Raw genomic sequence first — 72,089 nt, 5'->3', positions numbered from 1 at the left:
ATGGTATTGGTACAGTGACAGGCAGGAGGATCAATGGAACAGGATTGAAGATCCAGAAATGAACCCACACACCTATGGCCACTTGATCCTCGACAAAGAGGCTGAAAACATCCAATGGAAAAAAGATAGCCTTTTCAACAAATGGTGCTGGTTCAACTGGAGGTCAGCATGCAGAAGAATGCGAATTGATCCATCCTTGTCTCCTTGTACTAAGCTCAAATCCAAATGGATCAAGGACCTCCACATAAAGCCAGACACTCTGAAGCTAATAGAAAAGAAACTGGGGAAGACCCTTGAGGACATCGGCACAGGGAGAAAGTTTCTGAACAGAACACCAATAGCGTATGCTCTAAGAGCAAGAATTGACAAATGGGACCTCATAAAATTACAAAGTTTCTGTAAGGCAAAGGACACCATCAAGAGGACAAATCGGCAACCAACAAATTGGGAAAAGATCTTCACCAATCCTACATCAGATAGAGGGCTAATATCTAATATATATAAAGAACTCAAGAAGTTAGACTCCAGAAAACCAAACAACCCTATTAAAAAATGGGGTACAGAGTTAAACAAAGAATTGTCACCTGAAGAACTTCGGATGGCGGAGAAGCATCTTAAAAAATGCTCAACTTCATTAGTCATTAGGGAAATGCAAATCAAAACAACCCTAAGATTTCATCTTACACCAGTCAGAATGGCTAAGATTAAAAATTCAGGAGACAGCAGGTGTTGGAGAGGGTGTGGAGAAAGAGGAACACTCCTCCACTGCTGGTGGGGTTGCAAATTGGTACAACCACTCTGGAAATCAGTCTGGCGGTTCCTCCGAAAACTGGGCACCTTACTTCCAGAAGATCCTGCTATACCACTCCTGGGCATATACCCAGAAGACTCCCCACCATGTAATAAGGATACATGTTCTACTATGTTCATAGCAGCCCTATTTGTAATTGCCAGATGCTGGAAAGAACCCAGGTATCCCTCAACAGAAGAGTGGATGCAAAAAATGTGGTATATCTACACAATGGAGTACTATTCAGCCATTAGAAACAATGAATTCATGAAATTCTTAGGCAAATGGATGGAGCTAGAGAATATCATACTAAGTGAGGTAACTCAGACTCAAAAGGTGAATCATGGTATGCACTCACTAATAAGTGGATATTAACCTAGAAAACTGGAATACCCAAAACATAATCCACACATCAAATGAGGTACAAGAAGAAAGGAGTGGCCCCTGGTTCTGGAAAGACTCAGTGAAACAGTATTCAGCAAAACCAGAACCGGGAAGTGGGAAGGGGTGGGTGGGAGGACAGGGGAAGAGAAGGGGGTTTGCGGGACTTTCGGGGAGTGGGGGGGCTAGAAAAGGGGAAATCATTTGAAATGTAAATAAATTATATCGAATAAAAAAAAAAGAAATGTTTCTCTGTTACCAATAAAGAACTGTAACATTATTCTGAGTATTTCTCTTTTCTGATTCTCCACTATACCCCAAAATGACCCTTTAATTTTTCTTAACATATGCTGACACTTCACAAGCTCTCAGTTTTCTTGTTTCCTTATTTTACCTGGAAAGCAGATCAAAATTTCGAAGCTATTCTGAAACCAGACAGCCCAGAACCAATCTTAGGATATATAACTGCTGTTTATAACACAAAATGAGTTAATAATTTTTTGTAGACAAGTATAATTCAACTCTAGGTGTAAGATAAAATTTACCCAAATATGAAGAAATAATGGCAAAAAAGTTCTCATAATGCATGAGATCACATTGTGTCTTACATCAAGATTCCCAAAGTGAAAAAAAAAAGATTCCCAAAGTGATATATTCTGACATTCAAGTACCTGCTCACTTTTCATTCATAGTGCCATAGAAGCATAGGATTGCATTTTATAAATTCAAAACAGAACTTTTGGCTTCAGTTAAATCTTTCTGGAATATCCCTTATATACACAGAGCATTGTACTTCCACTGTGTCACTCAGAAATTTCAAATGGTAATTCAGGGTCACCGCCATTTGCTCTGTGCTGTTTGCAGTTTACCTGTAGGTGCTTACTTCTTTCTTTCAATTTGAACTTCATCCATAGAGAACGATATTGAATTTACATTTTACACATTAAGAATGGTTAGATTTGAAGATGTATTTTCTGTTAATATCAGATTTTCTGAAATGTATACCTAATCCCTTTCATGAAGGTGCCAAGTGTGTTTTTATACACCATATGTAGATTACAGCACTAGGATTAAATCGTGGGTATTTTTATACAACAGGGTACACTAAAATTAAGTGTAATTTGGAACACATAAGTTTCTTTGCCTTTGAAAACTTCTGAATATGGGCATATAATTCAACTAAATGACTGCTTGCCTAGAATTGACAAAGGCCATGGTTTATTCCCAACATTACTTAAAATTTGCATGGTCACTTTACATAAGTGGTTCTCAACCTTATTAATACTGTGACCCTTTAATAGATTTGCACGTGTCGTGATGACCCTCACCTATAGTATTATTTTCATTGCTAATTCATGAATTTAATTTCACTACCATCATGAATCATAACATAATTATCTGTTGTTCCCAATGGTACTAGGTAAGTCCTATGAAAGGGTACTTTAACTACAGAGAAGTCATGATCCACAGATTGAGAACCTCTGCTGTAAATGCACCAGCAGGATATTCAGGACTCCAATAGCATCCTCACTTTTAATGTAAGTACCTACCTCCAGTCAGCTACTTTTCTTCTTCTTTGCTTGCTTCCTTCCTTCCTTCTTACTTCCTTCCTCTGTCTCCTCTTCTTCTTCCTTTTTTTGTTCCTCATACAATCTACCCCAAAACCAAAATTCTCTACATTCACTAAACTAAATGCTATGTGTCTACATAATCTCCCTTGCTTTTGCAGTCTACATCTTTTAAGGTACTATATCATTGTGATCATACAAATGGGTGTCATTAGCTATGATCTTCTTCATGGACTCATTTGCTTACTATGATTGATTCTGTTTAAAGATTTATTCCCAAATATTGTTTATATTTCCCTACTTTGGGCCTTTTGCTACAATTATTAAAAAGAAATTTCTTCCATCAACCTTCTACTAGCATTCCAATCCTACTTCTGAGAGAGACTCAAGCATCCTCTGTTGTGCCACCCACACAGTCCAGACTCCTTGGCTCAGTAGAGTGTAGCATGAGCAGATGGAAGGAGGAAACTGGGTGAGACAGGTGATCCACAGGGGCGTGGGGAGGAATTCAATCTTGGAATTGGGAGGGGCAGGGGGATGGATGGATTGACATGAGAATGAACTTAAATCTACAATGGATGGGGCAGGGAGAATAGGGAGCATTTCCAGAAAGATAGAGAGGCCTGAATTAGTAGAGCCACCAAAAATACATGGGAAACCCTTAGCTTTGCCTCACAGCACTGGGAATATGAAGCCTGGGGAATCTGCATTTTGTGGCCTGGCAGAGAAATAGGGCCACAAACTCATCAGCAACATTTTTGACCCAAAATGTCTCCTTTCTAAAAAACAATGCAGGAATTTTGGATGGAGCAGAAACTGGGGGAATGCTCAACCAATAACCAGCATAACTTGAGATCTATACCATGTTCAAGGACCAATCCCTGACAATATTAATGTTGCTCTGTTATGCTTGACGACAAGTGTCTAGCATGACTGTCCTCTGAGAGGCCCCAGTCAACATCTGACTCTGAGAGGAATACATACAGCTAGACAGTAGATGGAGCTTGGGAACTCTTGTGGCAGAATAGGAGAAAAGATTGCAGCCACTAAGGTGATAGGAACCCCATAGGAATCCCAACAGAAACAACTAACCTGGACCCTTGGAGCTCTCAGAGACTGAACCATCAACCAAAGAACATACATGGTCTGGACCTAGTCATTCCTACACATATGTAATAAATGTGCAGCTTGGGCTTCATGTGGGTCCTGAACAGCTGGTATGAGGGATGTCCCAAAATCTCTAGCCTGGATGTGAGATATGTACTTTTTACTGGGCTACCATGTCTGGCCACACTAGTACAGGAAGCACATAGCCTAACAGACAAATGAAGTACCAAGAAGTAGAGATACCAAAGGTAGCCACCACCCACTGAGAAGAAAAAAGAAGGGCGTTGGTGGAAAGACTATGGGAGGGGGTGTTCTGATAGAGGGCAATCAGTGAGCAGAATGTAAACTGAATAAGTACAAAAATAAGTAAACTAAAAAAAATATTTTTAACAAAGTATCAAGATTAAAGTTTTATGATGCTGTAATCTTCCCAGTTTTTCTCTACCACTTCTACCTTCTTGATCAAGTCCATTTCTGTTTCTCTTTAGTAAATAACAGGATTCTATGAGATAACAACCAAACATAACAGGTTATAATAAAATAAAATAAAAACCATAATATTGAACTAGGACAAGGAAGATAAAAAGAAGGGAAAGAATCTAGCAGTATTCTTAAAATTCATCTACCTTCTCATTAATTCACTCAGAACTCTAAAAAATACCACCCTAAAATCTGTAATGTATATGCAATGGACATGGTTCAGACCCTTTGTAGGGTCTCTTCTTCCTCTTTCATTCTCTGTGATGTCACATGAACCTTGCTTCGTTCATTGAGAGGGCCTTGTACTCCTGGTGTCCCCGGGCACTGTGGCGCTTACAGTCTTTCTACATCCTTTTGCCTGGTCTGTGGTTTCTGTCATTGTTGATCTCCAGCTATAATCAATAAATGTTTGCCTGAACAGATGTGCAGAGTTATTTCAATTACCTTTATCTGTAGAGACATGGTTTGCGATTGGGTATGTGGTCAGTTTCTAAAAATGTTTTCCAAAGGTTTGAAAAGGAAACATATTCTTTTGTGCTAGGTGAAACAATTCTTTTTTTTTTTTTTTCTTAAACTATAGGGGCTTCCTTTGGGGGGGATTTCTTTTTTTTTTATTCGATATATTTTTATTTACATTTCAAATGATTTCCCCTTTTCTAGCCCCCCACTCCCCGAAAGTCCCGTAAGCCCCCTTCTATCCCCCGTCCTCCCACCCATCCCTTCCCACTTCCCCGTTCTGGTTTTGCCGAATACTGCTTCACCTTTTGAGTCTGAGTTACCTCGCTTAGTATGATGTTCTCTAGCTTCATCCATTTGCCTAAGAATTTCATGAATTCATTGTTTCTAATGGCTGAATAGTACTCCATTGTGTAGATATACCACATTTTTTGCATCCACTCTTCTGTTGAGGGATACCTGGGTACTTTCCAGCATCTGGCAATTATAAATAGGGCTGCTATGAACATAGTAGAGCATGTATCCTTATTACATGGTGGGGAATCCTCTGGGTATATGCCCAGGAGTGGTATAGCAGGATCTTCTGGAAGTGAGGTGCCCAGTTTTCTGAGGAACCGCCAGACTGATTTCCAGAGTGGTTGTACCAAATTGCAACCCCACCAGCAGTGGAGGAGTGTTCCTCTTTCTCCACACCCTCTCCAACACCTGCTGTCTCCTGAATTTTTAATCTTAGCCATTCTGACTGGTGTAAGGTGAAATCTTAGGGTTGTTTTGATTTGCATTTCCCTAATGACTAATGAAGTTGAGCATTTTTTAAGATGCTTCTCCGCCATCCGAAGTTCTTCAGGTGACAATTCTTTGTTTAACTCTGTACCCCCATTTTTTAATAGGGTTGTTTGGTTTTCTGGAGTCTAACTTCTTGAGTTTTTTATACATATTGGATATTAGCCCTCTATCTGATGTAGGATTGGTGAAGATCTTTTCCCAATTTGTTGGTTGCCGATCTGTCCTCTTGATGCTGCCCTTTGCCTTACAGAAACTTTTTAATTTTATGAGGTCTCATTTCTCAATTTTTGATCTTAGAGCATACGCTATTGGTGTTCTGTTCAGAAACTTTCTCCTTGTACTGATGTCCTCAAGGGTCTTCCCCGGTTTCTTTTCAATTAGCTTCAGAGTGTCTGGCTTTATGTGGAGGTCCTTGATCCATTTGGATTTGAGCTTAGTACGAGGAGACAAGGATGGAACAATTCGCATTCTTCTGCATGCTGACCTCCAGTTGAACCAGCACCATTTGTTGAAAAGGCTATCTTTTTTCCATTGGATGTTTTCAGCCTCTTTGTCGAGGATCAAGTGGCCATAGGTGTGTGGGTTCATTTCTGGATCTTCAATCCTGTTCCATTGATCCTCCTGCCTGTCACTGTACCAATACCATGCAGTTTTTAATACTATTGCTCTGTAGTATTGCTTGAGGTCAGGGATACTGATTCCCCCAGAATTTCTTTTGTTGCTGAGAATAGTTTTAGCTATCCTGGGTTTTTTGTTATTCCAGATGAATTTGATAATTGCTCTTTCTAACTCTGTGAAGAATTGAGTTGGGATTTTGATGGGTATTGCATTGAATCTGTATCTTGCTTTTGGCAAAATGGCCATTTTAACTATATTGATTCTACCAATCCATGAGCATGGGAGGTTTTCCCATTTTTTTGAGGTCTTCTTCCATTTCCTTCTTCAGAGTCTTGAAGTTCTTGTCATACAGATCTTTCACATGTTTGGTAAGAGTCACCCCAAGATACTTTATACTGTTTGTGGCTATTGTGAAGGGGGTCATTTCCCTAATTTCTTTCTCAGCCTGCTTATCCTTTGAGTATAGGAAGGCCACTGATGTTGACTTTATAACCTGCCACTTTGCTGAAGTTGTTTATCATCTGTAGGAGTTCTCTAGTGGAGTTTTTTGGGTCACTTAGGTAGACTATCATGTCCTCTGCAAATAATGATAGTTTGACTTCTTCCTTTCCAATTTGTATCCCTTTGACCTCCTTATATTGTCTAATTGCCTGAGCTAGTACCTGAAGTACAATATTGAAAAGATAAGGAGAAAGGGGGCAGCCCTGTCTAGTCCCTGATTTTAGTGGTATTGCTTCAAGTTTCTCTCCATTTAGTTTGATGCTGGCTACTGGTTTGCTGTATATTGCTTTTACTATGTTTAGGTATGGGCCTTGAATTCCTGTTCTTTCCAAGACTTTAAGCATGAAAGGATGCTGAATTTTGTCAAATGCTTTTTCAGCATCCAATGAAATGACCATGTGGTTTTTTTTCTTTGAGTTTGTTTATGTAGTGGATTGCATTGATGGATTTCCGTATATTGAACCAACCCTGCATTCCCGGGATAAAGCCTACCTGATCATGGTGATGATCGTTTTGATGTGTTCTTGGATTCAGTTGGCAAGAATTTTATTGAGTATTTTTGCATCGATGTTCATAAGTGAAATTGGTCTGAAGTTCTCTTTCTTTGTTGGATCTTTGTGTGGTTTTGGTATCAGCGTAATTGTGGCTTCGTAGAAGGAATTCGGTAGTGTTCCTTCTATTTCTATTTTGTGGAATAGTTTGAAGAGTATTGGTGTTAACTCTTCTTTGAAGGTCTGATAGAATTCTGCACTGAAACCATCTGGTCCTGTGCTTTTTTTGGTTGGAAGAATTTCTATGACTCCCTCTATTTCTTTAGGCATTATGGGACTGTTTAGATGATCTATTTGGTCTTGATTTAATTTTGGTATTTGGTATCTGTCGAGGAAATTGTCCATTTCCTCCAGATTCTCCAGTTGTGTTGAGTACAGGCTCTTGTAGTAGGATCCGATGATTTTTTGAATTTCCTCAGTTTCCATTGTTATATCTCCCTTTTCATTTCTAAGTTTGTTAATTTGGATACTTTCTCTGTGCCCTTTGGTCAGTCTGGCTAAGGGTTTATCTATCTTGTTGATTTTCTCAAAGAACCAGCTCCTGGTTTTGTTGATTCTTTGTATGGTTCTCTTTGTTTCTACTTGATTGATTTCAGCCCTGAGTTTGATGATTTCCTGCCTTCTACTCCTCCTGGGTGAAATAGCTTCTTTTTGTTCCAGGGCTTTCAGGTGTGTCATTAAGCTGGTAATGTATGCTCTCTCCATTTTCTTTTTAGAGGCAATCTGGGCTATGCTTTCATTGTGTCCCATAGATTTGAGTATGTTGTGTCTTCATTTTCATTGTGTTCTAAAAAGTCTTTAATTTCTTTCTTTCTTTCTTCCTTGACCAAGGTATCATTGAGTAGAATATTGTTCAGTTTCCTCATGTATGTGGGTTTTCTGTTGTTTTTGTTGCTATTGAAGACCACTTTTACTCCATAGTGATCTGATAGGAGGCATGGGATTAGTTCGATCTTCTTATATTTGTTGAGGTCTGTCTTGTGACCAATTATATGGTTGATTTTGGAGAAGGTACCATGAGGTGCTGAGGAAAAGGTATATATTCTTTTGCTTTAGGATAGAATGTTCTATATATGTCTGTTAAATCTAATTTGTCCAAAGCTTCAATTAGTTTCATTGTGTCCCTGTTTAGTTTCTGTTTTCCTGATCGGTCCATTGAGGAAAGTGCAGTGTTGAAGTCACCCACAATTATTGTGTTAGGTGCAATGTGTGCTTTGAGCTTTAATAAAGTTTCTTTTACGAAAGAAGGTGCCCTTGCATTTGGAGCATAGATGTTCAGGATTGAGAGTTCTTCTTGTTGTATTTTTCCTTTGACCAGCAAGAAGTGTCCCTCAGAGTCTCTTTTGATGACTTTGGGTTGAAAGTCAATTTTATCTGATATTAAAATGGCTACTCCAGCTTGTTTCCTGAGACCATTTGCTTGTGAAATTGTCTTCCAGCCTTTTACTCTAAGGTAGTGTTTGTCTTTGACCCTGAGGTGTGTTTCCTATAAGCAGCAAAATGTAGGGTCCTGTTTACATATCCAGTCAGTCTATGTCTTTTTATTGGGGCATTGAGTCCATTGATGTTAAGAGATATTAAGGAATAGTGATTGTTACTTCCTGTCATTTTTGACGTTATTTTTTAAATTTGATTGGTTAACTTCTTTTGGGTTTGATGAAAGGTTACTATCTTGCTTTTTCCAGGGTGAAGTTTCCCTCCTTGTATTGGTGTTTTCCTCCTATTATCCTTTGTAGGGCTAGGTTTGTGGATAGATATTGGGTAAACTTGGTTTTGTCATGGAATATCTTAGTTTCTCCATCTACAGTGATTGAGAGTTTTGCTGAATATAGTAGTTTTGGCTGGCATTTGTGTTCTCTTAGAGTCTGCATGAGATCTGCCCAGGATCTTCTAGCCTTCATAGTCTCAGGTGAAAAGTCTGCTGTGATTCTGATAGGTCTTCCTTTATATGTTAATTGGCCTTTTTCTCTTAGTGCCTTTAATATTCTTTCTTTGTTTAGTACATTTGGTGTTTTGATTATTATGTGACGGGAAGTATTTCTGTTCTGGTCCAGTCTGTTTGGAGTTCTGTAGGCTTCTTGTTTATTCATGGGCATCTCTCTCTTTAGGTTAGGGAAGTTTTCTTCCATAATTTTATTGAAGATATTTGCTGGCCCTTTAAGTTGTAAATCTTCACTCTCATCTATGCCTATAATCCTTAGGTTTGGTCTTCTCATTGTGTCCTGGATTTCCTGGATATTTTGGGTTACAAGCTTTTTGCATTTTGCATTTTCTTTAACTGTTGAGTCCATGGTTTCTATGGTATCTTCAGCATCTAAGATTCTTTCTTCTATCTCTTGTATTCTGTTGTTGATATTTGCATCTATGCCCCCTGATTTCTTCCCAAGGCTTTCTATCTCCAAAGTTGTCCCCTTTGAGTTTTCTTAGTTGTTTCTACTTCTGATTTTAGATCCTGGATGGTTATGCTTAGCTCCTTCACTTGCTTGTTTGTGCATTCCTGTAATTCTTTAAGAGATTTTTGTGTTTCCTCTTTCATGACCTCAGCCTATTGACCAAAGTTCTCCTGTATTTCTTTAAGTGTTTTTCACGTTTCCTCATTATTGGCTTTTGTATTCTCCTAGATTTCTTTTAATGATTTTTGTGTTTCCCTTGCAAGGGCTTCTAACTTTTGATCCATTTTCTCCTGAATTTAAGTATGTCCTTCATGTGTTCCTGTACCAGCATCATGACCAGTGATTTTAAGTCCAAATCTTGTTTTACTGGTGTGATGGGGTATCCAGGACATGCTGGTAAAGGAGAATTGGGTTCAGATGTTGCCATATTGCCTTGATTTCTGTTAGTGACGTTCCTGCGTTTGCCTTTTGTGATCTAGTTCTCACTGGTGTTAGTTGGTCTTGTCCATGCTGGACTCACCAGTGCAAGCTGCCCCTTCCCAGGTGGCCTCTGGTGCACAGCTTAGCTCCTGCACTGCCTGGAGACAGGGTGCTGTTGCCCAGGCTGTTCAGATCCCACTGGGGCCTGCTGGATTCACTGGAGCACACAGACTTCTCCCCGCTGGCCGCCCAGAAGCCTCTCTTGCCTCTTGCAGGACATGGAGATGTGGTGTTGCCGCCCAGGCTGATCTGGATCCGGAAGCGGAGAGATCTGAGGGCTACTGCCAGAGGTCTCAGGGCTGGAACCTAAGCTCTGTGCCACAGGAGCAAGCTGTGCTGTGAGCTCCCAGACTGCCTCTGGGTGCACACCAGGTCTCCCGCACTTCCTGGAGACCGAGTGCTGTGGCCCAGGCTGTTCAGATCCCAAAACAGGCACCTGAAGGCGCCTGCTGGGGCCCGCTGGATTGACCGGAGCACACCGACTTCCGAAACAATTTTGTGCATATGTGTTATGGCATTTTGGTTCATGCCTGTCACATTTATTATTTCTGTGTTTAGTTTTATCTTGGTGAACAAGACAATTAGGGAGGGTGGGATAGTGAAGCCTCACACTATCAGGGTGTGTGTTACTGTGTGATTTAAGCACTAGTAATGTTTCCTTTCAAATATGGGTGTCCTTGAAATTGAGGCATAGAATTTGAAAATGTAAATATAATATTGGTAGATGTTTTACTTTGATTAATATGAAGAATCATTTCCCATTTCATTTGAGTTAACTTCATGTTGAAATCTGTTTTGTTAAATATTAGAGGAGGTATGTTAGCTAACTTCTTGTGATCATTTGTATATTTGTGTGTGTGCGTGTGTGTGTGTGTGTGTGTGTGTGTGAGAGAGAGAGAGAGAGAGAGAGAGAGAGAGAGTTTCTAAATCTGAGTCATAGTTCCAATGTGTGTTTTATAAAAAAAGAAAAAAATAAATAAAATAAAATAAAAAAGAAAGAAGGGCAGGAATATGATTGATAGAGACATTGTGTGGTGATTTGAAACACTGTGCCTCTGCAGGCCCATGATGAGGGAGGGAACACTTCCCCTTCAGGTACCAACCATACAATGGACATAGTATGGAATGGAGATTATAGGGCATTGTGAGGAAAGTTGAAAGAGTAGAGACAGAGAAATTCAGACACACACACATACACACACACACACACACACACACACACACGTTGTGACATTTGATATCGTTTTGGATTTACTGAAACCAACCATTCACTACAGCTAATCTAGCCTTCAATATTGTTTTACATTAGGGGTTATAAAGATGTATAGAGCAGATTTTATGCACTTTTAAGACTTACATATAACCTAGAAAAATAAACCCATGAAGAATGATAAGGGCATAATGAATAACCAAACAGAAATTTCTACTCTTTTTCAGTTATGAATAAGTTTTTTTCACTTATATGAGCATACATATTCTATTTATAATTGAGTGGCAATAATGTGAAAAGTTTGATTAGAGCATTTCAGTAACTATCTGCACCCAGGAGTTGGGGCTGTTCCATGGCCCTCTGTGCACAGGTCCCAACAGGAGAGAGTTGGATTCCCTGGCTTGGAGGTGAGCTTTCATTTTCTCTCCAATAACTGTCCAGAGAAGTATCTTCTAGCAGCACACAGGCCACAGGAACAGTGAAGCAGCTGGAGCAGAATACTTCCGATCACCATCTACACCATGGAGTGCTATACCAAAGCCCTCTGTACACAGGTCGTGACAGAATAGAGCCAGTATCCAAAGAGTGCTGACAGACTTACTGGCCCACAGGAGGTTATGAACTCTAGCCAGAGACAGCAAGACCAACTAAAACCAGAGATAAACAGATGGTAAAAGGAAAGTGCAAGAACCATACCAAAAGAAACCAAGGCTACTTGGCAACATCAGAACCCAGTTCTCCACACAACACATCCTGGATACCCCAACAAACCATAAAAGCAAGATTTGGATTTAAAAATCACATCTCATGATGGTGATAGAGGTCTTAAAGAAGGACATAAATAACTCCCTTAAAGAAATACAGGAGAACACAGATAAACAGATAGAAGCCCTTAAAGAGGAAACACAAAAATCCCTTAAAGAATTATACGAAAATAAAACCAAACAGGTGAAGGAATTGAGCAAAACCATCCAGGATCTAAAAATGGAAGTGGAAACAATTTTTTAAAAAGCACAAAGGGGAACAACTATGGCAATAAAAAAAACTTAGGAAAGAGATCTGTTACATCTGTGCATGGGGTGGGCGTGGGGACTGAGTCTAGCCTGTATATGCTCTTTGTTTGGTGCCTCGGTCTCTAAAGGCCACAAAGAGTCCAAGTTAGTTTACTATTGGTCATCCTATAAAGTTTATATCTTCTTGGGACCCAAAATCCTAACTCTTCAATAAGAGTCTTGAAGCTCCATCCACTGTTTGGATGTAGGTCTCTCCATCCCTCTCAGTCAGATGGTGGGTGAAGCCTCTCAGAGGACAGCCATGCTAACTCCTGTCTGCAAGCCTAATAGACTATCATGAGTAGTATATAGGATTGGTACTTGACCATGGGACGGCCTCAAGTTGGGACATTTATGGATTGACCATTTACTCAGTCTCTCCTCCATCCCACTTCCCTGAATTTCTTATAGACAGTATAAATTTTGGGTCAAAAGTTTGTGGATGGCTTGGTGTCCCTATTTCTCTACTTGGATTCCCACCTGGATATAGGAAGTGGCCTTTTTAAGTTCCATATCTCTACAAATAAGAGTCTCAGCTAGGGTCACCTCCATTGATACTTTGGAGCGTCCTCTGCCCCAGGTCTCTGTCATGTCTTCTAGGTGCCTCCACATTCATATCCATGTCAGTTGTAGGTTTCATTCATTCTCATGGTCATCTGGCTATCTCTCCTGACCCTTCCCACACCTTGTCCTAAACTCCCTCATTACCCTTCTCATACCCTCATTCAGTAGTGAGTGTTTCAGTTTATATTTTAAGCTTTGTGTTATTTCTGTTTCCCTCATTACTATGTGAAGAATAATATGGGATTTTTAACTGCAGTGCTTTTTCTTTTATGAACTCGGGTCCCACTGCTGGTGGGATTGCAAACTTGTACAACCACTCTGCAAATCACTTTGGCAGTTCCTCAGAAAATTTGGTATAATACTACCAGAGGACCCTGCTATACCAACCATAGGCATATACCCAGAAGATTCTCCAGCATGTAATAAGGACACATGTTCCACTATGCTCATGTCAGCCCTATTTATAATAACCATAACTTATTTATTATAACCTATTTATAATAAAGAACCCCAGCAGAGAAATGGATAGAGAAAATGTGGTATATTCACACAATGGAATACTACCCAGCTATTAAAAACAATGAATTCATGAAATTCTTAGACAAATGGGTGGAAACAGAAAATATCATCCTGAGTGAGGTAAACAAATCACAAAAGAACACACATGGTATGCACTCACAGATAAGTGAATACCCAAGGCACAATTAACCCCTGGGTTCTTGTGTCCCAAACATTGTTTCTTAATTCTCTTTAACTGCAGCTGAAACAGTACTACAGTTACTGGTTTGAAGGAGGAGTATCTAGGATACTATGCATCTTTACAATGACTTATAGAGAGCAATTAGGATGAATAGAGTTAGAGAAAAGAAAGAGCTTCTTAAAGAAGGAATACAGACAAATTTGGTGGTATGCAAACCCTGCACTCCAGATTCCCTCCCACACTCAGAGACAGCTTGACTCACAGGGCCTCTGTCACAACTAGGCACACAGGAGGGACAGGATCCAGTCAGAGACAACAAGGGCACTTTATACTTGAGTTAACCAGATGGCATAGGGCAAGTGCAAAAAGATAACCAGCAGAAACTGATGCCACTTTACACAATCAGAACCCATTTCCCACACCACAGAAAATCCTGGATATTCCAACACACCTGAAAATCAAATCTCCAACCTAAAATCCCATAACATGAAGATGATAGAGGACTTAAGGACGACATAAATAACTACATAAATAACTACCTTAAAGAAATACAGGAGAACACAGGTAAACAGGGAGAAGTACGTAAAGAGGAGACACATAAATCCCTTAAAGATATACAAGAAAACACAAACCAAAAGGTGAAGGAATTTAACAAAACCATCCAGCATATAAAATTAGAAAAAGAAACAAAAAGAAATCACAAACAAAGGCAACCATGGAGATGGAAAACTTAGGAAAGAGATCAGAAGATACAGATGCAAGCATCATGAAAAGAATACAAGAAATAGAGAATCTCAGTCATAGAAGATGCCATAGGAGATATTGATACAACAGTCAAAGAAAATACAAAGCATGAATAGCTTCTAACACAAAGCATCCGGGAAATCAAGCAAAAAATAAATAGACCAAGCCTAAAAATAATAGGAATAGATGAAAGCAAAGATTCCCAGCTCTAAGGACAAGAAACATCTTTAACAAAATAATGCGAGAAAACTTTCCCGACCTAAACAAGGAGATGGCCATAAAAGTAGAAGAACTGTACAGAACACCAAACAGATTGAACCAGAAAAGAAAGTCATCCTGTTACATTATAATCAAAACACTAAACGCACAGAACAAAGAAAGAATATTAAAAGTGTAAGAGGGATAGGCCAAGTAGCATATAAAGGCATGCCTATCAGAATTATACCAGACTTCTCAACAGAGACTCTAAAAGCCCCGGGACATATGTCATGAAGACTCAAAGAGAATACAAATTTCAGCTGAGGCTACTATATCCAGCAAAACTATCCATCATCATTGATGGAGAAACTAAGATATTGCATAACAAAACCAAATTTAAGCAATATTTATCTACCAATTCAGCACTACAGAATATGTTACAAGGAAAATTCCAACACAAAGAGGGTATCTATACCCAAGAAAACAGAACAAATTAATCATCTCACAACAAACCCAAAGGAAGAGAAACAGACACACACACACATACACACACACACACACACACACACACACACACACACACACATGCAATACCACTTCTAACAACAAAAAGATCAGGAACCAACAATCACTGGTCTTTAACATCCTTCAGGATTAATGGACTCAAGTGCCCCAATAAAAAGACAGGCTAAGAGACTGAATATGTAAGCAGAATCCAGCATTTTGCTGCATATAGGAAGCACACCTCAACAACAAAGACAGACACTACCTCAGAGTAAAAGATTGGAAAAAGTTTTCCAAGCAAATGGTCACAAGAAACAAGCTGGATTGGATTTCCTCATATCCAATAAAATAGACTTTCAACCAAAAGTTATCAATAGAGATGGGAAGGACACTTCTTACTCACCAAAGGGAAAATATACTAGGATAAAGTCTGAGTTCTGAAGGCCTATGCTAAAGGTACAAGAATAACCATATTCATAAAAGAAACTTTACTAAAGCTCAAAACACACACTGAACCTCACATAATAATAGTGGGGGACTTCAACACCCCACTCTCACTAATGGACAGGTCATTAGCAGTAACTACCAGAGACACTGTGAATATAAAAGAAGTTATGAACCAAGTAAATGTATTTAAAGAAACACACAAAAACATTTCACCCTAAAACGAAACAATACATCTTCTTATCAGCACCTCATGGCACTGTCTCTGAAATTGCCTATATAATCAATCAAAATAACTAGCTTCAACAAATATGAGAAGATTGAAATATTCCCATGCATCCTATCAGATCACCATACACTAAAGGTAGTCTTCAATAACAACTAAAACAATAGAAAGACCACATAGTTGTAGAAATTGAACAACTCTCTACTAAATAATAACTTGGTCAGAGAATAAATACAGAAAGAAATTAAAGACTTTCTAGATTTTAATGAAAATGACACAGCATACCCAAATATATAACATACAATGAAAGCAGTGCTAAGAGACAAATTCATAGCATGAAGGCCCCTGTAGATAGTTTCCACACTAGGAAATTATCAGCACACCTGATATCTCTAGAACAAAACAAAGCAAGCATGTTTCCCCTTCCGTAATTACTCCATAATTCTCCACACCTCCCAGTCAAACGAAAACCACATCTTCGCCCCCACCTCTAGAAAATAAGCAGGCATTCAAATACAAAACATTGTATTAGCATACCAAGAACTAAAAAAAGCATAAGACACACATCTTTATATTTAGGTGTACACCTATAGGCATGCACAGAAAATCACTTAAAGGAAAAAGCCAAAAGTCCTGTTATAAGAGGAAAATTACTACTGTGTTTGCTTTGTGTTGACTATCATCTACTGCTTGTCAGAAGACCTGACCTTCTCAGTAGTTTGCATACCTAATAGAAATCAGAAAAACAAGCTGATTTTTATTTTTTGTTTCTTCTCCCTCTCCCTCTCCCTCTCCCTCTCCCTCTCCCTCTCCCTCTCCCTCTCCCTCTCCCTCTCCCTCTCCCTCTCCCTCCCTTCCTCCCTCTCTCCCTCCCTTCCTCCCCCTCCCTCTCTCTGTACCTGTCACTTTATTTTTCATTTGAACATAGCTTCTTGATTAGGATTGAGGTTTTACAATGACTTACATACTTAACATTAGAAAGCCATCAACGTCAAATCTATCCATGCTGACAAACTGTCTATAAATTCATACATGTAATTGTCCTACTATGTTTAGAAGGATGTGTTTCCTTGGTGTTCTCTATCCTCGCTGAAACTTACATCTTCCTAACAATTCTCTGCAGGGTTCCCTGTGCTATGCAGAAAAGGAAATGATGGAATCATGCAATTCATTACTAAGCATTCCAAGGTCTCTCAATATGTGCACATGGAGAGTCACTGTAATTACATTCAGGCATTTACTGCAGAAGGCAATTTCTCTTATTACGTCTGAGCTTGAGAATGATCTATGACTATAGTAGAAAGTTGTTAGGAGTTATTTTATGGCTACATTCCATAACAGTATTTAATTGCCCACTATGTATATGGCCAATCTAGTATCAAAACAATATCCACGCCAATTGTATATAACAGGTCCATCTCTGAGGGTAGACCTTAAATCAAATCCCATGGGATTTGCTCCAATTTTTCACTAGTGTATCTTGCAGACAGGGCACTATGGAAGATTAAAGGGTTTTTACCTGATTTGGGGTTTATCTTTTTCTTCTGGAAACATGCAAAGTACCATTGAGTACCATGAGGAATACTCAATAAGAGTGAAGTTTTTAGGTAAGCACTTGCTCAGTAAATCCAGGTTTCAGTGTTTAGTGTACCTGTTGTCTTCAGCAAAACAGCAATACACCATTACCATAAGCTTGTGTAAAGTAAAAATGACACCGGGCTCTGTAGTGCAGTTTTAAATCAGGATTGGTAAACTCCAAAATTTCTTTTGATAATCAGGATTGTTTTGGCCATCTTGAATATTTTTTCCACATGAAATTAATCATTTACATTTTGAGGTACTCAAATAAATTGGGGAGGGAATTTTGATGGGGATTTCACTGAATCATGGTTTTGGTAGCTTGGCCACTTTACTATGTTAATTGACAAGGGAAATTTTTACAAATTCTGATACCTTTTTCAACTTCTCCCTTGAAAGACTTGAAGTTTTTGTCAAGCAAAGCTTTCACTTTTTTGGTTAGGAGTAGTTCAAGATATTTTATGCTGTTTGTGGCTATTGTAAATCTTTTTTTTTCTGACTTTGTATGATTTACATGTGAATATGACAGATTTGTTTCTCTCAGAAGTTTTATGGAACCTTTAGATACTCTGAATTCTATTCTTCAGGGAGGAGGCTTCCTTGTAATTTTCATCACAATTCATTCATATCCTATATCTGAAAGGTGTGGTGTCTTAAGGAATATGGGATAATTTCAAATCCTGGGAAGCAATAGATTGAATATTCACATTTATAATTTGAGAGCCTTGAGGATTACCATGGAAAATATATCATGTTTGATACTGAGGCTCTTGTAACATCTCTGTGGATGTTGGAGAATTGTAATGACATACAGATGTCTTTAATGTTTGTATATGAATGTGCACCCATTTAGATATACTATATATGTACATATGTCTAATTTAATTTTTACTAGATTTTTTGAATATATATTTGATCCTATTTCCCCACCCACTTTCAAATGGCATGCCAATCCTTTCCACCTATCTATGAATCCAATTTTGTGTTAAATCTTTTCCATCTCTGAAAAACACCAACGTTTAAAATGGAAATTGTAACAAACAAAGAAAAAAGAATAAGATGAAACAAAACCTAAAGAAACAAACAAAAGTGCCCCACAACATACACAAAAGAAAATCACATGAAATTTGTATTGTGTTTTTCTTTTATTTTTATTTGATATATTCTTTATTTCATTTCAAATGATATCCCCTTTCAAGGATCCCCTCTCCCCGAAAGCCGCACAAGCCCTTTTTCCTCCTCCTGTTCCCCAATCCATCCCTTCCCACTTCCCTGTGCTGGTATTCCCCTACACTGCTGCCCTGAACCTTTCCAGGATCTGGGGCCACTCCTTCCTTCTTCTTGGGCATCATTTGATATGTGAATTGTGTCTTGGGTATTCCAAGCTTCAAGGCTGATATCCACTTACCAGTGAGTGCACACCATGCGTGCTCTTTTGTGATTGGGTTACCTCACTCAGGATAATATTCTCCAGTTCCATCCATTTGTCTAAGAATTTCAAGAATTCATTGTTTTTTAATGGCTGAATAGTACACCATTGTGTATATATACCACATTTTCTGTATCCATTCCTCCACTGAGGGACATCTGGGTTCTTTCCAGATTCTGGCTATTGTAAATAGGGCTGCTATAAACATAGTGGAGCATGTATCCTTATTACATACTGGGGAATCCTCTGGGTATATGCTCAGGAGTGGTATGGTGGGGTCCTCCAGTAGTATCATGACTAGTTTTCTGAGGAACAGCCAGACTGATTTCCAGACTGGTTGTGCCATCTTGTAACCCCACCAACACTGGAGGAATGTTCCTCCTTCTCCACATCCTCACCAGCATGTATTTTCTCCTGAATTTTTGTTCTTAGTCTTTCTGAATATGTATTATGCTTTTAAACTACAACATAAGACATGACCCTTCTCTGAAATGTGGATGACATGACCTCTACAACTACACTGTAGAAAACTGATTTTCTCTTGTCCACAGATATGAAAAGAAAAATATTTGTTCAGGGATAGGACTTGGAGTCCATGTCCACTTGCACTACTAGGATATTTTATGGCTTGTACCTGTGCATATATTATTCATGCTTCCAAAATCTATGTGTTCGTACAATCATCAGTTCCTTTGCTTCTGGATAACAATGCCTCTGTGAAGTAACCCATTACCTCTGTCTCTTGCAATCAATCATTCCACCTCCTTTTCACATCCATCACTTAGGCTTCACTGGTGTGTTGATCTAGAAATTTTGGTGCTAAAACAATATCCCAGGTCTTAACATTTACTTATGTTACCAAATATGGAAAGTCAGACTGATACTCAAATCATTCTGGTAATAGGAACCTAGAAGTGATCACCCATTAAATGCAACTTTTCACTCTTGAGTGTTTTCACATTGTTCTGTTTAAAAACAATCCAGACGGCCTTCTGAGCATTCAGCTTCCAATGTGTTAGTGACACAGTTCTCTGACACACTGCAACCAATCCTCCACAGCAAAGCTCTAGCACTATTCTGTTTGCCCAAGAGGAAGCTGTTTTGTTGTCTCAAGTTCTAAGAGCTAACTTGGCAAAGAGACACTATTTCCACTTCGTGTAATGGCCATTGACTTACAGTACAGGGGAGCAAGCTCAGCTGAATCTGCCTCCTACCCAGCTGAGGATCTTCTCATCCAGGAGATTGAATGCTTTCTCTAGAAAGCAAATATCTTGAGGGTCAATGAATTATAGAGCTTGTGGTGAGGATATGTTTTCTGGAAATAGAAGCTATAACATATATTCTCACCCACATGTCTCCAAAATGTGAGCTAAACAAGAAAGACATAAAAGAACATGCTAAACTGGATGAAGAAAATATCAAAAGGCCTCAACCCTACAAAAAGTGCAACAGGCAACTGATTAAATCTGAAAATGGATAAGGTGCTTATTCCCAGGAAAATGAATACAGATATTTTAAGTATAATCTAAAAATGTAATACTATGCAAGTTTTAATAAAGTAATTTATTCCTATAATTTTGAAGACAGTTTGAATCAGGTCTTATCAAAATAACATAACACTTTGGAACAAAAATGCAGACTAAAAGCCCTGCACTGGAAGCCAAAATGGAGAAGACCTCCACAGCCACCATGTCCTTCCCTTTGGTGCTGTGGTAGACAGGAAGGAAGGTGACCCACACACTGCAGAACACCAGCATGCTGAAGGTTAGAAATTTGGCTTCATTGAATCTATCAGGCAGATTCCGGGCTAAGAAAGCCACAGTGAAGCTACCCACAGCCAAGGATCCCAAATATCCCAGGACAAAGTGGAATGCAATGACTGAGCCTTTGTTGCACACAATGGTGATCTGCCCATGTTCAGATTGTGTATCTGTATCAATAAAAGGAGGTGATACTGCTAGCCAAATTCCACAGAGAACAAGTTGGAGCAGGGTACAGAGGGGAATGACAAAGTTAGGTGCCCCTGATATCAACATTGATCTCATTCTTCTTGGAGTAGTAATCTTGAAAGCCAGAACCACAGTAATTGTCTTGGCCAAGACACTAGATAAAGCCACTGTGAAAAAGATACCAAATGTGGTCTGCTGCAGGATGCAGGTACCCATGTTCGGATGCCCAATAAAAAGCAAAGCACAGAGGAAACAGAGTGTGATGGAGATTAGTAGGATGTAACTGAGATTGCGGTTGTTGGCCTTCACAATGGGAGTGTCACTGTATTTCACAAAAATACCAAATACAAGACTTGTGAGTACAGAGAAACACAGGGACATGCAAGCAAGAGACATTCCCAATGGGTCTTCATAGGCCAGATAGGAGAGATGTCTTTTCAGGCAGTGTGTGTGTTCTGTGTTGGCATACTCATCAGGTAGACAGCTCACACACTGTTCCAGATCTGCTGGAGAACATTAACAAGAAACCTTAATAAATTTCCTCATTATACACTTGATCATTTAGTATCTGTATTAATCAGAGGATATCACAATAAACATTTTGTTGTTCAGCAACAATTCTTTTCTTTGATGTTGTAGGAAGCGGTAATATCATGCTGCTCTGGAACAGTACATCCCTGGTAGTGTAACATACGACTTTCAAGATAAAGAGAGAAGACACTTACTTATAAGCATTATCTCTGATATTGATAAAAGTTTTTAAAAATCATAATGTAAAAGATTTCAAATAGGTGAATCTCTAGGACATTAAATGTTTAAGTATATAATTTGCTTTCTGATTTTGATTTTAAAAGTTTTGAAACTGATAAATAATAAGTACTTATGAAAATAGAATAACTTCATTTTATTATGAATTTCATCGTTATTATTATGACAAAAACTGTAAGTAACCAAAAGGGGGTTGCATGTGGTTGTTTGGATGAAAATGGCACACATAGTGTCAGATTTGTCTGCTTAGCCACTATTGAGTGCCACATTTTGAAAGGACTAGAAGCTATGGCTGAGTTGAAGAAAGTGGGCCAATAAGGGTTGGCTCCAGAATTTTAAAACCTCTAACAATCCAATGTTTTTTGTTTGTTTGTTTTGTTTTATTTTTTGTAATCCTGCTGCCTGAAGATGCAGTATTATATTCTGTCACTTCTCTAGAAACGTGCCTTCTCTAGAAACATCAGCAGACTCAACTCCCCAATAAAAAGACACAGGCTGACAGGCTGGATACTTAAAGAAATCCATCATTCTATTTCATACAAGAAACATACCTCAAAAACAAAGACTTAAAAAAATGGTGATACTGAGTTCTGTTTTAAAATAAATTTCATTAGTTTAATTTTAAAAAAACTAAAAAGTTAGTGAATTGTAGAGAGATGGCTCAGCAGTTAACACCATCCTTTGACAGCTCTGTGAGAGGACCAGGGTTCAAGTACCTGAACCCATGGGGGAGCTCACAGATGTCTTCAACTCCTATTCCATGGGATCTAATATACTCACACAAAATGCATGCAAGCAAAACAGCAATGAGCATGAAATAAAATAATATATTTTTTAACTTGAAAAAATAAAAAATAAAAATAAATAAATAAAGTTTTGAAGAGATCAGAAATTCATGACATGTGTGTAAACATAATAAAAAAACAGTATACACTGAGCCAATAGGCAACATCAAATTAAATGGAGAGAATGTTGAAGCAATAACATTAAAATCAGGGGCAAGACAAGGATGCTAATTCTCTCCCTATCTTCTAAATATACTATTTGAAATTATTTCTAGAACAATTAGACAACAAATGGGGATCAATGGGATAAAAATTAGAAAGGAAGAAGTCAAGGTATTACTATTTGAAGAAGTAATCATATACATAAGCGATCCCCAAAATTCTACCAGAGAATTTCTAAAGCTAATAAACAACTTCAGCAAAATGGCGTGATATAAAATTACACTAAAACAAGTCAATAGCCATCCTTTGTAGAAATTCATAATTGCTGAGAAAGAAATTAGAGAAACAAAAACGGTCACAATAGCCACAAATATTATAAGATATCATGGTGTAAATACAACTAAGCAAGTGAGAGATATGTATGTCATGAACTTCAAGTCTCTGACAGAGGGCATAGAAGAACTCAGAAGACAGAAAGATCCCCAGTGTTCACAGAGCAATAGGATTAACAGTGAAAATAACCATGTGACCAAAAGCAATCGGCAGGTTCAATATAATTCCTATCAAATTTGCAACGCAATTCTTCAAGGGCATGTAAAGAGCAATTCTCAACCTCATATGGAAAACAAAAATCACAGGATAATCACAATAATTCTAGAAAATAATAGAACTTCTGTGGTGATAACCATGCCTGACTTGCAACCGTACTACAGAGAAATAGTGATGAAGACCACATGATATTAATACAGAGACAGACAGGTGAATCAATAGCATAGAATCAAAGACCCAGAAATAAATCCCCACAGCGATATACATTTGATCTTTAACAAAGAATCCAAAACCATAAAGTGGAAAATGAAAGAATCTTCAAAAAGTAGTGCTGGTCTACCTGGTGACTTGCATGTAGAAAAGTGGAAATCAATCCATATTTATCATCCTGCACAAAACTAAAGTCCAAATGTATCAACGACCAGAACATAAAACCAGATACACTGAATCTAATGGAAGAGAAAGTGGGGAAATAGCCTTGAACATGTTATTGGAACAGAAGAAAATATCCTGAACAGAACACCAATGTCTCAGAGTCTAAAGTCAACAATTTGAAAATGGGACTTCACAAAAAACTGAAAGCCTTTGGTAAGACAAAGGATACCGTCAATGGGACAAAAAAATATATATCCTGCATATTGAGAAAAGATCTTCCCTGAACAAGGGTTATTATCCACAAAATACAAAGAACTCAAAAATTTAGATTCCAGACAACCAAATAACCCTATTAAAAATGGGGTACAGAGCTAAAGATAATTCTCAATATGGGCATCTTGAATGGCTGAGGAGCACTTACAGAATTGTTCAATATGCTGAGCGACCACAGAAATGCAGCTCAAAACAACCCTGAGATTCACTTTACAGCAATCAGAATGGCAAAGATCAAAAACTCAAGTGACAGCACATTTTGGACCCAGAAATGGAGAAAAGTGAACACTCCTGCAAACTTGTACAACTTCTCTAGAAAACAATTTTATGGTTCTTCAAAAAGTTGGAAATAGTTCAATCTGAAGACACAACTATACCACACCTGGACACATACCCAAAAAGATGCTCTACCAAAGATAGCACAGGGCCAGGTGGTTTTAGTCCAGAATTCTAGCAGCTTTCAAAGAAGAACTAATATGAACACTCTCCAAAATATGCCACAAAATAGGAACAGAAGGAACACTACACAACTTGTTCTATGAAGTCACAATTTCACTGATACCAAAACCATATAAAGATCCAACAAAGAAAGAGAACTTCAGACCAATTTCACTTATGAATATCTGTGCAAAAATACTCAAAAAAAAATCCATGCCATCTGAATCCAAGAACACATTAAAATAATCATTCACTACAATCAAATAGGCCTTATCCCAAGGATACAAGAATGGTTCAACATATGGAAATCCATCAATGTAATCCACTACATAAACAAACTCAATGAAAAAACACATGGGCATTTCATTAGATGCTAAAAAATCATTTGACAAAATTCAGCATCCCTTCATGTTAAAAGTCTTGGAAATATCAGGAATTCAACACCAATATCTAAACGTAGTAAAAGGAATATACAGAAGTTATTTTACTGCTGAGAATAGTCTTCACTATCTTGGTTATTCAAGATTAATTTGAGAATTGCTCTTTCTAACTATAAAGAACTGAGTTGGAATATTGGTGAGGATTGCATTGAATCTGTATATTGCTTTTGGCAAGATGGCCATTTTTACTTTATTAATCCTGCCGATCCACGAGCATGGAAGTGTTTCCATTTTCTGAGGTCTTCTATTTCCTTCTTCAGAGACATGAAGTTCTTGTCATACAGATCTTTCACTTCTTTGGTTAGACTCACACCAAGATACTTTATATTGTTTGTGGCTATTATGAAAGGTGTTATTTCTCTAATTTCATTCTCAGCCTGCTTCTCCTTTGAGTATAAGAAGGCCACTGATTTGCTTGAGTTGATTTTATATCCAGTCACTTTGATTAAGTTGTTTATCAGCTGTAGGATTTCTTTGGGGGAGTTTTTTGAGTCACTTAAGTATACTATCATATGAACTGTGAAAAATGATAGTTTGATTCTTCCTTTCCAATTTGTATCCCTTTGACCTCATTATGTTGTCTAATTGCTCTAGCTAGGACTTCAAGTACTATATTGAAAAGATATGGAGAGAGAGGATAGCCTTGTCTAGTCCCTGATTTTAGTGGGATTGCTTCAACCTTCTCTCCATTTAGTTTGATGTTGGCTACCTGTTTGCTGAATATTGATTTTACTATGTTTAGGTATGGGCCTTGAATTCCTGTTCTTTCCAAGACTTTGAGCATGAAAGGATGCTGAATTTTGTCAAAAGATTTTTCAGCATGTAATGAAATGACTATGTGTTTTTTTTTCTTTAGGTTTGTTTATGTAGTGGATTGCATTGATTCATTTCCATATATTGAACCATCCTGCATCCCTGGGATGAAGCCTACTTGATCATGGTGAATAATCATTTTGATGTGTTCTTGGATTCGATTGGCAAGAATTTTATTGAGTATTTTTGCATCGATATTCATTAGGGAAATTAGTCTGAATTTCTCTTTCTCTATTGAATATTTGTTTGGTTCTGGTATCAGGGTAATTGTGGCAACAGTAAAAGAACTCCTGGGGAATTAGTATCCCCGACCTCAAGCAGTATTATAGAGCAATAGTGTTTAAAACTGCATGGTATTGGTACAGTGACAGGGAAGTAGTTCAATGAAATAGAACTGAAGACCCAGAAATGAACCCACACACCTATGGTCACTTGATCCTCAACAAAGGAGCTAAAACCATCCAGTGGGAAAAAAGATAGCCTTTTCAACAAATGGTGCTGGTTCAACTGGAGGTCAGCATGCAGAAGAATGCAAATTGATCCATTCTTATCTCCTTGTACTAAGCACAACTCCTAGTGGATTAAGGACATCCACATAAAACCAAACACATTGAAAATAAAAGACACTGGGGAACACCCTTGAGGACATGGGCACAGGGAAAAAGTTCCTGAACAGAACACCAATAACTTATAGTCTACGATCAAGAACTGACAAATCGGACCTCATAAAATTACAAAGTTTCTGTAACACAGGGAAGTGGGAAGGGGTGGATTGGGTAAAAGGGGGGAGGGAAGAGGGCTTATGAGACTTTCAGGGAGGGGTGATAAAGGAAAGGGAAAATCACTTAAAATGTAAATAAAGAATATAACAAATGAAAAAAGAACAAGCAAGGTTTAAAAAAAAAAAAAGAAACTACTAGAAAAGAAACTGTATAAGAACCTTGAGGACATGAGCACAGGGGAAAAGTTCCTGAACAGAACACCAATAGCTTATGCTCTAATATCAAAAATTGACAAATGGAACCTCATAAAATTACAAAGTTTCTGTAAGGCAAAGGACACTGTCAAAAGGACAAAATGGTAACCAACAAATTGGGAAAAGATCTTCACCAACCCTACATCCAACAGAGGGCTAATATCCAATATATAGAAAGAACTCAAGAAGTTAGACTGCAGAGAGCCAAATAACCCTATTAAAAATGGGGTACAGAGCTAAGCAAAGAATTTTCATCTGGAAAATTTTGAATGGCTAAGAAGCACCTTAAGAAGGAACTTATGGGGAGGGGGAAACCGGGAAAGGGAAAATCATTTTGAATATAAACAAAGAATATTGGAAATAAAAAGTTAAAAAAAAATGTTCAACATCATTAGTCATTAGGGAAATTCAAATCAAAACAACCCTGAGATTTCACTGCTCACCAGTCAGAATGGATAAGATTAAAAACTCAGGACACAGTAGCTGTTGGCGAGGATGTGGAGAAAGAGGAACACTCCTAAACTGCTGGTGGGATTGCAAGATGGTCATCAGATGGAAATCAGATTGCAAGATGGAAATCAGTCTGGCAGTTCCTCAGAAAGCTGGGTATGACACTACCAGAGGACCTTGCTATACTACTCCTGAGCATGTACCCAGAGGATTCCCCGGCATGCAGTAAGGGCACATGGTCCACTATGCTCATAGCAGCCTTATTTATAATAGCCAGAAGCTGTAAAGAACCCAGATGTCCCTCAATGGAGGAATGGATACAGAAAATGTGGTATATTTACACAATGGAATACTACTCAGCAATTAAAAACAATGAATTCATGAAGTTTTTAGGCAAATGGTTGGAACTGGAAAATATTATCCTAAGTGAGGTAACCCAATCACAATAGAAAACACATGGAATACAATCACTGATAAGTGGACATTAATTAGCCCAGAAGCTCTGAATACTCCAGACATAATTAGCATATCAAATGATTCCCAAGAAGAAGGAAGAAGTCCCTGGTCTTGGAATGGCTTGATCCAGAATTGTAGGGGAGTACCAGGAGAGAGAAATGGAAGGGGGTGATTGGGAAATTGGCAGAGGGGAGAGAGCTTATGGGACTCATGGCAATGGGGAGGGGGACCAGGAAAAGGGAAAGCATTTGGAATGTAAACAAAGAATATAGAATTTTTTAAAAAGGAATATACAGCAAGCAAGTAGATAACATGAAACTAAATGGAGAGAAACTTGAAGCAATACCACTACTTGAAGCCCTCTCTCTTCATATCTATTCAATATAGTGCTTGAAGTTCTAGCTAGAGAAATTGGGCAACAAAGGGAGGTCAAATGGATACAGATTGGAAAGGAAGAAGTCAAACTATCACTAGTTGCAGATGATTGGATAGTATAGTTAAGTGACCCCAAAAACTTTATCAAAGAAATCCGACAGCTGATAAACAACTTCAGCAAAGTGACCACATATAAAATTAACTTAAGCAAATCAGTAGCCTGCCTATACTCAAAGAATAAACAGGCTGAGAAAGAAATTGTGGAAATGACACCCTTCACAATAGCCACAAACAATGTAAAGTATCTTGGTGTGACTCTAACGAAACAAGTGAAAGATCTGTATGCCAGGAACTTCAAGTCTCTGAAAAAAATCAAAGAAGACCTCAGAAGATGGAAAAATATCCCATGCTCATGGATTGGCAAGATTAATAAAGTAAAAATGCCATTGTGCCAAAAGCAATATAAAAATTTAATGCAATCCCCATCAAAATCCCAACTCAATTCTTCATAGAGTTAGAAAGACCAATTTGCAAACTCATCTGGAATAACAAAAAACCCAAGATAGCTAAAACTATTCTCAACAGTAAAAGAACTTTGGGGGGAATCAGTATCCTAGATATCAAGCAGTACTACAGAGCAATAGTGTTAAAAACTGCATGGTATTGGTACAGTGACAGGCAGGTTGATCAATGGAATGGAATTGAAGACCCAGAAATAAACCTGCACAACTAAAGTCATTTGCTCTTTGACAAAGAAGTTAAAACCACCCAGTGGAAAAGAGATAGCCTTTTCAACAAATGGTATTGGTTCAACTGGTAGTCAGCATATAGAAGAAAGAAAATCCATCTATTCTTTTCTCCTTGTACTGAATTTATTCTTAATTAATGTATATACAGTGTATCTCTTGTCCTTTTGATACTAATATTAGAATAGAGGAGACATATATAACAGTTTGAAGCAAGGCTAATAGTGCTGAATAGAGAAATAGAAGGGGATGTAATTACCTTTCAACTAAAATATACTTAGGAGAATATTATGTATATGTGGTATGCATAAAAGTATATACTTGAGTGTATGATTGTAGGTGTGAGTGATTTTTGCATGTCAATATCAGAATACATAAATTTTTGCATATATTTGACATTCAGAAGACAATCATCAAATCAGATGTATTTCCTCACTTTGCACTATTTGAGGTAAAGTCTTTTAATGTTCTCAACAACATATTCCAAGCTATATGTCAAGCAACAAATACATATTACAAATCTTTCCTCTATCTCTCAATAGGCCAAAGAATAAAACTACCACATCTTTGTGTGAATTTTTGGTTTTTACACTCTTACCCTAATTCTGTCATAATAAGTACTTCTATTCTACAAGCAAGTTCATAACTTAAATACATTTCATTAAATAATAAAAAGAGCCGGAGCTTCTCGTATCTCTCAGGATCCAATGTGGTTTTCAGGATAACAAGACTGTGTACTGATCATGTTGTCAATTTAAATTGTACATAGGATCAAGGACAATGAGACCTATATATAGCAATAGTATGTACAAATGTTTCTGACAGAATAACAGCTAAAATATTTCCATTAAATATTCTTTGGAATATATAAATTATGTAACCATGATAATATGAACAAAATGTGTGTTTATAGAAGACAGTGAATGTTCATTTCAGGGTTCAGAATATTTTTGATATAAGTAAAACAGTTATATTGAAACACGTATTATGTCTCCAGTTTCCTTTCAGACTCATTTAAATTTCTATTTTGTAAAAGACAAGATATCAACAAATTCTTCCGCACACAAACACATACCTGTCTCATTGGATACCTCATTCTCTGGGCACTGAACACAATCAAAGCAGCAGTCTGCTGTTTGTTCCTGATGAAATCTCCTGAATCCAGGATTACAGATCACACTGCATGTAGAGGTGGGAACCTGGTGTAAATAAAATATGTATAGATAACTGTGATGGCTTGAAATGTGTAACCCAGAGGAGTTATTTGCTGCCTGCCGGGACAGAAAAGGGCCATTAGGTACTGTATCACCCTGAGCTTTAGATCTCTGGTGGTGCAAACTGCCAGGGGTCTGCCTGCACTCAGGAACTGAGTACATAGGTGGGTTTGTCTGCCAGCCTGCCGGGCACAGGGCCTGTGTCCAGCCCAGAGAGCTGAGGAAGGAGAGAAGCCCCGCGGCCATACTCGCTGCCTGACAGGACAGAAAAGGGTCACTAGGTACTGTATCATCCTGAGCTTTAGATCTCTGGTGGTGCAAACTGCCAGGGGTCTGCCTGCACTCAGGAACTGAGCACATAGGTGGTTCATCTGCAAGCCAGTCCATCGCGGCACCTGTGTCCTATGTGAGAATCAACAGAGGGAGTGACCCCTACCACAACATCTTCACTCCATAATAGAGCAGACAGAGAACACCTGGTTGACCTTGACAAGCTAAGTATAACATTGCTTGAGGCAAGACTGAGAAGGGCTCCAAAGGCACAAAAGAGGAAGGCAGCATATCAGTAATCTGTGCCAGAGGAAATCCAGTCATCCAGTGTTGCAGAGACAACCTTAAAGATCCACAGTAGGTCGAAGCACCAGCCAGTGACAATAAGACCATCTAAAGCCTGGGAGAACTAGATGGCTAAAGCCAAACGTAGGAATGTTACTAACAGAAACCAAGGCACTATGGCAGCATCTGAAACCAATTCTCCAACAATAGCAAGTACTGGATGCCCCAACACACCAGAAAAACAAGATTTGGATTTAAAATCACTGGTCATGATGCTGGTACAGGAACACATGAAGGACAAACTTAAAGAAATTCAGGAGAAAATGGATAAAAAATTAGAAGCCCTTACAAGGGAAACACAAAAATCATTGAAAGAAATTCAGGGGAATACAAAAGCTAATAAGGAGGAAATGCAAAAATCACTTAATGAAATACAGGAGAACTTTGATCAACAGGCAGAAGTCATGAAAGAAGAAACACAAAAATCTCTTAAAGAATTAGAGGAAAACACAAACAAGCAAATGATGGAACTGAGCAAAAACTTCCAGGATCTAAAAACAGAAGTAGAAACAACTAAGAAAGCACAAAGGAAGACAACATTGGAGATAGAAAACCTTGGGAAGAAATCAGGGGACATAGATGCAAATATCAACAACAGAATACAAGAGATAGAAGAAAGAATCTCAGATGCTGAAGATACCATAGAAACCATGGATTCAACAGTTAAAGAAAATGAAAAATGCAAACAGTTTGTAACCCAAAACATCCAGGAAATCCAGGACACAATGAGAAAGCCAAAACTAAGGATTATAGGCATTGATGAGAGTGAAGATTTACAACTTAAAGGGCCAGCAAATATCTTCAACAAAATTATGGAAGAAAACTTCCCTAACCTAAAGAGAGAGATGCCCATGAATATACAAGAAGCCTACAGAACTCCACACAGACTGGACCAGAACAGAAATACCTCCAGTCACATAATAATCAAAACTCCAAATGTACTAAACAAAGAAAGAATACTTAGGGCAGTAAGAGAAAAAGTAACATAAAAAGGAAGACCAATCAAAATTACACGAGACTTCTCACCAGAGACCATGAAAGCTAGAAGATCCTACGCGGAGCTCCTGCAGACTCTAAGAGAACAGAAATGCCAGCCGAGACTACTATACCCAGCGAAACTCTCAATTACTATAGATGGTGAAACCAAGATATTCCATGACAAAACCAAATTTACACAATATCTTTCTACAAACCCAGCCCTACAAAGGATAATAGGGGGAAAACACCATTACAATGAGGGAAACTATACCCTGGAAAAAAGCAGGATATTAAGCTTCTTTCAGAAAACCCAAAGAAAATAACCACACAAGTATAAAATTAAAATAAAAAATGATAGGAAGCAATAACCACTACTCCTTGATATCTCTTAACATCAATGGACTGAATTCCCCAATAAAAAGACATAGACTAACAGACTGGTTATGTAAACATGACCCTACATTTTGCTGCATACAGGAAACACACCTCAGTGTCAAAGACAAAAACTACCTTAGAGTAAAAGGATGGAAGACAATTCTATAAGCAAATGGTCCCAGGAAACAAGCCGGAGTTGCCATTCTAATTTGAGGGAAAAAAATGACTTTCAACCTAATGTCATCAAAAGAGACATGGAAGGTCACTACTTGCTGGTCAAAGGAAAAATCCAACAAGAAGAACTCTCAATCCTGAACATCTATGCCCCAAATACAAGGCTGCCCTCATTCATAAAAGAAATTTTACTAAAGCTCAAAGTACACATTGCACCTAACACAATAATAGTGGGTGACTTCAACACTCCACTATCACCAATGGATTCATCAGGAAACAGAAACTAAACAGGGAGACAGTGAAACTAATTGAAGCGTTGAACCAATTGGAGTTAACAGATGTATATAGAACTTTTCATCCCAAAGCAAAAGAATATACCTTTTTCTCAGCACCTCATGGTACCTTCTCCAAAATAGATCATATAGTTGGTCACAAGACAGATCTCAAAAATATAAGAAGATTGAAAGAATCCCATGCCTCCTATCAGATCACTATGGAGTAAAGGTGGTCATTAATAACAGTAAAAACAACAGAAAGCCCACATACACCTGGAAACTGAACAATACTCTACTCAATGATACCTTGGTCAAGGAAGAAATGAAGAAAGAAATCAAAGATTTCTTAGAATTTAATGAAAATGAAGTCACAACATACACAAATCTATGGGACACAATGAAAGCAGTGCTAAGAGGAAAACTCATAGCTTTGAGTGCCTCCAAAAAGAAATTCGAGAGAGCTTACACTAGAAGATTAACGGAACAACTGAAAGCCCTGGAACAATAAGAAGCGAATTCACCCAGGAGGAGAAGGAGACAGGAAATCATCAAACTCAGGGCTGAAATCAATCAAGTAGAAACCAAGAGAACCATACAAAGAATCAACAAAACCAAAAGCTGGTTCTTTGAAAAAATCAACAAGATAGATAAACCCTTAGCCAGACTAACCAAAGGGCACAGAGAAAGTATCCAAATTAGCAAAATTAGAAGTGAAAACGGAGATATTACAACAGAAACCGAGGAAATTCAAAAAATCATCAGATCCTACTAAAAAAACCTGTACTCAACACAACTGGAGAATCTGGAGGAAATGGACATTTTCTTAGACAGATACCAATTACCAAAATTAAACCAGGATCAAATAGACCATCTAAACAGACCCATAACCCCTAAAGAAATAGAAGGGGTCATAGATAGGCTTCCGACCAAAAAAAGCACAGGACCAGATGGTTTCAGTGCAGAATTTTATCAGACCTTCAAAGAAGACTTAACACCAATACTCTTCAAACTCTTCCACCAAATAGAAACAGAAGGAACACTACCCAACTCCTTCTTCGAAGCCACTATTACGCTAATACCAAAACCACACAAAGATCCAACTAAGAAAGAGAATTTCAGGCCAATTTCCCTTATGAATATTGATGCGAAAATACTAAATAAAATTCTTGCCTACCGAATCCAAGAACATAAAAATGATCATCCACCATGATCAAGTAGGATTCATCCCAGGGATGCAGGGATGGTTCAATATAAGGAAATCCATAAATGCTATCCACTACATAAACAAACTCAAAGAAAAAAACCACATGATCATTTCATTAGATGCTGAAAAAGCATTTGACAAAATTCAGCATCCTTTCATGCTAAAAGTCTTGGAAAGGACAGGAATCCAAGACCCGTATCTAAACATAGTAAAAGTAATATACAGCAAACCGGTAGCCAACATCAAACTAAATGGAGAGAAACTTGAAGCAATCCCACTAAAATCAGGGACTAAACAAGGCTGCCCCCTCTCTCCATAGCTTTTCAATATAGTTCTTGAAGTCCTAGCTAGAGCAATTAGACAACATAAGGAAGTCAAAGGGATACAAACTGGAAAGGAAGAAGTCAAACTATCACTATTTTCCGATGATATGATCATATACTTAAGTGACCCTAAAAACTCTACTAGAGAACTCCTACAGCTGATAAGCAACTTCAGCAAAGTGGCTGGCTACAAAATCAACGCAAGCAAATCAGTAGCCTTTATATATTCAAAGGATAAGCAGACTGAGAAGGAAATTGGGGAAATGACTCCCTTCACAATAGCTATAAACAACATAAAGTATCTTGGGGTGACTCTAACCAAACAAGTTAAAGACCTATATGACAAGAACTTCAGATCTCTGAAGAAGGAAATCGAAGAAGATCTCAGAAAATGGAAAAATCTTCCAAGCTCGAGGATTGGCAGGATTAATATACTTTAAATGGCCATCTTGCCAAAGGCAATTTACAGATTCAATGCTATCCCCATAAAAATCCCAACCCAGTTCTTCATAGAGCTAGAAAGAGCAATTCTCAAATTCATCTGGAATAACAAAAAACCCAGGATAGCTAAAACTATTCTCAACAGTAAAAGAACTTCAGGGGGATTCAGTATCCCAGACTTTAAACTTTACTACAGAGCAATACTGATAAAAACTGCATGGTATTGGTACAATATCAGGCAAGCAGATCAATGGAATAGGATTGAAGACCCAGAAATGAACCCACACGCCTATGGTCACTTGATCTTCGACAATGGAGCTGAAAGCATCCAGTGGAAAAAAGATAGTCTTTTCAATAAATGGTGCTGGTTCAGTTGGAGGTCAGCATGCAGAAGAATGCGAATTGATCCATTCTTATCTCCTTGTACCAAGCTCAACTCCAAGTTGATCAAGGACCTCCACATAAAACCTGACATCTGAAACTAATCGAAAAGAAACTGGGGAAGACCCTGGAGGACATGGGCACAGGGGAAAAGTTCCTGAATAGAACACCAATAGCTTATGCTCTAAGATCAAGAATTGACAAATGGGACCTCATAAAACTACAAAGTTTCTGTAAGGCAAAGAACACTATCAAAAGGACAAAACGTCAACCAACAGATTGGGAAAGGATCTTCACCAACCCTAAATCCGACAGAGGGCTAATATCTAATATATACAAAGAACTCAAGAAAGTAGAACCCAGAGAAAAAAATAACCCCATTAAAAAGTGGGGTATGGAGCTAAACAAAGAATTTTCACATGAAGAACTTTGGAGAGCTGAGAAACACCTTAAGAAATGTTCAATATCATTAATCATTAGATAAATGCAAATCAAAATAACCCTGAGATTTCACTTCACACCAGTCAGAATGGCTAAGGTCAAAAACTCAGGAGACAGCAGGTGTTGGCGAGGATGTGGAGAAAGAGGACCACTCCTCCACTGCTAGTGGGATTGCAAGATGGTGCAACCACTTTGGAAATCAGTCTGACGGTTCCTCAGAAAACTGCGCATGACACTTCCGGGGGACCCTGTTATACCACTCCTGGGCATATATCCAGAGGATTCTTCAGGATACAATAAGGACACATGCTCCACTATGTTCATAGCAGCCTTATCTGTAGTATCCAGAAGCTGGAAAGAACCTAGGTGTTCTTCAATGGAGGAATGGATACAAAAAATGTGGTATATTTACACAATGGAGTACTATTCAGCCATTAGAAACAATGAATTCATGAAATTCTTAGACAAATGGATGGAGCTGGAGAACATTATACTAAGTGAGGTAACCCAGTACTCAAAAGATCAATCATGGTATGCACTCACTGATAAGTGGATATTAGCCTAGAAACTTTGAATGCCCAAGACATAATCCAAAATTAAATGATGTCCAAAAAGAATGGAGGAGTGGCCCCTGGTTCTGGAAAGACTCAGTGCAAGAGTATAGGAGAATTCTAGAACAGGGAAGAGGGAAGGGGTAGATGGAGGAACAGGGGGAGGGAAGAGGGCTTATGGGACTTGCGGGGAGTGGGGACCCAGAAAAGGGGAAATCATTTGAAATGTAAATAAAAAATATATCAATAAAAAGTAAAATCCTTTAAAAAAAAAAAAAGAAATGTGTAACCCAGGAAATGGCACTATTTCAAGGTAAGGCATTGTGGGAGTAGTGTGTCATTGTGGGTATGGGCTTTAAAACCCTCATCCTATCTCCCAGGAAGCCAGCCTTCTCCTGTATGCCATCAGAACAGGATGCAAAACTCTTAGCTCTTCCTACATCATGCCTGACTGGATGCTGCCATGCTTCCCCCTTGATAATAATGGGCTGAACCTCCAAACCTGTAAGTCAACCCCAATTAAATGTTTTTCTAATAAGAGTTGCCTTGGTCATGGTATCTGTTCACAGCATCAAAACAATAATTAAGACAGTAAAAATTGTGTGATAATACACTTCTATTTTCTTGCATTATTTGCCAAATTAGGGTATCTGAGCATTTAATTGCATAAACCTGCAATTAAATTAAAGGCCATAAAATATCGTGGAAGTATTTTCACATTCTAAGTGTAAATGTTTGTATGAAGAGATGAAAATTTGTTTCTTCTTAAATTCAAGTGATCCACACAGATTGCTTAGTAGAAAACTTTTGTGTTTGAAAAGTTTAGAAATAAAAAAGGGGGAAAGAACATTTAGTGAATAAAATTGTGATGGAATAGTGAAGGCTTATTCAATCATATACTATGTATATGCTCATAGTAGGTGGCTAGAGACCCTTAGAGACATAATAAAATTAAAGTTACAGTGAAAGACTAAGATACACAAAAATGTTTCACAAAAAAAATTACATGGTGTCTCCATCTTCCTTCTGATCCATACCTCTACTTGCAATCAGGATTTGTACCATTCTCCCCAGCCCACAGCTCTGCCTGTCTCTCAGGAGGTCTGCTCTCACAGGGAACAGCCAGGTGAGATACACATACCCCAATCCTCTGCCTGCTAGGACCCCAGCAAACCGAGATCTCTTATGCCTACTCCATCTTTTCAGAGCTCCATCTTTTTGCTGGCCCATACTTCTACCTGCAATCTTGAACTAATACCTTACTGCCTAGGCTAGAGCTCTGCCTGGGAGTCCTACTCCCACGTAAGAAAGCCAACTCCATCTTCTAGTCTACAGTGCTACCTGCAAACTAAGATCTACACTCACAACCAAGCCAACAGCTCTCCTTGTGTTTGGGTGGCTTGCTTCTACACAAGACTATAAATCCCAGCAGGTAACTACTCCCAGTGGGACTACAGGGCCAGCCAACCCCAGTGACAATCAGATGACTAAAGGTAAGAGCAAGAATGAAAATAACACAAACCAGTGCATCAACAGAACCCAGAACTGCTTCTATAGCCAATCGCTTTTTATCCTAATAAATCAGAATCACAAAAAGATAACCTTAAATAAAATATTAGGAAGATTATAGAGGCCTTTAAAAAGGGAATAAATAAACCCCTTACAAAAATAAAGGGAAATAGAATCCAATCTGTGAAAGAAATGAATAAAACTGCTCAAGACCTAAAAACAGAAATAGAAGCAATAGAGACAACAAGAATGGACACAACCCTGGAGATGCAAAACCTAGAAAAGAGAACAATAATTATAGGCCCCAGAGTCAACAACATAATATAAGACCTGGAAGAGAGAATCGCAGGTATAAACAATTCAATAGAAGAAAATGATGCATACAAACAAAACTCCAAAAGTAAAACATTCCTAACTCAAAATATCCAGGAACTCTGGGACACTATGAAAAGACCAAACCTAAGAATAATAGGAATATAATAGGGTAAAAATTCCCAGTTCAAAGGCATATAAAATATTTTCAAAAATCATAAAAGAAAACACCCCTAAACTGAAAAAAGAAAAGGCTATTGACATACAATAAACTTACAGAACACAGAATAGATTGGACCAAAAAAGGAAACTCTTCAACCACATAATAACTAAAACACAAAATGTTCAGAATAAAGAGGGTATATTAAAAGCAGCAAGGAAAAAGGAAATGTAACATATGAAGGTAAAACTATTAGAATTACACCTGACTTCTCAACTGAGATTCTAAAGATCCTAAACAGATGTCTTGAAGACCTTAAGAGACCACAGATGTCTCAGACTACTATAGCACGTAAAACTTTCAATCACCATGGATGGAGAAATGAAGATATTATTTGACAAAACCAAATGTAAGCAATTATCTTTCTACTAACTCAACTGAACAGAGGATGATAAAAAGAAAACACCAACACAAGAAAGGTAACTACACCAAAGAAACACAAAAAAATCATTTTATGGCAAAAAAAAAGAAAGGAAACACATGCACACAATACCACCATAAACAATAAAATAACAGGAACTAACAATCATTGGTCATTAATATCTCTCAACATCAATGGAAGCAATTCACCAATAAAAAAATAGGGTAAACAGAATAGATGTGTAAACAGTATACACAGTGCTGTATACAAGAAATATACTTTGGGAACAAAGATGGAATATAGAAAGCAGTCATCAATAGTCTCCCAACCAAAAAAAAAAAAGTCCATGACTAGTCCATTGAACCTATTTGCACTATGGGTTCAATGCAGAGTTCCACCAGACTTTCAAAGAAGACTTAACAACATTACTCTTCAAATTATTCCACAAAATAGAAACATAAGAAACACTACCCAAATCATTTTATGAAGCCACAATTACACTGATATCTAAAACACACAAAGACCCAACAAAGAAGGAGAAATTTAGACCAATTTCCCTTATGAATATTGATGCAAAAATACTCAATAAAATGCTTGCTAGGCATGTCGAAGAATACATCAAAAGGATCATCCACCATGATCAAGTTGGCTTCATCCCAAGGATTCAGAGATGGTTCAATTTACAGAAAACCATCAATGTAATCCACTATATAAACAAACTCAAAGAAAAAAAATGACATGATAATTTCATTAGATGCTGAGAAAGCATTTGACAAAATCCAACACCTCTTCATGATAAAAGTCTTGGAAAGATCAGGAATCCAAGGCCCATATCTAAACATAGTAAAAGCAATATACAGAAATCCAGTAGCCAACATGAAACTAAATGGAGAAAAACTTGAAGCAATCCCACTGAAATCAGGAACTAGACAAGGCTGTCCACTCTCTCCATTCCTGTTCAATGTAGTTCTCGGAAGTCTGAGCCAGAGCAATTAGACAACAAACGGAGGTCAAAGGGTTTCAGATTGGAAAGGGAGAAGTCAAAGTATCACTATTTGCAGGTGATAGGATAGTATACGTAAGTGACCCCAAAATTATACCAGAGAACTCCTAAACCTGATAAACAACTTCAGCAAAGTGACTGGATATAAAATTAACTCAAGCAAATCAGTAGCCTTCCTTTATTCAAAGGATGAACAGGCTGAGAAAGAAATTAGGGAAATGATACCCTTCTCAATAGCCACAAACAATATAAAGTATCTTGGTGTGACTCTAACCAAACAAGTGAAAGATCTGTATTACAGGAACTTCAACTCTTTGAAGAAAAAAATTGAAGAAGACATAAGAAGATGGAAAAATCTTCCATGCTCTTGAATTGGCAGGATTAATATAGTAATGATGAGAAGCGTGTACTAAAAGGAGCATGTCATGCCTGTCTCCTGAGGGGCCCTGCCAGAGCCTTACAAATACAGAGGCTACCTGAATATAACTAGCAACCAACTATTGGACTGAGCTTGGGGTCCCCAACAGAGGATCTGGAGGATGGTCCGGAGGAGCTGAAGGGGTATATAGCCCCATGGGAAGAACAATGACTTTGGACACCCAGACACCGCAAGACTCCCAGGGATTGAACCATCAACCAAGGGGTACACATAGTTCCAGCCAAAAAATGTGGCAGAGGAATGCCTTCTTGGGAATTACTGAGTGTAGTGGTCTTTCGTCTGGTAAAGGCTTAATAGAGGCCCCAATAAAGGGAAACTGACAGGGGGGAGCTGGGGGGAGGTAGGAGTGTGTTGAGTAGAGGGGCATGGAGGCAGGGGGTGGGAGGAGGGGTAGGGAATAGGTGGGGAGGGGGGCTTTTGGGAGGGGGAAATTGGGAAAGATGTTACCATTGGCAATGTAAATGAAGATACTCAATTTAAAAAATGATTAAAAAATGAATTGACAAATGGGACTTCATAAAATTACAAAGTTTCTGTAAGGCAAAGGACACTGTCAAGAGAATCAAACAGCAACCAACAAATTGGGAAAAGATCTTTACTAACCCTACGTCAGATAGAGGGCTAATATACAAGATATACAAAAAACTCAAGTTAGACTCCAGAGAGCCAAATAACCATATTAAAATTGGGGTATAGAGCTAAACAAAGAATTTTCACCTGAGAAATATCGAATGGCTGAGAAGGACCTAAAGAAATGTTCAAAATCCTTAGTGATCAGGGAAATTCAAATCGAAACAACCCTGAGATTTCACCTCACACCTCTCAGAATGGCTAAGATCAAAAACTCAGGAGAAAACAGGTGCTGGCAAGGATTTGGAGAAAGAGGAACACTCCTTCACTGCTGGTAGGGTTGCAAGCTGGTACAACCACTCTGGAAATCAGTCTGGTGGTTCCTCAGAAAAAAAGGGCATGGTAGTACCAGAGTACCCTGCTATACAACTACTGGGAATATACCTAGAAGATTCCCCAGCGTGTAAGAAGTACACATGCTTCACTGTGTTTATAGCAGACCTATTTATAATAGCCAGAATCTTGAAAGAACCCAGATATTCCTCAACGGAAGAATGGATACAGAAAATGTGGTATAGTTACACTGTGGAATACTACTCAGCTATTAAAGACAATGAATTCATAAAATTCTTAGGCAAGTGGGTGGAACTGGAGAATGTCATCCTGAGTGAGGAGACCCAATCACAAAAAAAAGCACACATGGTATGCACTCACTGATGAGCGGATATTATCTCAGAAGCTCAGAATACCCAAGAAGCAATTCACATATCAAATGATTGCCAAGAAGAAGGAAGGACAGGCCCCTGGTCCTCGAAAGGCTCAGTGCAGCAGTGTAGGGGAATACCAAGATTGGGAACTGGGATGGGGGTGATTGGGAAACAGGGGGAAGGGGGTTCCAAGGAAGGGGATCTTATTTGAAATGTAAATGAAGAATATATCGAATAAAAAAATCTCAGAAGATGGAAAGATCTCCCATGCTCATGGATTGGCAGGCTTAATATAGTAAAAAAGGCAATCTTGCCTAAAGCAATCTTCAGATTCAATGCAATCCCTCTCAAAATTCCAACTCAATTCTTCATAGAGTTAGAAAAATCAATTTCCAAATTTGTTTGAAATAACAAAAAAAAAAAAAAAAAAAAAAAAAAAAAAAACCAGGATAGCGAAAACTATTCTCAACAATAAAAGAACTTCTGGCAGAATCACCGTCCCTTACCTGAAGCTCAACTACAGAGCAATAGTGATAAAAAGCTGTATGGTATTGGTACAGAGACAGGCAGGTAGATCAATGGAATAGAAGTGAAGACCCAGAAATGAACCCACACACCTATGCTCACTTGATCTCTGACAAAGCAGCTACAACCATTGAGTGGAAAAAAGACAGCATTTTCAACAAAAACTGGGAGTCAATATGTAGAACAAGGAAAATTTATCCATTATCTCTGTGGACAAAGCTCAAGTGCAAGTGGATCAAGGACCGCCACATAAAGCCAGATACACTGAAACCAATAGAAGAGAAAGTGGGAAAGAGCCTGGAGCACATGGGCACAGAGGAAAAGTTCCTGATTAGAACACCAATAGCTTCTGCTGTAAGATCAAGAACTGACAAATGGGACCTCATAAAATTGCAAAGCTTCTGTAAGGCAAAGGACACTGTCAATAGGACAAAACAACAACCAAGAGATTGGGAAAAGATCTTTACCAATCCTACATGAGATAGAGGGCTAATATCCTGTATATACAAAGAACTCAAGAAGTTAGAACCAAATAACCCTACTAAAAGTTAGACTACAGAGAACCAAATAACCCTACTAAAATGGGGTACAAAACTAAACAAAGAATTCTCAACGTAGGAATACTGGATGGCTGAGAAACACCTAAAGAAATGTTCAACATTCTTAATCATGAGGGAAATGCAAAATTTTCCTCAGAAAATTGGAAATAGGTCTTCCTTAAGACGCAGCTATACCACTCTTGAGAATATACCCAAATAAAATTACCCACCATGCCACAGGGGTATGTGTTCCATGATGTCCACAGCAGCCTTATTTGTGATAGCCAGAAGCTGGAAACAACCTAGAAGTCTCATGACAGAAGAATGGATACAGAAAATGTGGTTCATTTACACAATGAAATACTACTCAGCTATTAGGAACAAGGGCTTCCTGAATTTTGCAGGCAAATGGATGGAACTAGAAAATATCATCCTGAGTGAGGTAACTCAGATACAAAATACATGCATGGTTTGTATTCACTAATAAGTGGATTTTTTTCTTAGTCAAAAAAAAAAAGAAGAAGAAAAGTACAGAATATCCAAGATACAGTGTACAGAACTCAAAAAGGTCAAAGAGCTGAAGTCCCACTTGGGAGGGAGAACAAAGCAACCATAAGTGAAGAGGGAGGGAGGGAGGGACATTGCAGTGTAAGTGGACAGGGCAGGGGAGAGGAGGAAAGCGAACCTGATCTGACACTGAGGGAGGGAAAAGGACTGAAGTCCTGGGGGCCAGCAGAAAAATGGAAACAGGCAACCTCAGGAGATAGGAGGATGGGGAGACCTCCAGAATGCACCAGAGACCTGGGACATGAGAGACTCACAGGGCTAAAGGGGAATGACCCAGATGAAATGCTTAACAGTAGGGAGAGGGAACTTACACAGATTACCTCCAGAAGAAAGACAGGGCTTCAAATGAGGGAGAGGGAGGTCTTCTCACAGTCATAACTCTGACCCAGAGTGTGGGGGGCACCCAAGGGGTGCCCACCCTCTCAGAGAAGAAGGGGATGGAGAATGGAACGACAGACTACTGTGAGGTGGGGACCAGGTGGGAGGTCAGAGATTGCCATGCAAAAAAGTAAAATAGGGACAGATATATAATTACAGATAATCTTGCTTAACAAGAACAGCAATAGAGTGTGTACAAGAAAAGAGAAACTCAAATCATATGTAGAATATATTAGTTTACTGTGGTCCGTAGAACCATGTAAGGATAGCTGGGAATGTAAATATAGTTACCCATATCTCCATCAGTGTCAAAATAGTTTAAGGTTATGTGGTTTGATGGCATCTTTTCTAGAGCTACAAACTGATAAGAAAAATAACTCTGTGCATAGGAGTATATTTTTCATTTAAGAGACTTTATTCTTTAAATCGATCCTAGTTTACTGAAAACTTAGCAACTAGTTCAAAAATTTCCTGTCAGTACTGTAGTCAGAGTTCTCTAGAGAAACAGAACTGAATATATTTGTTGTAACATATTAGATTATAATCATATGTACTATATTATTAATTGTATAAAACATAGTTAATTTATTTTTTTCTTAATTTTTTTATTCGATATAATTTATTTACATTTCAAATGATTTCCCCTTTTCTTGCCCCCCCACTCCCCGAAAGTCCCGTAAGCCCCCTTCTCTTCCCCTGTCCTCCCTCCCACCCCTTCCCAGTTCCCCGTTCTGGTTTTCCCGAATACTGTTTCACTGAGAAAAGAAACTGGGGAAGACCCTTGAGGACATCGGTACAGGGAGAAAGTTTCTGAACAGAACACCAATAGCGTATGCTCTAAGAGCAAGAATTGACAAATGGGACCTCATAAGGTTACAGAGTTTCTGTAAGGCAAAGGACACCATCAAGAGGACAGATCGGCAACCAACAAATTGGGAAAAGATCTTCACCAATCCTACATCAGATAGAGGGCTAATATCCAATATATATAAAGAACTCAAGAAGTTAGACTCCAGAAAACCGAACAACCCTATTAAAAAATGGGGTACAGAGTTAAACAAAGAATTCTCACCTGAAGAACTTCGGATGGCGGAGAAGCATCTTAAAAAATGCTCAACTTCATTAGGCATTAGGGAAATGCAAATCAAAACAACCCTAAGATTTCATCTTACACCAGTCAGAATGGCTAAGATTAAAAATTCAGGAGACAGCAGGTGTTGGAGAGGGTGCGGAGAAAGAGGAACACTCCTCCACTGCTGGTGGGGTTGCAAATTGGTACAACCACTCTGGAAAGCAGTCTGGCGGTTCCTCCGAAAACTGGGCACCTCACTTCCAGAAGATCCTGCTATACCACTCCTGGGCATATACCCAGAGGATTCCCCACCATGTAATAAGGATACATGCTCTACTATGTTCATAGCAGCCCTATTTATAATTGCCAGATGCTGGAAAGAACCCAGGTATCCCTCAACAGAAGAGTGGATACAAAAAATGTGGTATATCTACACAATGGAGTACTATTCAGCCATTAGAAACAATGAATTCATGAAATTCTTAGGCAAATGGATGGAGCTAGAGAACATCATACTAAGTGAGGTAACTCAGACTCAAAAGGTGAATCATGGTATGCACTCACTAATAAGTGGATATTAACCTAGAAAACTGGAATACCCAAAACATAATCCACACATCAAATGAGGTACAAGAAGAAAGGAGGAGTGGCCCCTGGTTCTGGAAAGACATAGCTAATTTATATTAGTGTAGTATAAATAATGTATATATTATATATAGTTGCATAGTATATAAATATTTATAGTATATTGTTAAATATATTTATAGTATATAAATATATAATATGCTATGTATTATAATATATTGTTAAATACAATTTTATTCATATATATATATATATATATATATATATGTCCAAGGTTCATTTACTCTGCTGCTCCTGTATGATATTGATGCAGCCCATCTATTGCAGTTAGTTACCACGCTGAAACACAACCATTAGTTAAACCCAATGTTCAGAAACCTATGAAAGACATTTGTCCTTTCTTCTTCATCTATTTATTTACACAATACAAACAAAAATAATACAAACATAAATATACTGCTCTCCCATAAATGTGTCAGTAATATTGCTAATAAAGAGATTTCAAAATTACAAAGCCATAATTTTATCATACTTTAAAAAACATTTTTGGCGATTACTTCATAGTATCAAATAACCAGCCCATGCTCTAGTTTCTCCAATCATCTCCAATGTATTTGCACAGCTGATTTGAGTCAGGGTCAGAGCCAAACCTGTACCTTGTACTTCTAATATCAGTATGGACTCAAGGATACTTATTTTAGTTACAGAAATGCCTCTTATTCTCTCCCTCCAAGTTTTCAAGCTTTGGCTGTTAAACATTTTCTTTTGTTTGTAGTTGGGTACTATTTCTTTTTTACATAACCTCACTGTTATTTTATTAAATGTGTTTTACAGGTTTTACTTTCTGCCACCATACGGCACTCCAGGTTCATCTTAAATATTGTGTGCACTGGTCTTAAAATCAGTTCTTTCCCAAGCCAAGCTGGTTGATTCCAAATACTCCGGGCATGTTCATTGTCTCTGAGGTGCCATTGCTTCAAGGTCCCCATGGCTGACAAAGCAAGGAAGTGTTTGGGACACTAGAGAGATGGTTCAGTACTTAAGAGTACTTACTAGTCTTCCAGAGGACCTGAGTTAAGTTCCTCACATCTACATGGTGGCTCACAACCCTATGTAACTCCAACTCCAGAGAACTTAACACCAGTGATCTCTACAGGAACAGGTACTCACATATATACACACAGAAAGAAAAAAAAGAAAGAAAGAGACAGACAGACAGACAGACAGACAGACAGACAGACAGACAGACAGAGAAACAAAGAAACAAAGTGAAAGAAACATACATTTAAAAACAGAAATAAAATATATTGGTTTATACTCTGATAATGTAATTACCAATAAATATCAAGAGTTACATTGTTGGAAAAATAAAATAAATAAAATTACACAATATTCTTGATTCATTTATAAAGATATACGCACAGAATCACAAAATTTCACAGTCTATAACTAGTTATAAATTTAAATAGGCTAAACATTTTATTATATTTTAATTTTTTATACATATTTTTGCAGTCTGAGGTAAGTTGGAATTAAGTGTCCATGGAAGCCAGAGGCACTGGATCTCCAATATGTAGACTTACAGCAGTTTGTGAACAATCAAAATCAAACATGGGTGCTTGACTCTGAAACAAGACATGAAGTTGTTCTCTACCTCTAGCCCATGACCCAATTCCAAAATTTTTTTTAAATAAACATGCAAAAAAGAATAAAAATTACAGTGTACACACCGGTGTTTCTCCCATGGCCCACTTCAAGTCTTCAGATATGTGCAGTTGTTGACTCTTTGGGAAATGGGGGAAGTAACCTCCTATTTTCACCTTTAGTCCAAAGCCTTGAGGGAAATTCCAAATGTTGAAAATCTCATATTCTGCACACAGGTTTTCTCTGAGATTCATGTTCACCAATTCTCCGACGGGATTAGTAAATACCCTCTTCTTCAGCAATGAAGCAATCTAAATGAGATACATCATTAGATGATTACATATGCCAACCCACTAAGGCAAAATGACATAGTGAATGTCCAATAATTCATAATAAATTACAGAAATGCAACAGTATTGAAGGTGTGCTACCTAGTGAAATACAAGATATCTCATGGGTAAAAACATATTTATACTTCATTTGTATTTCATGACAGAAATTGACAGAACAAATGCTTACCAACTATTGAGTAACATAATGACAGAGATGTGAACATTTATTACTTATATGAAAACAGTCAAATAGAAGCCATCAAATCGAAAAAGAGGGGGAGTTCTGGACATTGTTGAGAGGAAGACAGGTGCTTTTAAAATCATGTAAATACAGCACACATATAAAAAATTTAATAAAAAGAAAGTCTGTATAATTGTTTGTATAATTAATTGACATTTCATGAAATAATTATGCATGACATTGACTAAGGTGAGTTCTATTTTTAAGAAAAAATCTACTTGTCACTGAAAGATTTTATGATAAAAAATCCAGTTATTATTTAAAATATTAAATTAATTCGGCAAAAAAATGAGAAATATTCTAACAAAAAATATTCTTCCTATAAAAATGTTGTCATACATTGAATGTTAATGTTGTCCAGTTTATATAGCCACAAAAAATTATGTTAGGGAGTTTTAAGTTATAGAAATCCCAGTAATGAGAGTAGTCTCTGACAAATTTATAGCATCATTTGAGCCATTTAAAAATAACAAAGTATGATAGAAAGTAAGATACTTTACCTTCTGACAATCATAGAATACTCCTATGGGTTCTTCTGTTTCCTGAGACTCTACTTGTTGAAGAATGGCTTCATGGTAAGTGTGGGCCACAGCATACACAGCATTGTATAAATTGTAACCTTCTTCACTCAGGACCATATCAAAATTATGCTGGGATAACCATTCCAATGAAGTGTTGAAAGAATAATGATTCATTGAACTATAGTTGGTATTGGAACCTGAACAATTAAAATAATTCCACTTCTGTCTCATTTGAGAAATATCTACTGGATATTTAGAAGTGTTCATTGTTTCCATAAAGTTTCTAAATTTAGAAATCTCAACATGATGCTGTGCAAAAGTGAGAGTCCCATGGAAGGCATCAAGGGTGAAATCTCTTTTACGTGTGATGACATCCCATTGTGAGGTGGTGACCCAGATTCTCTGTACATCTAAATATACCCATCTTCTGAAGCTGGCTTCTAGGGTAGAGTTCATTTCACCATAAATGATAACAACCTTTGCTGAAGATGTTATGATTCGAGTATCATATATTTCAGCCCTTGTCATGTATGTCTGCATGCTATCAGGGATCATATTCACAAAGGCTAAACAGACTCCATTTCTATGCATCTCTTTTCTTAAATCCAAGAGAAACTGAGTTCCCTGGTCATTATCCAAAATGAGCAACCCTATCCAGTTCCATGTAAAATAAACCATTAAAGAGACCATGGCATGAGGTAAACATGTATCCTTGTGTGCTATCTGGTAGACATGGGGAAATCGGACATTGTCACTCAGGATAGGATGAAACGGTCCAAAGAAAATCTGAAGGATGAAGAACAGAGGAACCAATGTGAGTAATATGATTGGCTGGAAGTCCATTCTCAGCTATGAGTTATGTTACTTACCTTCCAGAACTCCTCCAAAGGACGATAAGTTTACCCTGTAAATGTTCTGTATTATTCCTATTGGATTCTATAATATTTATCTGAATATAATATTTATCTGAATGTTCAATAAAACTTTTGCTTATTTTTCCAGTTCATTCATTCTCATGATATAAACTTTACTGTCCTGTCAATATCTGATTCCTTAGTACTTTAGAATATAAAGACAAGCACATCCAGACCCATGCCCATTCGTTCTCTGTGGGAACCTGGGATTGGCACAGACAAACTGTTAACTCTTCTTTTCCCAGAGATCCTCACCTTTGGAGAACTGGAAAAGAGTTCCAATTTTAAAGATGTAGTCCATGATGGTCCTGTAAGTCCTATGTCACATCCAGGCAAGTTACACACATAATTTGAAATTTTTTTATTTTTTTGTGGTAAATTTATTTCATCAATTATTTCCAATGTATCAAAACACATGTCAACAGGGAAGGTAAATATCAAAGACATGTTGGGTAAAAGGTAGGGGTTCCTGTTAATCTCATCAGTAGCAAAAAGCAGTATAAGAATAAACTCATATTTCCATGTTGGTATTCTAAAAAAAAAAAAAAAAAAGCACAGTAGCATTATGGAAGATGTTGCAGACATGAAATATTCAAATCAATTGAAGTAATATTTACACTATATCCCCTAAATATTTCTTCTTAAATTCTATCAGCCATAATATAAAGGCATAGAAGAAGAGATCTTTAAAGCTGAAATTATTTTCAGAATTCATCAAAATAGATGACTCTTATATGAGATATTTTGAGTTAATGAAAATTCATAAAGTGCTTGTTTGATCTCTGAATTCCATCCATGAACTAGAACACAACATAAGACATCCAGTTTGCTATATATTATTCTTTCAATTCTCATTCTAGAGAAAAATAAAAAAATGTGACTTGAATCACAACTGTCTTTTCTTCAGAGATTAGTTTGATCATATATTCAAACAGCATGGATTCAAAACTCCATTCATATGAAAAGACTATTTGTAATTAGTTATGAGAATTTTGTAGTCAACAACATTTATTGGCCATATTAGCTGAAGTTCTGGCTGGGTACATATATATTTCAGAGTGGTTTCAAAAGAGGGTTTATTAGCACTATACATTACTAGTGCATTTGGTCCTTTTAATTTTCTCCTGTCTGCAACTGAGATCTTCAGGGAATCTCCATTTATCAAATCTGATCTTTGTTACTTTGGAAAAATTCCAAAGCCTTTTTCTTCTTTCCTGTTAACAAAAACATAGAGCCTCTCTTCCAAACAGCATATCCTTAATTCAGCAATCTGATGTCACAAAAAGTATGGATCGATTAAATCCAACACCCCCCCAGGCCATTTTTTAAGTCCTGAGCTATTTTGTCGTGTTTAAAAGTGAGTACACCATACTATTATAATCATTTCACTTATGAGTACCTTCATTTTGATAATATAAAACAATTAATATTATTTTTTGAGACAGGGTTCCTTTGCATAGGGCAGACTGACTTGAATTTGTTCTGTAGGTTAGGCAAGCCTCGAACTCTCAAGGAACCTACCTGTCCCTGCCTTTGTCTCCCAAGTATTCAGATCGAAGGCCTGGATTTATTTCCTTATTTATTTATTTATTTATTTATTTAGGTATACATTTATTATCTATGTATGCTTTAAAATATTTATATCAATTTCCATTTCTTTCATCTTTTGGAAATTAAAATCTATGTAAATAAATATCCTACATCCTCTGTTCCCTTTCTATAAATTAATTTAATATTTTTCTCTTTATTTGACTTCATTCAAATTGTCTTTCATTTGTTGAGGGTTTTTGACTTGAACCATGTGCCATTTGCTAGACTGAGCTGTCACCAGTTTCCACATGGGAGTCCACGTTCAAGGAAACCAGCTGCTTAAGGTAGCATTGACACCTTAATTCATGTTATTCTCTATAATTCTTTTGACTGCAGGGTGTATGAAGCCCCACTCTCTGCTCTCTGTGCAGAAGGACTTTGCCTGCTTCACTGCACAGCTAGGGCTTTCCACATTTGCAAGATTAGGCTGCATCTCTACAGCAACACACAGCAGCACCCTAGAAGAGACCAGGCTGGCTTTTGAGTCTGACAATTTGAAGCTTAAGAGTTCTGACATTTGCCAATCGGTTTGGGGTTGGAGACATAGCTGTATTTTAGTCTACTCTTCAACGCCAGTAATCACTTCCTGGAATCATGTGTACGAAACCAGCATACATAATATTCCCGGACTCTCCCTTACCACCTCACAAGATTTAGGAAAAACCCAACCTTTCAAATGAACTATTTCTCCCCATCTTTCTAGTCTTACAGAGACAGCACACATTTTAATTGGAGTATCTGAAAACAATTTTGTTAAATGTGAGTTCTTAATAGCTTCTCGGCCTTTTGGCTAAGATCAAGTGTAAATGTGAATTCTTGCCCCCACAATGTTTTGGGAATTTGCTGTAGTTCATATTTAATATCAAGCTGGGGGGGTGGGTTCTATGCAGCCTTTGAACATTCAGTTCCCAGATGAAAGACACACACCTTTAGTTTTACAATAACTGTTTATACCACTAGAGCTGGGAGGATATCTATGCTCTAAACTGTTAGAATTTACTTTCCCATCAATAATCATGTTCCATCTGGGCATATCTTAGATCCAAATGACTGGCACTCATGGTCAATTTCAGTCCTATGCCATGTAACATTGTCCTCTCAACACCTTCTCGCTATTCTTCTTATGATCTCTCTTTATGCCCCCAAACCCAGGCACTCAAATCTGGCCTATCTCTCTTCTGCTATAAGTATCCTTATTCACCAGTCAGGTCTAAATTAGGAGGCAGGGTTACCTAGAATCCCTTGGGTCTACTTTAGAATTATCTCATTCCTGTAGGACAACCAGGCCTTGGGAGCTAGTATTTAGCATCACAATACACTATTAGAAGACCAAATCTGAACAGAACTCCATGACAAATCAAGCCTCAGCAGATACCAGAAGATCAAAAAAAAAAAAAAAAAAAAAACCTTGCATCTTATCAGAACACCATGAATTAAAGGTGGACAGAAACAGCAGAAAGCACACAAACTCATGGAAATTAAATAACTTTATACTCATTGAAAAATTTATCAAGGAAAAATTAAATGAAAGAGTTTCAAAAATTCAATGAAAATTAAGGCACAAATACCCAAACTTATGGGAAAAAATGAAAGCACTGCTAAGAGAAACGGTCACTAAATGCCTTCACAAAGAAATTAGACAGCTCTCATACTAGCAATTTAATAGAACACCTGAAATCTCTAGAAAAAAGAAGTGAACACACCAAGAAAGAGTAGACAGGGGTTTTCATCAGTCCCTGAGCTGACCCTCTGACACAGGGCCATACCCAAATAGCCCCTGGAGAGAAGGAGTGCAGACAAGCCTGTGAACTGAGGAAAAACTACCACTGCTACTCAGAGGGACCCGCCAAGAACCGTCAGGACACAGGAACCTAGGAGCAGCCTGGGACAGGAGACTTCCAGTTTCTGTTTACACCCAGAGCTGATCCTGTGTCACAGCACTACACACACAAATACAATCATGGAACACCTGGCCTCCCAGGAGAACTGACACACCAACGAGCACAGGTAAGACCACCACTTCTCTTCAAATTCCTGGCCCAAGAGGCATCCTCCCAGAGCCATCAGTACCCAGGTACCAAGAAACACCTGAGGACAGGATCCTTCTGGTTTCTCTCTGAACCCCAGAGCTGACTCTGTACCACAGCACTTCATACTCAAATTCCTCTCAGAGATATCTGGTCTCCAAGGAGCACTGACACAGAGGCTTGCAAGAGGGACAAGCCACAGTCAGAGACAAGAAGAACAGCTAACACCAGAGATAACCAGATGGAGAGAGGGAAGGAGAAGTACCTACAGAATAGAAACCAAGGCTACTCAGCATCATCAGAACCAAGTTCTCACACCACAGTGATCCCTGGATACCCCAACACACCAGAAAAGCAAAACTCTGATTTAAAATCACATCTGATATAGGGGAATACTAGGACAGGGATGCAGAAGTGGGTGGGTTGGTGAGCCTTGGGAGGATGGATTGGATAGAGGTCTTTCAGTGGGGAAACAAGGAAAGGAATTTTTATTTAAAATGTAAATAAATAAAATAGCCAATGAAAAATAAATAAATAAAATCACATCTCATGATGCTGATAGAGGACTTTAAGAAGGACATAAATTATACCCTTAAAGAAATACATGAGAACACGGGTCACAGAAAGAGAAGCTCTTAAAAAGGAATCACAAAAATCCCTTAAAGAATTGAAGGAAAACAAAATGTACCAGGTAAAGGAATTGAACAAAACTATCCACAATCTAAAATTGGAAATAGAAACAATAAAGAAATACAAGCATCACCAACAGAATACAAGAGATAGAAGAGAGAATCTCAGGCACAGAAGATACCATAGAAAACATGGGCAAAGCAGTCAAAGAAAATGCAAAATGCCAAAAGCTCCTAACCCAAAACATCCAGGAGATCCAGGACACAATGAGAAGATCAAACCTAAGGTTAATAGGTATAGAAGAGAATAGCCATTCCCAACTTGAAGGGCCAGTAAATATCTTCAACAAAATTATAGAAGAAAACTTCCCTAACCTAAAGAAAGAGATGCACATGAACATAAAAGAAGCCTACAGAATTCCAAATGGATTGTACTAGGAAAGAACGTCCATAACATAATATTAAAAGTACCATATGCACAAAAACCAGAAAGAATATTAAAATCAATAAGGGGAAATATCAAGTAATATATAAAGGCAGTCCTATCAGAATTACACCTGACTTCTGACCAGAGACTATGAAAGCTAGAAGATGCTTGGCAGATTGCATACAGACTTCAGAGAACACAAATGCATACGAAATCTACTATACCTGCAAAACTCTCAATTACCATAGATGATAAAGCCTAGATATTCCATGACAAAATCAAATTTACACAATATCTTTTCCACAAATCCAGCCCTACCAAGGATAATAGATGAAAAACACAAATACAAGGAGAGAAACTACACCCTAGAAAAAGTAAGAAAGTAAGATTCTTTCAACAAACCCAAAAGGAGATAGTAACACAAACTTAAAAATAACATCAAAAATAACAGGAAGCAACAATCACTGTTCCTTATTATCTCTTAACATCAATGGACTCACTTCCCCAATAAAAAGGCATAGACTAACAGACTGGATACTTAAACAGGACCCAGCATTTTGCTGCTTTCAGAAAATGCACCTCAGTGTCAAACACAATCACTAGCTCAGAGTAGAGGGCTAAAAAACAATGTTCCAGGCAAATGGTCCCACGAAACAAGCTGGAGAAGCCATTCTAATATCAGATAAAATTGAATTTCAACCAAAAGTCATCAAAAAAAGATAAGGAAGGACACTTCATATCTATCAAAGGAAAAATCTACCCATTCATCAAGGGAAAATTCTGACCATCTATGCTCCAAATATAAGGGCACCCACATTCATAAAAGAAACTTTACTAAAGTTCAAAGCACACATTTTACCTCAAACAATAATAGTGAGAGATTTCCACACCCTACTTTCATCAAAGGACAGATCATGGAAACAAACACTAAACAGAGATACAGTGAAACTAACAGAAATTATGAACCAATTGGATTTAACAAATATCTATACATTTCATCCTAAATAATAGAATATACCTTCTTTCAGTACCTTTTGGTACCTTCTACAAAATGAACTAAAGAATTGGTCACAAAACAGACCTCAACATATATAAGAAGATTGAAATAATCCCATTCAAACAATCAAATCACCACTAACTAAGGCTGGTTGTTAATAGTAACAAAAACAACAGAAAGCCCATATACACATGGAAGCTGAACAATACTCTACTCAATGATAACTTAGTCAAGAGAGAAATAAAAAAGAAATTAAAGACTTTTTTATAATTTAATCAAAATGAAGGTAAAACATACAAACTTATAGGACAGAATGAAAGCAGTGCTAAGAAGAAAACTCATAGTTCTGAGTGCCTCCAAAAAGAAACTGGAGAGAGCATACACTAGCAACTTTACAGCACATCTGAAAGCCCGAGAAGAAATAGAAGCAAATGCACCCCAGAGGAGATGTCAGGAGATAATCAACCAAGTAGAAACAAAAACAACTATACAAAGAATCAACAAAACCAGGAGCTGGGTCTGAGAGCAAATCAACAAGATAGATAAACCTCTAGCCAGACTAACCAGAGGGCACAGAGACAATATCCAAATAAATAAAATCAGAAAGCAAAAGAGAGATATAAAAAACAGACACTGAGGAAATCCAAAAAAAAAAAAATCATCAGATCCTACTTCAAAAGCCTATACTCAACACAACGGGCAAATCAGGATGAAAGGGGCAATTTTCTAGACAGATACCAAATACCAAAGTTAAATCAGGAACAGAGAAACCATCTAAACAGTCCCATAACCCCTAAATAAACAAAAGTAGTAATTAAAAGTCTCCTAACCAAAAAAGCCCAGCACCAGTTGGGTATAGTTCAGAACTGATCACACACTTTGTACTCACTGATAAGTAGATATTAGCCCCAAAACTCCAAATACCCAGATACAACTTACAGACCACATGAAGCTCAAGTAGAGAGAAGAACAAAGTGTAGGTACTTTGGTCCTTCTTAGAAAGGGGAACAAAATACTCACAGGAGCCAATATGGGGACAAAGTACAGAGCAGATACTGAAGGAAAGGCCATCCAGAGACTGCCCCACCTGGGGTTTCATCCCAGACACAGTCCCAAACACTGACACTATTGTGGATGCTAGAAAGGCTTTCTGAAAGGAGCCTGACACAGATGCCCCTGAGAGGCCCTGCCAGAGCTGTACAAATGCAGACTTGGATGCTCACAACCAACCATTTCCCTGAGGGTGGGGTCCCCAGGGGAGGAGTTAGAGAAAGGACTGTAGGAACCTCATAGGAAGAACAATAGCGTCAACCAACCGGACCCCCCAGAGCTCCCAGGGACTAAGCCACACATGGCTCTGGCTGCATATGTATCAGTGTATGGCCTTGCAGGCATCAATGGGAGGAGAGGTCCTTGGTCCAATGAAGGATCAATAGATGCTCCAGTGTAGGTGAATAGAGGGCAGGGAGGCAGGAGTGGATGGGTGGGTGGGTAGATGAAAACCCTTACAGAAGCAGTGGAAGAGGGAATGGGATAGGGGGTTTCTGGGAGGGGAAACAGGGGTAAGGGGATAACAGTTGAAATGTCAATAAATTTAAAATTAAATTTGATAAAATGGTAGGCAGCAGGAAGTAATCAAAGGGCATAAATCAATCAAATAGGAACAAAGAGAACAATACAAAGAATCAACAAAAGGAAGAGTGGGTCCATTGAGAAAATTAAAACAATAGATAAGCCCTTAGCAAAACTAACTCAAAGGCACAGAGACAGTATCCAAATTAAGAAAATTAAAATGAAAAAGGAGAGATAACAACAGAAAGTGTGGAAATTAAAAAACTCATTAGGTCTTACTTCTGAAGCTTGGACTCCACCAAATTGGAAAATCTAAATGAAAGGGGTGATTTGCTACACAGAAACCACTTAACAAAGTTAAATCAAGATCAGGTAAACTATATAAACTGTCCTATAACACCTAAGGAAACAGAATGAGTAATAAAGTCTCCCATCCAAGAAAAGCCCAGGAACAGATAGTTTTAGCCCACAATTCTACTAAACGTTCAAAGAAGTGCTAATGCAAATATTCCTCAAATGATTCCACAAAATAGAAACAGAGATAAAATTTTCAAATTCATTCTATGAGGCCAGGGTCACACTGATACCTTAACAAACAAGCACAAAAAAAGAATCAGCAAAGAGAAAATTTCAGACTAATCTCACTTATCAATATTGATGCAAAATTACTCGATAAAATATTTGCAAACAAAATACAAGAACACATACATAACATCATCTACCATGATCAAATAGGCTTCATTTCAGTGATGTGGGGTGGATCAATATATGCAAATCCATCACTGTAACTCACTATAAAACAAATTGAAATAAAATGGACTTCAAAGCAGCAGAAACAGCAGAAAGTTCACATACATATGGGTGATGAACAACGCTGTACTGGATGATCACTTGGTCAAGGAAGAAATAAAGAAACTTAAGACATTTTAGAATTTAAGGAAAATAAAGACACAACATACCCAAACCTAGGGGATACAATGAAATCAGGGATAATAGGAAAACTCATAGTTTTGAATGCCCCAAAAAGAAATTGGAGAAAGCATACACTAACAGCTTGGTAGCACAAGAGGCGAATGGACAAAAAAGGAGTAGATGGCAGAAAAAAAAAAAAAAAGAAAACTCCAGGCTGAATTCAATCAAATAGAAACAAAAAGAACTATACAAAGAATCAACTAAACCAGGATCTGGTTCTTTGAGAAAATCAACAAGATAGATAAACCCCTTAGCCAGACTAGACAAGCTGCCATCTTTCCCTATTCATTTAATATAGTATAGAACTTCAAGTTCTATCTAGAGCAATTAGACAACAAAAGGGGGACAAAGGGATAGAAATTTAAAAGTAAGAAGTCAAAATATCACTATTCTCAGATGATATGATAGTCTACTGAAGTGTCCTAAAAAAAAATTGCACGAGAGAACTCTGAAAGCTGATAAATAACTGAACCAAAGTAGCTGAATATAAAATTAACTCAAACAAATCAGAAGTCTTCCTATACTCAAAGGGTAAATGGGCTGAGAAAAAAATTAGAGAAACAACACCCTTCACAATAGCCACAAACAATACAAAGTATCTTGGTGTGACTCTTACCAAACAAGTGAAAGAAAGGTCTGTACAACAATAACTTCACGTCTCCGAAGAAAGGAATGACAGAAACCTCAGAAGACGGAAAGAAGATGGGTTATTAGGAATAATACAGCAAAAAATGGCTATCTTGTCAAAGTTAATAGAAAGATTCAATGAAATTCCCATCAAAATTCCAACCCAATTCATAGAGTTAGAAAGAGTAATTCTTAAATTCACTTGGAATAACAAAAGAAACCAGGATAGTGAAAACTAAATTCAACAATTAAAAAGCTTCTGGGGGAATCACTATCCCTGATGTCAAGCTGAAATACAGAGAGATAGTGATTAAAAACTGCATAGTATTTATTTTATATAGTTTATTTTGGCTAATATCCAAAATAAACAAAGAACTCAAGAAGTTAGATTCTAGAGAACCATGTAAGCCAATTTTTAAAAATGGGGTACAGAGCTAAACAAATAATTCACAGCTAAAGAATCCCAAATGGCTGAGAAGCACCTAAAGAAATGTCCAACATCTTTAATCATCTTGGTAATGCAAATCCAAACAACCTTGAGATTGTACAGTGACTACCAGGTAGATCAAGAAAATAGAATTGAAGACCCAGAAATGAACCCACACACCTATGGTCACTTGTTCTTTGACAAAGGTGCTAAAACCATCCAGTGGGGGAAAAAAAGACAGCATTTTCAAGAAATGATGTTAGTTCAACTGGCAATCAAAATGTAGAAGAATGCAAACTGATTCATTCTTATCTCCCTGTACAAAGCTCAAGTCCAAGTGGATCAAGGACTTCCACATAAAAACAGATACACCAAATTTAATCAAAAAGAAAGGGAGGAAGAGCCTCCAGCACATGGGACAGGGGAAAAGTTCCTGAACAGAACACCAATCAACAATCTGATCAACAATCAACAAATAGGACCTCATAAATATGTAACGATTCAGTAAGGCAAAGGACACTGTCAATAGGACAAAATGGCAAGCCACAGATTGGAAAAAGATCTCTACCAATCCTACTTCTGATAGAGGGCTAATATCCAAAATAAACAAAGAACTCAAGAAGTTAGATTCCAGAGAACCATGTAACCCAATTTTTAAAAATGGGGTACAAAGCTAAACAGAGAATTCACAGCTAAAGAATCCCAAATGGCTGAGAAGCACCTAAAGAAATGTTCAACATCTTTAGTCATCTGGGTAATGCAAATCCAAACAACCTTGAGATTCCACCCTATACCAGTCAGAATGGCTAAGTTCAAAAACTCAGGTGACAGCAGATGCTGGCAAGGATGTGGAGAAACAGGAATACTCTCCATTGCTAGTGGGACTACAAGCTAGTAAAATCAGTCTGAAAATCAGTCTGGCAGTTCCTGAGAAAATTGGAAATTTTTATTCTGAAGACCCAAATATACATCAATGCAATCCACCATATAAACAAACTAAAAAAACCATAATCAGCTCATGCTAAAAATTATTTTATAAAATTTAACACATTTTCTCATAAATGTTTTAGAGCAATTATGGAAATAAGGGACATATGTAAAAAATAATAAAGCCAAATTAGACTAAGCCTATAGCCAACATCATGTTAAAAGGAATCACAAAGCAATTCCAGTAAAATCAGGAACAAGACAATGCTTCTCACTTCTATCATATTTATGCATCATACTTCTTGAAGTTTTAACTAGAGAAATAAGACAATAAATCAAGGAGAAAAATGATGGAAAGAATGAAGTCAAAGTATCTCTATTTGCAGATGATATGATAGTGCATCTCAGTGACTCAAAAAATACAATTAGGGAATCCTTTCCAGAAACGTGAAGATACTGTGATGCAGCCTCTTTATACTAATCTCTTGCTAGTGGTGTGGATTCTGTTTTCATGTCAGATCATCAGACGCTGTGCAATGACAACACTCAACATAAGGAGATTCATGAGGAGGCAGGCTCTCTTACCTTATATCTCAGTGAACTGGCATCTATCATAACAAATACACACTACAATGAAATGCATTTGAAAATATTAAAATAATGATTTTAAAGAGAGAAAATTTTCTGTAGTTTATAATTTCAGAGGAAAGAACATAACAGTTTTCTTATTCATGACATTTAGGCAGGAAGTGGAGAAGGTAATGATTTACCTAAAATCAATGAGAGTGTTATAAAAATCTTCCTCTACAAATTCCCGAGACAGGAAAAGAAAAAAGTAACAGTCAGTTCTCATATCTCCATCATCATCTGCATTGTACTTTATTCTCCAAAAGCAACTGATGTCTGTCAAACCACACAAGATGTGAGAAATCTTCAGAAGCAATAAGGACACAATGAGAGCACACTGCTCCCTCATGTCTTCCAGTATCTAAGACTGAGCAGAGGTGAAAACAGTTCCTCATGCAGACAAACATAACACACACACACACCTATGTGCCTCTTTTATGACAGTGAATGACTCGGTGGAGGAGGGCACAATTAAACTCCCTATTTCCCTCATGCAAAGGTTGTGTCATACTCCCTAGATACATCTGAACTATTCTGGCCTCGGGATCTGGATATGAGGTCTGCAGTATTTTTCAAGACTAGTAAGAAAACATGTTATGAAGGCCATGCACTCCAGCCCTGGGTGCCATAATTTCATCCATGTCCATGACATGAATGCCCCAAGGACAATATTCTCTTGAGCAACATTGGTCCCCAACCTGTGTCAACATCCATTTGCATGAATAACATTTTCAAAGATTCTAGACAAATGGGATCTCGTAAAATTACAAAGTTTTTGTAAGGCAAAGGACACTGTCAAAAGGACAAATAGGCAACCAAAAAATTGGGAAAAGATCTTCACCAACCCTACATCTGACAGAGGGCTAATATCCAGTATATACAAAGAACTCAAGAAGTTACACCCCAGAAAACAAAATGACCTTATTAAAAAATGCGGGTACCGAGCTAAACAAAGAATTTTCACCTGAAGAATATCAAATGGATTAGGAGCACCTTAATAAATGTTCAACATCATTAGATATTAGGGAAATGCAAATCAAAACAACCCTGAGATTTCACCTCACACCACCCAGAATGGCTAATATTAAAAACTCAGGAGATATCAAGTGTTGGCGAGGATGTGGAGAAAGAGGGACACTCCTCCACTGCTGGTAGGACTGCAAGCTGGAACAACCACTCTGGAAATCAGTCTGGTTCTGGCAGTTCCTCAGAAAACTGGGGATGATGCTTCTAGAGGACCCTGCTTTACCACTCCTGGGCATATACCCAGAGGATTCCACAGCATGTAATAAGGATACAAGCTCCACTATGTTCATAGCAGCCCTATTTAAAATAGCCAGAAGCTGGAAAGAACCCATATGTCCCTCAACAGAGGATTGGATACAAAGAATGTGGTATATATACACAATGAAGTACTATTCAGCCATTAAAAAAACAATGAATTCCAAGATTTTAATCATGAAAGGATGTTGAATTTTGTCAAATGCTTTTTCTGCATCCAATGAAATGACCATGTGGTTTTTTTCTTTGAGTTTGTTTATGTAGTGGATTGTATTGATGGATTTCCGTATATTGAACCAACCCTGCATTCCCGGGATAAAGCCTACTTGATCATGGTGGATGATCGTTTTGATGTGTTCTTGGATTCGGTTGGCAAGAATTTTATTGAGTATTTTTGCATGGATGTTCATAAGGGCGATTGGTCTGAAGTTTTCTTTCTTTGTTGGATCTTTGTGTGGTTGTGGTATCAGCGTAATTTTGGCTTCGTAGAAGGAATTGAGTAGGGTTCCTTCTGTTTCTATTTTTTGGAATAGTTTGAAGAGTATTGGTGTTAGGTCTTCTTTGAAGGTCTGATAGAATTCTGCACTGAAACCATCTGGTCCTGTGCTTTTTTTTGGTTGGAAGACTTTCTATGACCCCTTCTATTTCTTTAGGGGTTATGGGACTGTTTAGATGATCTATTTGGTCCTGATTTAATTTTGGTATTTGGTATCTGTCAAGGAAATTGTCCATTTCCTCCAGATTCTCCAGTTGTGTTGAGTATAGGCTTTTGTAGTAGGATCTGATGATTTTTTGGATTTCCTCAGTTTCTGTTGTAATATCTCCCTTTTCATTTCTAAGTTTGTTAATTTGGATACTTTCTCTGTGCCCTTTGGTCAGTCTGGCTAAGGGTTTATCTATCTTGTTGATTTTCTCAAAGAACCAGCTCCTGGAATCGTTGATTTTTTGTATGGTTCTCTTTGTTTCCACTTGATTGATTTCACCCTGAGTTTGATGATTTCCTGTCTTTAACTCCTCCTGGGTGAAATAGCTTCTTTTTGTTCCAGGGCTTTCAGGTGTGTCATTCAGCTGCTAGTATATGCTCTCTCCATTTTCTTTTTGGAGGCACTCAGGGCTATGAGTTTTCCTCTTAGCACTGCTTTCATTGTGTCCCAAAGATTTGGGTATGTTGTGCCTTCATTTCCATTAAATTCTAAAAAGTCTCTGATTTCTTTCTTTATTTCTTCTTTGGCCAAGGTGTCATTGAGTAGAGTATTGTTCATCCTCCATGTGTATGTGGGCTTTCTGTTGTTTTTGTTGCTATTGAAAACCACTCTTATTCCATAGTGATCTGATAGGAAGCATGGGATTAGTTCGATCTTTTGGATTTGTTGAAGTCTGTCTTGTGACCAATTATATGGTCGATTTTGGAGAAGGTACCATGAGGTCCTGAGGAAAAGGTATATTCTTTTGCTTTAGGGTGAAATGTTCTATAAATATCAGTCAAATGCAATTGGTCCAAAGCTTCAATTAGTTTTACTGTGTCCCTGTTTAGTTTCTGTTTTCCTGATTGGTCCATTGAGGAGAGTGGAGTGTTGAAGTCCCCCACAATTATTGTGTTAGGTGTAATGTGTGCTTTGAGCTTTAGTAAAGTTTCTTTTATGAATGAGAGTGCCCTTGCATTTGGCGCATAGATGTTCAGAATTGAAAGTTCTTCTTAGTGGATTTTTCCTTGGACCAGCAAGAAGTGTCCCTCAGTGTCTCTTTTGATGACTTTAGGTTGAAAGTCAATTTTATCTGATATTAGAATGGCTACTCTCGCTCGTTTCCTGAGACCATTGACTTATAAAATTGTCTTCCAGCCTTTTACTCTAAGATAGTTTTTGTCTTTGACATTTAGGTGTGTTTCCTGTATGCAGCAAAATGTAGGGTCCTGTTTCTTTATCCAGTCTGTTAGTCTATGTCTTTTTATTGGGGAATTCAGTCCATTGATGTTAAGAGATATTAAGGAATAGAGATTATTACTTCCTGTCATTTTTTATGTTATTTTTATATTTGAGTGATTATCTTCTTTTGGGTTTGATGAAGGAAGGTTACTATCTTACTTTTTCCAGGGTGTAGTTTCCCAATATATATATACATATATATATTGGCCAATATATATAAAGAACTCAAGAAGTTAGACCCCAGAAAACCAAACAACCCTATTAAAAAATTGGGTACAGAGTTAAACAAAGAATTCTCACCTGAAGATTTTCGGATGGCGGAGAAACATCTTAAAAAATGCTCAACTTCATTAGTCATTAGGGAAATGCAAATCAAAACAACCCTGAGATTTCACCTTACACCAGTCAGAATGGCTAAGATTAAAAATTCAGGAGACAGCAGGTGTTGGCAAGGATGTGGAGAAAGAGGAACACTCCTCCACTGCTGGTGGGGTTGCAAATTGGTACAACCACTCTGGAAATCAGTCTGGCGGTTCCTCCGAAAACTGGGCACCTCACTTCCAGAAGATCCTGCTATACCACTCCTGGACATATACCCAAAAGATTCCCCAGCATGTAATAAGAATACATGTTCTACTACGTTCATAGCAGCCCTATTTATAATTGCCAGAAGTTGGAAAGAACCCAGGTATCCCTCAACAGAAGAGTGGATGCAGAAAATGTGGTATATATACACAATGGAGTACTATTCAGCCATTAGAACGAATGAATTCATGAAATTCTTAGGCAAATGGATGGAGCTAGAGAACATCATACTAAGTGAGGTAACCCAGACACAAAAGATGAATCATGGTATGCACTCACTAATAAGTGGATATTAACCTAGAAAACTGGAATACCCAAAACATAATCCACACACCAAATGAGGTACAAGAAGTACGGAGGAGTGGCCCCTTGTTCTGGAAAGACTCAGTGAAGCAGTATAGAACAAAATCAGAAGAGGGAAGTGGGAAGGGTTAGGTGGGAAAACAGGGGGAGGGAAGGGGACTGATGGGACTTTCGGGGAGTGGGGGTCCTGAAAAGGGGAAATCATTTGAAATGTAAATAAATGTATCAATAAATTTAAAAAAAACAATTAATTCAGGAAATTATTGGACAAATGGATGGAGCTGGAGAACATCATTCTAGTACATTTCATTAGAGTTTCCACAATAAAATGAGAGGTGAGAAGGTCACCATGAAATTTCCAGAAAATTTATGACTTATAGTGACTCAACAGGCACCTAGTCCAATACCCACACTGATACAGATGTTCACAAACAAACTGAATTCAGAAAACCTGATCACTTTGTAATTCAATTCTTATCTTTATTGTCTTCTAATGAAATATTTCTTTATCCAGAATGGGGATTTCCTCCAGACTTGTTTCTATTACTGGGTAATAGCTAGGTTTCATATCTAGTTTCAATATTCACTCTTTTTTAAAAAAAACCTTTGCCTACAAAAAGAACCTTTCTTTGGTTAGCATGTAGAAAATCATTGCCTAATACAGAGTCTCTGAATTAATGTGAATTGGCTTCTTTCATGAATCATTATGAATGTCAGAGAAAACATATTCAAACATTACATTAAATGACTGAATCTCACAGTTGCTTTGGCAGAATATTTATCTCCTATTAGTCGTTTATCCATCTAATGATGACAGTTCTGTGATTTTTATATCTTGACTATCCTGGATTATAGGGTCATAAATGTGGGTGAAACTGTAGGATGGTGAGTTACACAGGTTGGTTACAGGCCCTAGAGTAATAATGAGGGACCACATAGTTTGAATTGTAATTTTTTGGTGGAATCTTATACTAATTTCCATAATGGCCACAGTAGGTAGATTCGAATTCCTCTTGAAGAGGATTCTGTTGCTATAAATGCTGAGCTACTTTGTTGCAATTATTTTCTGCATGTTTTCTGTCCTTAGTTTGTTGGTATGGAATCCCATGTGGATACAAGTTGTGCTTTTTCTGTCAGTAGAAGTTGGAACCTTTTAAATAAAAGACTTTGAATTCTATGTTTGTTATTTTTCATATCTTCTCAGTACTTTTGCAAGCTTAATGAATGGGTGAATACAGCACAGTTCAAACTTTGCCTAAGGGAACTAGGGGGTATAAATGTGCTCTCTTCCAACACCCAGTCATTCACAGCCATAAAAGAGGCACATAGGTGTGTGTTATGTTTGTCTGTGTGAGGAACTGTTTTCACCTCTGCTCGTCTTAGATACTGGAAGACATGAGGAAGTAGTGTGCTCTTGTTATGCCCCATCTTTATGTATTCTGGATGATAATCACTTGTAAAAGGAAGAGCAGACAGACTCGTTTTGCATTTTTGAGGCTGTCTTACCACTGGGTTCTTGTTGTGAATACACTTTCTAACTGCAGTGTTTCATGTGGCAGCTCGTGAAGGTTCTTCAAAGCTTTTGACAGACAGCAGGGATGCCACTGACTTCACATATGCTCAGAAGAAGAATCATACAATATATTAAGTCTATTTCAAACCTACAGGTCATATATTCACCTTTAATGTATTTTTCCCCATAGAGTAAGAGACAAAGTTCCATATTGTTTTGGAACACAAGGATTTAACTTATACTTAATTTGTTTTCTGCCTTGATACCTAATTACTGGACTCATATAGTAATGGGAGAGACAAGTAGGCGGAACAGACATTTCTTGAAGTGAGAAATGAAAGCATAGCAATGAAGGGTTTGATCAGAAATAATGACTTGTTAAACATGGCTGGGACCATTGCCTGAGAATGTTATTTGTCATTGACACAGCCCTGAAAAGAAAGATTTAAGTAATAAGAGATTAAATGGCTAGGACATATGGTCCTAAAGACTCGTGAATATTCTGGTTATTATGCCACATGAGCTTACTTTGAAGTACAGCATTTTATATATTGTCTTTAAAGGTGACATAGGTCAACAATTACAAAAATTACACAATGGAACTAAGTCAGCAGTAGTTAATTAAACCATGTTGTACCATAAAAACACAGGATTTCTCAAGACATTTACAGACCAAACACACAGGGGCTTTAGGACTAACAACCATACCTGGCCACCATCTTCACTCCTGTTACTGAGCAGGCTGCTATAGCCAGGAATGCAGAGACACCCAAGTGGAAGATTACTTGGGACTTGGTTTGCCAGGGCCCCACCTACACCCAGGAGTTGGGCAGCCCCACTGCAAACTGTTCCATGGGGAAAACAGTCACACAGGGGTGCTAAGATAGATTTTCAGGCACACAGGAGGGACAAGCACCAGCCAGTGACAGCAGGACCAACTAATACCAAAGATAAACAGATGTCAAAAGGCAAATGTAGGAACATGGCTAACAGAAATCAAGGCAATATGGTACAATCTGAACCCAATTCTCTCACAACAGCAAGTCCTGGATACCTCAACACACCAGAAAAGCAAGATTTGGATTTAAAATCACAGCTCATGATGCTAATAGAGGGCTACAAGAAGGACATAAATAACTCCCTTAAAGAAATACAGGAGAACACAAGTAAACAGGGAGAAGCCCTTAAAGAACTAAAGGAAAGCACAACAAAACATGTGAAGGAAATGAACAAAACCATTCAGGATCTAAAAATGGAGGTAGAAACAATAAAGAAATCACAAAGGGAAACAACTCTGGACATAAAAAAGCAAGGAAAGAAGTCAGGAGTCATGGATCCAAGCATCAACAACAGAATACAAAGAAAGAAGAGAGAATCTCAGATGCAGAAGATACCATAGAAAGCATTGATACAACAATCAAAGAAAATGAAAATTGCAAAAAGCTTCTGACCCAAACATCCAGGAAATCCAAGACAAAAATGAGAAGACCAAACCTAAGGATTATAGGTATAGAAGAGAGTGAAGATTTCCAACTTAAAGAGCCAGTAAATGTCTTCAACAAAATTATAGAAGAGTTTCCCTAACCTAAAGAAAGAGATGCCCATGAACATACAAGAAGCCTACAGAACTCCAAACAGACTGGACCCAATCAGATATTTCTACCAGCACATAATAACCAAAACACCAAATGTATTAAACAAAGAAAGAATATTAAAATCAGTGTGGGAAAAACATCAAGTAATATATAAAGGTACACCTACCAGAATTACACAGGACTTCACACCAGAGACTATGAAAGCCAGAAGAGCTGGGCAGATGTCATAGAGACCTTAAAGGAACACAAATGCTAACCCAAGGTGCTATACCCAGCAAATCTCTCAATTACCATAGATGGAGAAACCAAGGTATTCCGTGACAAAAACAAATTTACACAGTATCTTTCCACAAATCCAAACCTTCAAAGGATAATGAATGGAAAACACCAACATGATCCTAAGCTACATAACAAAGCAGACTGAGTAAGGCAGTATAGGCAGGTCAAACAAAATCTTCCCCCCACGGATTCAACTTCAGTTGCTGCCTCCATATCCTACCTTGAGTTCCTGTCTGATTTCATCAGTGATATATTTACATGCTGTAATGTGAACACCCTTCCTCCATAATTTGCTTTTGCTCATGGCGTTTTAGGAAAGGAGCATAAACCTTATGAGTATTCACCTTAGAATACTCATTTATTTATACCTAAATTAACAAGTGAACATGGTTGTAATAACAATGCAATGAATTGAAACTGTAAAATGTATCAGGGAAAAGGAAATTTTGGCCATCCCTTCATGACAAATTTCTATTACCTACGGATATGGATCAGTGTGTGAAGTGTCCAGAAACTTATTATGAAAATGTAGAAAAGAGACACTGCCTCAAGAAAACAGTAACTATTTCTGTCCTATAGCGATCTCTTGTGGATGGGACTCACAATTATGTCTATGAGATTCTCTGCACTCACAGCTCTTGTTATTTGGATATTTGTCAACCACAAAGGCACTCTAATTGTGAAGGCCAATAATAGATCTCTCAGATACACCCTGCTCACTACTCTAACACTCTGTTTCCTCTGTCCTTTGCTCTTCATTGGCCTTCCAAACACTGCCTCATGTATCCTTCAGCAGAACTTATTTAGACTCCTGTTCACAGGGGCTCTATCTAGCGTGTTGGACAAAACCCTCACTGTTGTTATGGCCTTTGAGATTTCTGCTTCTGGGATAAAGGCAAGATGGTTGCTTATATCACCGGTAGTGAATTTCATCATTCCAGTTGGTACCCTGAACTTTTTTCTGGTGTATGGCTGGTTATAGCACCTCCGTTTGTTGACATGAATGTACCCTCTGAACAAGGACACATCATCATTTTGCGCAACAAGATCTCAAATCTTGCCTTCCATGGCACTCTGGCCTATTTGGGTGTCTTGGATTTTAGTAGCTACTTCATGGCTTTTTTTTGTCCAGGAATCTGCCTGACATATTTAATGAGGTCAAGTTCCTGGCTTTCAGCATCTTGGTGTTTTGTAGTGTCTGGATCACATTCCTTCCTGTCTACCACAGCAACATAGGGAAGGCCATGGTGGTTATGGTAACTGTCTTTATCTTGGCTTCCAGTGCAAGCATTTTCAGCCTAATCTTTGCTCCAAAGTGCTATGTTATTTTGTTCAAATCAGAGGAAAACATACTTCATCAAATCAGGAATAAAAGACATCAAAGGAGCAAAAATTTGCTTAAAAGATAGTTCACATGATTCTTCAAGTAAACTGAATATTACTAGTTATCTACCACACTAATAGTCATATATAAGGTTATAAGATTGTGTCCCAAAAATAGTTTTGAGGGATTCTTCTTACCAAGTCTTATATTCTGAGCTTGATTCTTTTGAAGCACATGATAAACTAAGGAACAACCAATTTTCTGTGGTTGAACTAGTGTTTGTCTAGAATCCAAAATCAGTCTGTTCCTTTTTTAACTTTTAACGAATTATCTTATCTATTCACAACCCATATGTTGTTGCCCCCTCCGAGTTGCCTACTCCAAGAATTCTTCACCCCAACACTGTTCTTTTATATGCATAGCCCATCTCTGCATCATCAAGTCTGTACTACACTTTGTACATCAACTCCTTCTGAGGCCATACAAGGCATTCAGACCTCTGATATATACATTCCAGGGACCTCAGACCAGCCAGTGTATCATTGGTTTGTGGATTTATCTCTGTGAGCACCCAAGGGTCAGGGTACTTGGAACTTTTGGTCTTCCTATGGGATTGCCATCCCCTTCAGTTCTTTCAATCCTTCCCCTAACTCTTCATTAGAGGGTCCCTGAAATCAGTCTAATGTTTGACTGTAAGTACATGCATCTATCTTTGTCAGCTACTGGTAAAGCCTCTCAGAGGATAGCCAAGCTAGGCTCCTGTCTGCAGGAACACCGTAGCCTCATTAATATGGTAAGGGTTGGGTGCATGCCCATGGGATCAATCTCTGTTTGGGTCTGTCACTGGCCAGCCATTCCTTCAGTCACTGGCCCATTTTTTGCTTGTGTCTCTTTTAGATAGGAACAATTCTTGGCAAAACGATTGGACCAGAACAGAAATTCCTCCCATCACATAATAATCAAAACAGCAAATAAACTAAACAAAAAAAGAATATTAAAAGCAGTAACGGAAAAATTTCAAGTAACTTATAAAGGCAGGACTATCAGAATTACACCAGACTTCTCGCCTGAGAAGATGAAAGCTAGAAGATCCTAGGCAGATCTCAGACAGACCCTGAGAGAACAAAAATGCCAGCCCAGACTACTATACCCAACAAAACCCTTAATCATGATAGATGGAGAAACCAAGATATTCTGCGATAAAATCAAATTTACACAATATCTTTCCACAAACCCAGCCCCACAAAGGAAAATATATGGAAAACGCCAACACAAGGAGGGAAACTACACCATTGAAAAAGCAAGAAACTGGCGGCGGCGGCGGCGGCAGTGCAGCAGTGGCTGGTCCAGCTGAAGGGCCATCAGCAGTGAAACCAAGGCGACACAGGGTCCAGTTAGGCCCTGCGCTCACGACCACTGACCTTCGCTGACCAGCCGGGCTGCAAGCAGCTGCAGTTTTGCGGCGCCTTTCATTGCACGGAAGCCACTTCAGAACTCGGCCTCCCGCCAGTCAGGAGAGGCTCACCTCCATCTTGGTTTCAGACTCCAGAGAGATCGGACAGACTGAGGTACACAAACATAATCCGAGGCCAACACCGCGGGGGTCTGAGCCCAACGGGCGTTGGCCTGCACCCAGGCCCTGGGCTGTTCGGGGGGGGGGGGACATCTGGCTGCCAACCCAGCCAGGAGGTTTTTTGCCCTGGCATGCGCACGCGCTGCCATTTTGCCTACAGGATGCCAGAGAGCTCTGGCAGGCAGAGCTTTAACAGGCATAGCCTGAGGCTAACAAAGCAAGGGTCTAGGCCCCAAAAGGCGCGGGCCTGACCCCAAGAACTGGGCGGCTTGGTGGGCCATCTGTCTGTCAACCCGCCCAGGAGGTTGTTAGCACAGCAGACTCTCCAGGCGCTTTCGGGGAGTGCGAGCACGCACGCCCGCCATCCTGGTCACCTGACAGACCCAATTAACAGTCATAGCCCTAGGGGAACTTTGCTCGGACCTTGGCCTCCCAGGCTTTTGCCTGGACTGAGGGCCTGGGCGGCCAGGCTAACCTTGTGTGCGCCAGCCCGGTTGGGGGATCGGCTGCCCATCAGACTGATCAAAACACAGGGGAGGTCCTGGCAGCATACACCGTCTGCGCTCCCTGGGGGTGCACATGGGCTCCATCTGGTTCACAGACACAATCTGGGGCAAGGCCTCAGGCAGAAGCCCTCAGCTCAACTCTCTCCTCTTCTGGATCCAGATCAGCCTGGGCGGCGGCACCACATCTCCAGGTCCTGCAAGAGGCTAGAGGGGCTTCCGGGCGGCCAGCTGGGAGAAGTTGGTGTGCTCAGGTGAATCCAACGGGCCCCAGCAGGAGCCTTCGTGTGCCTGATTCAGGATCTGAACAGCCTGGGCAGCAGCACCCTGTCTACAGGCAGTGCAGGAGGTAAGCTGTGCACCAGAGGCCAACTGGGAAGGGGCAGCTTGCACTGGTGAGTCCAGCACTGACAAGACCAGCTAACACCAGTGAGAACTAGATGGAAAAAGGCAAACGCAGGAACGTCACTAACAGAAATCAAGGCAATATGGCAACATCTGAACGCAATTCTCCTCTACCAACATGTCCTGGGTACCCCATCACACCAGTAAAACAAGATTTGGATTTAAAATCACTGGTCATGATGCTGGTACAGGAACACATGAAGGACATACTTAAAGAAATTCAGGAGAAAATGGATCAGAAGTTAGAAGGCCTTGCAAGGGAAACACAAAAATCATTGAAAGAAATCCAGGAGAATACAAAAGCCAACAATGAGGAAACGCAAAAAAACACTTAAAGAAATACAGGAGAACTTTGGTCAACAGGCTGAGGTCATGAAAGAGGAAACACAAAAATCTCTTAAAGAATTACAGGAAAGCACAAACAAGCAAGTGAAGGAGCTAAGCAAAACCATCCAGGATCTAAAATCAGAAGTAGAAACAACTAAGAAAACTCAAAGGGAGACAACTTTGGAGATAGAAAGCCTTGGGAAGAAATCAGGGGACAGAGATGCAAATATCAACAACAGAATACAAGAGATAGAAGAAAGAATCTCAGATGCTGAAGATTCCATAGAAACCATGGACTCAACAGTTAAAGAAAATGCAAAATGTAAAAAGCTTGTAACCCAAAATATCCAGGAAATCCAGGACACAATGAGAAGACCAAACCTAAGGATTATAGGCATAGATGAGAGTGAAGATTTACAACTTAAAGGGCCAGCAAATATCTTCAATAAAATTATGGAAGAAAACTTCCCTAACCTAAAGAGAGAGATGCCCATGAATATACAAGAAGCCTACAGAACTCCAAACAGACTGGACCAGAACAGAAATACTTCCCGTCACATAATAATCAAAACACCAAATGTTCTAAACAAAGAAAGAATATTAAAGGCAGTAAGAGAAAAAGGCCAAGTAACATATAAAGGAAGACCTATCAGAATCACAGCAGACTTTTCACCTGAGACTATGAAGGCTAGAAGGTCCTGGGCAGATCTCATGCAGACTCTAAGAGAACACAAATGCCAACCAAAACTACTATATCCAGCAAAACTCTCAATCACCATAGATGGAGAAACTAAGATATTTCATGGCAAAACCAAGTTTACCCAATATCTATCCACAAACCCAGCACTACAAAGGATAATAGGAGGAAAACACCAATACAAGGAGGGAAACTTCACCCTGGAAAAAGCAAGATAGTAACCTTTCATCAAACCCAAAAGAAGTTAAGCAATCAAATTGAAAAAGTAACGTCAAAAATGATAGGAAGTAACAATCACTATTCCTTAATATACCTTAACATCAATGGACTTAATGCCCCAATAAAAAGACACAGACTAACTGACTGGATACGTAAACAGGACCCTACATTTTTCTGCTTACAGGAAACACACCTCAGGGTCAAAGACAAACACTACCTTAGAGTAAAAGGCTGGAAGACAATTTTACAAGCAAATGGTCTCAGGAAACAAGCTGGAGTAGCCATTCTAATATCAGACGAAATTGACTTTCAACCCAAAGTCATCAAAAGAGACTCTGAGGGACACTTCTTGCTGGTCAAAGGAAAAATACAACAAGAAGAACTCTCAATCCTGAACATCTATGCTCCAAATGCAAGGGCACCCTCTTTCATAAAAGAAACTTTATTAAATCTCAAAGCACACATTGCACCTAACACAATAATTGTGGGTGACTTCAATACTGCACTTTCCTCAATGGACCGATCAGGAAAACAGAAACTAAACAGGGACACAATGAAACTAATTGAAGCTTTGGACCAATTATATTTAACAGATATAAATAAAACATTCTATCCTTTTTTTTTCTTTTCTTTTCTTTTTTTTTTTTTTTACTTTTTTTAATTCGATATAATTTTTTATTTACATTTCAAATGATTACCCCTTTTCTAGCCTCCCACTCCCCCAAAGTCCCATAAGCCCCTTTCTCTTCCCCTGTACTCCCACCCACCCCTTCCCACTTCCCCGTTCTGGTTTTGCGGAATACTGCTTCACTGAGTCTTTCCAGAGCAAGGGGCCACTCCTCCTTTCTTCTTTTTTTTTTTCTTTTTTTTTATTCAATATAATTTATTTACATTTCAAATGATTTCCCCTTTTCTAGCCCCCCCCACTCCCCGATAGTCCCATAAGCCCCCTTCTCTTCCCCTGTCCTCCCTCCCACCCCTTCCCACTTCCCCGTTCTGGTTTTGCCGAATA

General features: G+C 38.3%; 1 protein-coding gene across 1 annotated transcript; it reads right to left on the bottom strand.

The window, feature by feature from the left end:
• Window positions 1-20,310: 20,310 nt before the first annotated feature.
• On the bottom strand, window positions 20,311-58,897 carry LOC127670586 (vomeronasal type-2 receptor 116-like). The gene is made up of 6 exons (XM_052165084.1): window positions 58,692-58,897; window positions 47,958-48,258; window positions 46,792-47,598; window positions 45,805-46,029; window positions 29,391-29,514; window positions 20,311-21,212 (listed from the first exon to the last, which is right to left on the bottom strand). The coding sequence occupies exons 1-6, from the start codon at window positions 58,895-58,897 to the stop codon at window positions 20,311-20,313; spliced, it is 2,565 nt and encodes an 854-aa protein (XP_052021044.1).
• Between the last annotated feature and the right edge of the window lie 13,192 nt (window positions 58,898-72,089).

This window comes from Apodemus sylvaticus, chromosome 20, assembly GCF_947179515.1.
Source record: "Apodemus sylvaticus chromosome 20, mApoSyl1.1, whole genome shotgun sequence".
Classification (NCBI taxonomy): Eukaryota; Metazoa; Chordata; class Mammalia; order Rodentia; family Muridae; genus Apodemus; species Apodemus sylvaticus.
The sequence above is the reverse complement of the archived record's forward strand: the minus strand, read 5'-3'. Positions and strand labels throughout refer to the sequence as shown.

What these genes read in the sequence shown, in the direction of transcription:
- LOC127670586 (XM_052165084.1), bottom strand. Translation starts at nt 58,897, where the DNA reads ATGAGGGAGCAGTGTGCTCTCATTGTGTCCTTATTGCTTCTGAAGATT. An exon ending in GGATCTCTGGGAAAAGAAGA is followed by an intron (nt 47,599 to 47,957) that starts GTTAACAGTTTG and finishes TTCATCCTTCAG; the next exon opens with ATTTTCTTTGGACCGTTTCA. An exon ending in TATTCTATGATTGTCAGAAG is followed by an intron (nt 46,030 to 46,791) that starts GTAAAGTATCTT and finishes TATCTCATTTAG; the next exon opens with ATTGCTTCATTGCTGAAGAA.